This window comes from Lithobates pipiens, unplaced genomic scaffold (assembly GCF_037356315.1).
Source record: "Lithobates pipiens isolate NorthernLeopardFrog02 unplaced genomic scaffold, aLitPip1_a1.2 Scaffold_19, whole genome shotgun sequence".
Taxonomy (NCBI): Eukaryota; Metazoa; Chordata; class Amphibia; order Anura; family Ranidae; genus Lithobates; species Lithobates pipiens.
In genome coordinates this window covers 477,445,781-477,517,869 of record NW_027507764.1, presented here as the reverse complement: position 1 = coordinate 477,517,869, position 72,089 = coordinate 477,445,781, and the positions used below count along the sequence as shown (strand labels likewise).

The 72,089-nt window shown below is 43.3% G+C and overlaps 1 protein-coding gene across 14 annotated transcripts; it reads left to right on the top strand.

Annotated features, from left to right (window-relative positions):
* The first annotated feature begins 19,886 nt into the window (after nt 1–19,886).
* Nucleotides 19,887–51,671, top strand: PEX2 (peroxisomal biogenesis factor 2). 14 transcript variants are annotated; one of them, XM_077492897.1, is made up of 4 exons: nt 19,887–19,997; nt 42,658–42,758; nt 45,548–45,640; nt 47,219–51,671. In XM_077492897.1, exons 3-4 carry the CDS (start codon nt 45,607–45,609, stop codon nt 48,145–48,147), a joined length of 963 nt encoding a protein of 320 aa, XP_077349023.1. In that variant the 5' UTR covers nt 19,887–19,997; nt 42,658–42,758; nt 45,548–45,606; the 3' UTR covers nt 48,148–51,671. The 14 variants fall into 14 exon arrangements, with proteins under 14 accessions (XP_077349023.1, XP_077349032.1, XP_077349028.1 ...); XM_077492899.1 differs by having other exon boundaries at nt 19,901–19,997; nt 42,658–42,707; XM_077492900.1 differs by lacking the exon at nt 19,887–19,997 and adding an exon at nt 42,408–42,531 and having other exon boundaries at nt 42,658–42,707.
* Nucleotides 51,672–72,089: the final 20,418 nt, after the last annotated feature.

The window sequence follows — 72,089 nt, the reverse complement described above, 5'->3', positions numbered from 1 at the left end:
TAAAGTTGATCTCACCTGATACTTATGGTTAATACATAAAAGAGATGTCAGGTCCAAAAAATATTTTAGACCAGCATGGAACCCAGGGAGACCAACATCATGGGGAAATGACACACACTAACGCTGCAGCAGCACAAAAAAAGCAAACACAGAGCTTCAAATCCACATCATCTGAAAAAGCAGAAATGCAACCAATCAATATAAGAAAAAAGGTTACCACCAAAGTGTTAGGTGGGCAAAGAAAGATACATACTGGGCCAGATAAGATTGAGGCATGCAGATGGATCCGTTTGGGGTGGATGCCATGATATAAGGCTGTGACTAATAGCCTCATGTACACATCCCAATCAGGTGTGCGGAAGAACTTCTGCATCAACCGACTCGGCCTAATGGGGATGCATGCGCAACTCCGCCCGGCCACGCATGCCCAAACCGTACAACCGGAAACTAAACGAGATCAAGCTGGGTGAGCATCCCAATAATAACCAAAGGGCAATGAACTCCCCCCAGAGTAACCGCCGGCGATAACAGTGCACCACGCGTGCACTATAAAGGCGTAGATAGTAAAACCTATGCTGCTTAATGATAGCAGCTAGCCAGGGGTAACAACTATAGGGAGGAACCAAGCCTAAGGCCTACAAGCCACAGCGCTGCCACAAAATGTGACGAGACTATGGCTTAGTGGCCGCACAGGTGGCTAACAACGCCACATACCATGCAAGGCTAGCACATTGGTGCAATCTCTCACTTCCACACACAGAGAGACCAATAAACTACATCAATTTTAAAAAGTAAAAATTGAAAATATGATAGAACTTCACATATAAACAAAAAAGAGCAATAATTTGATATAGACAGTGTATGACATAGCATTTGGACATTGAGTGTGCATAGGCAAGAAGTGCCAGAGTCAGATAATTATTAATACATTAATTTAGGCAAAGGACAAGAACAAGTGCCACCACAGCACCAAAAATACATCACAATAATTAAGAATAATAATATATTCAAAAATATATATGAGGCACCAGGGCAGAGAAATATGCAACACATAAGGGGAACCATATCAAGGAATCTATTAGTATATAGTGATAGAAATACCAAGTATCTTCATAAAAATTATTTATATGATAATAATTAGTTAATTCCAGACAAATGTGTAGCATTCAAACGTTCTATCCATTTGGTTTCCTGTTGCAATGTTCTTCTGTCCCAATCACCCCCCCCCCCCGAGTCCTGCTGTATAACTGCTAGGTCTATAAAGGTGATTAAAGATGTATTAAATTTGTGGTAGAGATCTAGATGTCTACTTATAGGGGTCACCATCTTACCATTAATGGATGTATAGCTGTGGACATTTATCCTTTGATGCAGTTGGCGGATCATCTTGCCGACGTAGAACGCCCCGCATTGACAGGTTATACGATAAATGACTCCCTGACTACTACAGTCCACCCAAAATGGGGGTAAAAAAGTTCCCCATTGGGCAGGTTGAATCTGAAGCCCATCAAGATCCAAGGGCAAAAAGTACAATGACCACATTTAAACATCCCCTTGTCTCTAGTAATCTGTCCGCAGATAGGGGTATAGTGGCTTCTAGTGAGTTTGTCACATACAGAGATAGCTCGATTAAAACTGATTTCCAGTGTGTTTGTTAAGAGTTGGATTGTAATGCAAAACATGCCAATGATTGGCCAGAACCTCTCTCAGTTAATGTTGCTGATAAGAATATTGAGTAATAAATCTTACTGTAGAGATGGGGTCCAATTTAGCCTTAGTTTTGTAGAGTAGTGAATTTCTGGATTGCTGAAGTGCTTTGTTGTATGCCTTGTGTAAAAGCAATTTTGAGTAACCCCTCAGTAGAAGTCGCCCCCCTCAGCAGATCCACGTGGTACTTGAAATCGCTATCATGGGTACAGTTCCTTCTAAGTCTGATGTATTGGGCGTAAGGGATATTACGAATGAGCAGAATACATTTTTTACCTAAATTTAATTAGAACGAAATTTAATTTTTGATTTTTTTGATTTTTATCTATTATTGGATATGTTTTACAGCAGAAAGTAAAAAATATAGTTTTTTTTTATAGTTGTTTTTCATTTATATAATAAAAAGTAAAAACCCAGTTGGGTACAGCATTGCATGACCGCACAATTGTCAGATAAAGTAGTACAAAATAGCTTCCCCATACAGACATGATATAAGAGAAAGTACCTTTCAGCATTTCTCATTAGGAATCAGCAAGGGTAGCATGAGAATGCCTAAACACATCAAATAAATATATTTTGCCTCTGGTTTCCAGAGGTAGGGAAGCCTTTTGCACAGGAAGGGATCCAGGGGAGAAACAAGAGACTGATTCGGCAGAGACTTAGCTGCACCAGCAGCACAGGGCAATTCTGAAGACAGCGAACTGTGCACAAACCTTGAAAGATGTTGGGTCTGTGCCCAACTCATAATTACATCATGTTGAATAATAGTTTTACACTGTAAAAGATGTGTTAAAAACATTTTACATTAATAATGGATGTAAATACAGAAGATGTCAGCTGCTTGCTTTTCATTAGTGGCATCTCTTGTAAATCTCACAGTGGACTGTAAGGGGTCCAAAGAACCCCTTTAGAAGTTAATTTTATAGAGAAACCATAAAGATTGTTTAAAATGAAGTAAGCATTACTTTTTTTTATTAACACAGCATGCAGGTTTGAAAAAAGCAGACAACTTTGAAATAGGTTGGCACATCAAAGTGAAAATGCATTTTCTTTTTGATGGGCTTCACTGTAAAATCACTACCATGGTTTAAACTATAATGTATGGTTGAGCTTTTTAAATAAGACCTCACATTTCTAGTCTATATTCTGCCAAATTAAATGTATGTAACAAACCTCTATATATTCAGCATGTACAGTATCTCACAAAAGTGAGTACACCCCTCACATTTTGTCAATATTTTATTAAATATTTCCATGTGACAACACTGAAGAAATGACACTTTGCTACAATGTAAAGTAGTGAGTGTACAGCTTGTATAACAGTGTAAATTTGCTTTCCCCTCAAAAAAAATCAACACACAGCTATTAATGTCTAAACCACTGGCAACAAAAGTGAGTACACCCCTAAGTAAAAATGTCCAAATTGGGCTCAAAGTGTTAATATTTTGTGTGGCCACCATTATTTTCCATCACTACCTTATCCCTCTTGAGAATTGAGTTCACCAGAGATTCACAAGTTGCCACTGGAGTCCTCTTCCACTCCTCCATGATGACATCACAGAGCTGGTGGATGTTTGGAGACCTTGTGCTCCTCCACCTTCCATTTGAGGATGCCCCACAGATAGGGTTTCTTTTTGGAGACATGTTTGGTCAGTCCATCACCTTTACCTTGAGCTTCTTTAGCAAGGCAGTGGTCATCTTGGAGGTGTGTTTGAGGTACTTATCATGTATAACATTAATTCAATTTATTTTCTCTGTAAGACGACCTGTGGGATCCATTCACACCACTTGCTTACTGGACACTTAAACCCCCCTCCTGCCCAGACCAATTTTCAGCTTTCGGCGCTGATGCACTATGAATGACACTTGCGCGGTCATACAACACTGTACCCAAATGAAATTTTTATCATTTTTTTCCCACAAATAGAGCTTTCGTTTGGTGGTATTTAATCACAGCTGGGTTTTTTATTTTTTGCTAAACAAACAAAAAAAGATGGAAAATTAAAAAAAAAAAAATCATGTTTAATAGTTTGTTATCAAATTTTGCAAACAGGTAATTTTTCTCCTTCATTGATATGCGCTGATGAGGCAGCTCTGGTGGGCACTGATAGGCTGCCCTGGTGGGCACTGTCAGGCTGCACTGATGGACACTAATAGATACAGTTAAGGCGGCACCGATAGGCACAGATAAGGTGGCACTGATGGGGACAGATAAGTCGGTACTGATGAGCACAGATAAGGCGGAACTGATAGCCACTGATAAGATGGCACTGATGGGCCCTGATGGGTGGCATGGATGGGTGGCACTGATAGATGGCATGGATGGGCACTGATAGGTACCAGATAGATGGCACTGATGGGCATTGGTGGGTGACACTGATGGGCACTGATAGGTGGCACTAATGTGCAGCAGCACTGTCCAGGCACTGATAGGTGGTACTGTGGGCACTGACAGGAGGCACTGTGGGCACTGACAGGTGGCTCTGGTGGGCACTGACAGGTGGCACTGGTGGGCACTGGTAGGCAGCACTTGTAGGGGGCACAGGTGGGCACTAAGGAGCTGGGGCACATTGCAGTGAGCGGGACTAATGTCCCGCTCACTGCCGCCGGTGATCGGCTGTGTTGACATCACGTGATCAGCTGTCATTGGCTGACAGCTGATCATGTGGTAAGGGGTTGGGATCAATCCCTTACTCCAATCTGTGATCCAGCGAGTCTCATAGACTCGCTGATCACAGAGCTTGATGCGCGAGCCCTTCAGGGGGTGCTCCTGCATGGGACAACGTCAATAGAGGTAGTCCCAGCAATGCAGGTCTGCACTGTAGCCGTCATTCGGCTATAGCATGGATCTCCAGAGGTTAAATGCCTAGTTTAACCTTTACTTTCCAAAATGTCCATGGAACACAGCCATATGGGTAAATTTTCAACAACTTGATGGCTCTGATCTGCATAATGAAATATTGTACTAAGCACATATTTTGAAAAATATATGTTTAGACATCTCTTCTATCTTTGGCCTCAGAAAACCTGTGTGATCTTATATTGGCCATGGGTACAAATTAACTTTTGAAATGTAGGGATCACAAACTCTGACCATTCCAAGGTCTCATGGGAGACCTATCTTTATGTCAAATACAAGACTGAATCATATGTTGCAACAAGATATATTGTGTCAGTGAGATACACCATAGCATAGGAAGCCTTTATACAAAAGAGTGGCATGGAGCCCACTCACATCAAAGTCTTACAGTCATTCACTGTAATAAGGGCAGCCAGAATTTTGCAACATATATTACTCTGTACCTGAGGCAGGGATTGCTGCAAAACTCATACAAAGTTTTTTTTTTTTATGGTTTGCATTGGTGATAATAGTTCAAAGGTAAAATATATAATGGTATACATATGATGTAGTGTATTAGACTTTTACATTTTCATTTGATTGCTGTATTTGATTGTATTTTTCGTATTTGTGTATTTCGTAAAGGGGAAAGGCTTAACTGGTAGTGACCGTGGTAAACCATGCACTATACCAGGACATCCAAGAACAGTCTAAGCAGCTTTGGAAAGCATATGCTGGTGTAGTCGTGGCAAACCATGTGTTGATTTGCATATGATTGAGCTGGGTGCACAATTTACAGGGGCAAAGCCTTTGTGCGGCATAACTCCTATATACAGGACAGCAGAAGTATGGTGAAAATTAGAGTTTCCCCTACAATCTGGTACTGCTGGGAGGTATGATTAGGATTATGAATAAACACAAATGTGTATGTGAGAAACCTAGGTAAACCGCACACTCTGTCCACAAGCATGACAGCCAATACCTCTCTCTATATATATGTAGCACTTTGCCTTAAACAGGGGTGCTCTACACAAAGAGTGCACAGTTCAGGAGTGCTCTACACAGAGAGTGCAGATTTTAGGGTTGTACTGCATACAGAGTGCAGAGTTCAGGGGTACGCTACACACAGAGTGCAGAGTTCAGGGGTACGCTACACACAGAGTGCAGAGTTCAGGGGTACGCTACACACAGAGTGCAGAATTCAGGGGTACGCTACATACAGAGTGCAGAGTTCAGCCTTCTTTCACAGCTGCCTATGTCTGCACCCCCCATCCGCATATCACTTTCACCTTTCTTTAGCTCTGACCTCTGCATGCATTTGTTTCTGTGAATAACAAATATATATTTATAAACAGATTATATATGATATATATATATATATATATATATATATATATATATATATATATATATGTAGGGTCCCTCTAACCCCTGGAATCAGGGAGGGCTGACATTTCACCTCAGGGTGCTGGTTCTTTGGCATGGTTGGTGTGGATAGTTGCAGTAAAGAGAGAGGGTTAGTGCACAGGACACACTGGGACAGTTGGCAGGCAGATCCGCAGACCTAGAAAACCAAACAGCCAGACAGACAACAATACAGAACAAGGGCCTTACGCCTGCACCCAATGTTCTGTATTTACAAGGCAACAGCTGTCTCCTATAGCAACCAAAAACTCACAACACCGTGCAGGGTTTCCTTGGACGAGTCCCTCGCGACACTTTCCTAGCCTCTCCACAGTCCCTGGCGCATAAAGAGTAACATCTGATACTTAATTTCAGACCTCCTCCCTTTTCCTCATGCCTACAGGCAACAAAAGGCTCCCTCTCTCTCTCTGGCAGAGCCTCTCCAATTCCCCATGCAGCAAACAGGCTCTCTCTGGCAGAGCCTCAAGCACATGGCCAGACCTTAGACTTAAAGAGGGATTCCACTGGAAACAAAAATATTAAAAGCCAGCAGCTATAAATACTACAGCTGCTGACTTTTAATAAATAGACACTCACCTGTCCCAGGATCCAGCGATGTCGGCAGCTGAAACCGATCGATCGCTCGGCTCTCGGCTGCTGCCGTCGCCATTCTCGATGAGGGAATCAGGAAGTGAAGCATTGCGGCTTCACTTCCCGGTTCCCTACTGCGCATGCGCGAGTCGCGCAGCGCAATGGGAATGGTCCGCGCAGGAAACAGCATAGACTCCCGTGGGAGTCTATGCCTGAAAGTGGGTGCAAATACCTGTCTTGGACAGGTATCTGCACCCCCCTCTCCCCTGAAAGGTGCCAACTGTGACACCGGAGGGGGGGAGGGTTCCGATGAGCAGAAGTTCCACTTTAGGGTGGAACCCCGCTTTAAGGCCTCACCCAATACAGCTGTTCCTCATACAGCCACTCCAGACCAAGGTCTGGTGGGAGGGCTCCAATCACCTGACCTCCTCCAAATATATATTCTCTCCCAGTAAGCTCAGTGCTATAAAACTCCTACTTGGCTAAAAGAGATATGTGTATTTATAACTCAGTCTAACTGAGGCTCATCATACTAATGCCAATAGCAAGAGTGCGACATATAGAAAGAAGGGAGGAACCACAGTTAAACCAGCCTTAGGAGAAAACCCAAATGACCACAAATACTATAAATCAGCCAGGTTAGTTATCACCTAGGACATCTAAATTTACAAGTAGCCCACATTGCAGGTGATTTATTCTTGCAAAGCAAATACACCTTTGCAGATTGATTAGTATTCCAGCATTTCTCTTCTCCCTTAGCTTCTCTCCCTCACTTAGCTAATGTGACCATGGTGCTGATGGGGAAGAGCAAACAAGGATGCTGTGCAGGTGCCCAACATCCTCTTTATCAACCAATGATGTCATCGGTTGTTAGGATACCAGCAGCTGGTCCACATGGTGCCCAAGGTTGTTTTGCTGCACAATACAAACCAGTAAGAAAAAGATGGGTATAATCCACTCGCTCGCTTTTTGAAATTTTTGGGGTGGTGGTGGTGAGCATACATACAGTATATCTTGATTTTTATTTCAACTGTTTGAATGTAGCTATTAAACATATGCTGACCATATGTTCATGCATAAACTGCAGCACCAGGTGGATGTAACGCATAAACACACATACAAACAGCAGGTCTTTCTCAAAACTTTGACTTGTCATCGGTTTGCAATAGAAACAGACAGAACAAAATTGAAAAGAAATCCGCACCATCGAGGCACTAACTAAACAGGACAGTTTCCTACCTGACAGGTAAAGGGCTTCTCCCAGTCACCTACGAGACAAGCAATTTACAGGGTGATTTCCACATGCAGCTCTCCCAGGTGGCTTTCCTAAATCCCAGGCCAGGCCACCGTCTTCTTTATCCAACCTGCTGCTGGTCAAAAGTGGGAAACGAAAACCCGGCTTGTATTCCACGCTTCCAAGGTGGCCTAGCACACGTGGATCGGTTTCCACCTTAGTTTGCCACATATGAAAGCATGCAAGGTAAAAAATTCTGTCCCTCAACCACCTTGCCTTTAATTTTGTCTATATATATATATATATATATATATATATATATATATATATATATAATCTCATCAATTTTGCCTTATACAGTAGCAGGCTTTACTCCAGCTACATTTTCACAAATTATTCAAATTATTTAATTATTTTGTTTATATTTAGCAAGGCACTATCTTTAAAAACAGCAGTTATTGCAAAAATATATATGATTTTATATATTTAATATCCCCCCCATTTCCTATTTGCAATCTAAGCATTTCTGAAAAGAATGTTCATATTTCAGGATACAAACTTTCAAATGAATGCTTTCAACTGCAAGCTCCCCGGAGAGAACTGGTTTATTTACCTTTTCTATAGGCCTCATTTCTTTATGCCTCTTAAATAACGTGACAAAAGATCCAGTCTACACCATTTCTCTCTGAAGGCCAAGTGCGGTGTATTAAAGCTGCTACCGAAAAAAAAAAAAATGAGAGAGCAGCAAATTAAAACACAACCTAAATAATCAGCAACGTCCGGGTTACATTAAAATGACTGCAGCATTTCACAGTAGTCTTCCACTTGATTATTTTTGTGCTAAATAATTACAAAGTTGAGGGGAAAAATATGGTAATCTAAGGTGGGTTTGTGGGCAGTAAACACCAGAGGCCAGTTAGGCCAGATATGAATGTGTCCGTTCCACATAATGCATACCTCAATACCACAAGTTAAATAGCAAGTTATAAAAATATCTTAGAGAACGTAAATGAAGCAAGTAATGGCAAAAATGCATGACTGCAACGATTAGACTAAATCTTTCATGACTCTCGTACATAGGTTTATCCAATTTAATTGACAATTTAAGAGAAATATGTGACAATATCTGGCTTTTAGCCTTGATCAACGTCCTCGCCGCCGTTCCTCATCCAAGATCTTGTCAAACATCTATCATTTGCTTTATGTAGCTATGAACAGCTATTACTCGTTCTCTGCCTAATGTGGTCAAATTTGGATTTTCTTCTGCTTATTACATTCGAAAGAGAAACAAATCAGTTTATGGGAAGACAGGTAAGGCCCATAATCCATCTAAAATTAAAAATGTTGTCAAATCATTTCTGAGATTAATCAGAAAAGAACATGGAAACTATTTCAAATAAACACAGTTTACTGAAATTTCGTGCTGAACATAAAAATGTGTTAAATGTATGATTTTTGTGTATTAAATAAGTGGAAAATTATCTTTTGTAAGCCCATTAAAGGAAAAATGTATAATTCTATATCAGAAGAGTAGTTTTACTCCCAAAGTTCCCTGCCCCATTATGATGTCATTCCATTTGAAGATCAGGAGCCTTTTAACATGTTATACATGAAAAGGTATAAGTGACCCTTATTTACCATTGCCTCTGTAGAACATTTGTGACAGCACAAATGTTCAGAGGACCCGAGATCCTCCTAAGACCTTGTACACACGGTCGGACATTCCGACAACAAAATCCGTCTGATTTTTTTCCGACGGATTTTGTCCGAAACTGGTGTTGCATACACACGGTTGGACGAAGTTTTCGGAAAATCCGATCGTTCATAACGTGATGACGTAATTTAGTTACGGCGGGACTACGTTCAGGCTAGTAGCTCCTAATTTAATCTGAGCATGCGTGGCACTTTGTCCGATCGGAATTCTCTATAAACGATCAGACAAAGTCCGATCAGATCATGTTGTCGGAAAATTTTATAGCCAAGCTCTCAAACGTTGTCCGTTGGATATTCTGATGGAAACAGTCCGATGGAGCCCACACAGGGTCGGATTATCCGACAACACGGTCCAATCGGACATTTTCCATCGGAATATCCGACCGTGTGTACAAGGGCTTAGAGGTTTGAAGGAGCAGTCATGAAAGATGTCTTCTCTATCCTTGTATCTCTCCATTTCAGATACCACTGCTAAAAAAGGAAGGGCAAAGTGTGCATTGGTTATAGTGGCAAACAACATGGGCTACCGGAAGATAAGCAGGGTACAGAAGATCACAATGGATTATTTGAGGTGCTAAAGTGTATGTCCAGCATTACCAAATTTACCCACAAAACATTGATTCCCCTACAGTAGTGGTACCCAACCTTTTTGGCACCAGGGACCACTTTCACGACAGCCAATTTTTCCAGGGAGGGGGGAAGGGATTGGGGCAGGGGCTTTTCATGGAGCCTGTGCTCAGTCCCCTTTACAGCACAGTTCCCCCTTTATATCAGTGTCCTCAGTTCCCACTCACATCACAGTTCCCCTTTACATTACAGTGCCCCTTTACAATGCAGTCCCCTTTACATCACAGTGACCCTTTACATTAATGTAACGGGGACTGCTCTGTAAAGGAGGCACTGTAATGTAAAGATGTGCTGTGATGTAAAGGGGGCATTGTAATGTAAAAAGGACTGCTATGTAAGAGGGGGGCACTGTGATATAAAGTGGACCGCACTGTAAAGGGGCACTGTAATGATTACATTTTTCCCTTTTATATTACAGTGCCCCTAGCAATCACAGCCACCTCCATCACAGTGCATACAGCACAAGCCGATCGGCAAGAAGGAAGACAGGACAGAGTTCTGTCAATGTAAACAATACAGAGCTCTGTCTTGTCAGTGGGGATGTGCTGATGTTTGTTTCCCTGCAGCAGGTCGGCTTTATTTACACACCCATGGCACCGGAGCCGATGCGCGTGGCCAGCGGCCACGATGTCTGCCGGCCACCCGCGATCACTCCACAGAGAGCCAGAATGGGGATGTAAACAAACAGATCCCTGTTTTTACAGGGGAGTACAATGTGATTGTCTGTTCCTAGTGATCAGGAACAACAATCTCTCTGTACTCCTTGTCAGTTCACTCCCCCCACAGTTGGAAACACCTTCCAGGGAACATATTTAACCCCTTGATCACCCCCTAATGTTAATCCCTTCCCTGCTAGCGACATTTATACAGTAATCAGTGCATATTTTTAGCTCTGATTACTGTAATAATGTCACTGGTCCCAAAAAAGTGTCAAAATCTGTCCACCACAATGTTGCAGTTCCACTAAAAATCGCAGATGACCATCATTACTAATAAAAAAAATAATAATAATAATAAAAATGACATAAATCTATTCCCTATTTGTAGACGATATAACTTTTGCCCAAAACAATCAATATACTGTGATTTTTTTTACCAACAGAATACAGAAGAAGAATACATATTGACCTAAACTGATGAATACATTTTTTCTTTTTTTACTTTTTTTGGGGGATATTTATAATGGCAAAAAGTTAAATATATATATATATATATATATATATATATATATATATATATTTTTTTTTTTTTTTCTTTTCAAAATTGTCTGTCTTTTTTAGTTTATAGTGCAAAAAATAAAAACCGCAGAGGTGATCAAATGTCACCAAAAGAAAGCTCTATTTGTGGGGAAAAAAGATCAATTTTGTTTGGGTACAATGTCGCATGTCCGCGCAATTGTCAGTTAAAATGACGCAGTGTCGTATCGCAAAAAAAGGTCTGGTCATTAACCACTTGAGACCCGCGCTATAGCCGAATGACGGCTACAGCGTGGATCTCCTTTGCCGGGACACTATGTCTATTGACGTCGTCCCGTGCACGAGCGGCCTGCGCGCCCCCTGAGGGGCGCGCGCGGCGCGCTCTGTGATCGGCGAGTCTATGAGACTCGCCTGATCACTGATTCGAGCAAGGGGTCGATCCCGACCCCTTATCACGTGATCAGCTGTCAGCCAATGACAGCTGAATATGTGATACAACGGAGTCGGTAATCGGCTATTATTCCTCCTCGCACTGACAGCGCGAGGAGAAAAAAAAAGAGCCGATCACCGGCGGCCGTGATGGGGACATCAGTCCCGATCACGGCCAGCCCTGCCAGTGCCCACCTGCCCCCTGCCAGTGCCACATCATTAAAAAATAAGTGCCCCCCGTCAGTGCCACCCAGCAGTGCCCATAGTGCCACCCAGCAGTGCCCACAGTGTCACCCAGCAGTGCCACCCAGCAGTGCCCACAGTGCCACGCAGCAGTGCCCACAATCTGCCTCAACAAAGGTGCTGCACCCCAGTGCCACATATCCGTGCCCATCAGTGTCATCTACCAGTGCCCATCAGTGCCCAGCAGTGCCGCCCATCAGTGCCCAGCAGTGCCACCTATCAGAGCCACCTATCAGTGCCACCTATCAGTGCCCATCAGTCCCATCTATCAGTGGTACCTATCAGTGCCCCTTAGTGCCACCCATCTGTGCCACCCATCTGTGCCACCCATCCGTGCCATCTTATCTGTGCCCATCTTTGCCCATCAGTGCCGCCTTATCTGTGCCCATCGGTGCCGCCTTATCTGTGCCTATTAGTGCCGCCTTAACTATGCCTATCAGTGCCCACCAGTGCAGCATATCAGTGCCCACCAATGCAGCCTATCAGTGCCCACCAATGCAGCCTATCAGTGCCCACCAGTGCAGCCTATCAGTGCCGCCTCATCAGCGCACTTCAATGAAGGAGAAAAATTACCTGTTTGCTAAATTTTATAACAAACTATTAAACATGATTTATTTTTATTTTTTTTTTGCATCTTTTTTTGTTTGTTTAGCAAAAAATAAAACTCCCAGCTGTAATTAAATACCACCAAGAGAAAGCTCTATTTGTGGGGAAAAAATGATAAAAATTTCATTTGGGTACAGTGTTGTATGCCCGCGCAATTGTCATTCAAAGTGCATCAGCGCTGAAAGCTGAAAATTGGTCTGGGCAGGAGGGGGGATTAAGTGCCCAGTAAGCAAGTGGTTAAAAGGATAAATCTTTCCGGGGATGCAGTGGTTAAAGAGGTAAAATATGGGCAAATGTACATGCATTTGACAGATGTACTGAATTTCTATTTTTTACATTTTATACACTATGCAGGTATACATAGGATTGTTCAGCTGCATTTATGAAATATCGGGCCCCAGAAGCTGCTAGATCACTTTTACAGGTGGTGGAAGAGGGTCTCACTCCCCTCCTGCTGCCTTTGCCAGGCTCTCCTGTGCGATCAGAGAGCCAGGTAAAAATGCAACCGGTGGCATGCGGTTCCTAGGACACAGTGAGAAAAACGTATCTTTTTCCTCCCATTGTGTGACATCAACAAGGATTTTGTCACTTCCAATTTCTGTCCCACGTAAAAATCTTGGTTTGGTTAGATGCTTTGGAGGGCAGAGGAAAGTTCTGGCATATAATAGACCCCAGATATCTTCAGAAAGAGGACCTGTCATGACCCATGCTATCACAAGGACTGTTGTCCATCCCTTCTAATTACAATAAAAGAGCTAAAAATAAATAAATACATAAAAGTGCACAATTTTAAAGTGTGACAGGTATCTATTTACTTGGCATAGCATCATCTTTTATATTTTACAAAACAATTGGGTATTTTCTTGTTTAAAAAAATAAATAAATACCCTGTGACATAGAAAATTGCAACACCCGGCATTTTATTCTCTAGGGCCTGTGCTTAAAAAATGTATAATGTTTGGGAGTTCCTATACGAATTTTCTAGGAAAAAAATGTAGATTTTTACATATATCGGAAAAGTGTCCAAAATAGCCCGGTGTGGAAGTGTTTAAACACTGCTGTGCGCTACGGTGACATTGCGCTGCAAAAAAAAGTACAGACATGCTGCATTCTTATACAGTGCAGTGCAGCACACCAGTATGATATAAATAGGGCAAACAGAAGACATTTTTTTTTCTATGTGCTCTTGCATTGATGGTATATTTATCAGTAGTAATGAGCTCAGGAGCATTTGGACAGGAGCCCAAACCCACCTGGGCTATCCAGCCAGGAAGCTACCAGCCAATCATAACTGATGTGGGCATTCCCCTCCCCACACAGTGGCTGCATTTGATCGCATAGTGGTGGCAATTGATTGCACAGTGGCTGCATTTGAAGGCACAGTGGCTGTGTTTTATAGCACAGTGGTTGCGTTTTATGGCACAGTGGCAGCAATTGATGGGCACAGTGGCTGCGTTTGATGGTACAGTGGCAGCAATTTATGGCACAGTGGCTGCGTTTGATGGCACAGTGGTGGCAATTGATGGCACAGTGGCTGCATTTGATGGCACAGTGGCGTCAATTGATGGGCACAGTGGCGGCAATTGATGGCACTGTGGCTGTGTTTGATAGGCACAGTGGCTGCATTTTATGGGGCACAGTGGCTGTATTTTATGGTGCACAGTGGCTGCATTTGATGGGCACAGTGGCTGCATTTGATGGGCACAGTGGCTGCATTTGATGGTACAGTGGCAGCAATTGATGGCACAGTGGCTTCGTTTGAGGGCACAGTGGAGGCAATTGATGGCATAATGGCTGCATTCGATGGGCACAGTGGTGGCAATAGATGGGCACAGTGGCGGCAATTGATGGGCACAGTGGCAGCAATTGATGGCACAGTGGCTGCATTTCATAAGCACAGTGGCTGCATTTTATGGGGCACAGTGACTGCATTTTATGGGGCACAGTGGCTGTATTTTATGGGGCACAGTGGCTGCAATTGATGGGAACAGTGGCTGCGTTTGATGGGAACAGTGGCTGCGTTTGATGGGCACAGTGGCTGCGTTTGGTGGTACAGTGGCTGCTATTGATGGCACAGTGGCGGCAATTGATGGGCACAGAGGCGGCAATTGATGGGCACAGTGGCGGCAATTGATGGGCACAGTGGTGGGAATTGATGAGCACAGAGGCAACAATTGATGGCACAGTAGCTGCATTTGATGGCACAGTGGCGGCAATTGATGGCACAGTGGTTGCGTTTGATGGCACAGTGGCGGCAATTGATGGGCACAGTGGTGGCAATTGATGGGCACAGTGGCAGCGTTTGATGGACACAGTGGCAGCAATTGATGGCACAGTGGCAGCAATTGATGGCACAGTGGCTGTGTTTGATGGACATAGTGGCAGCAATTGATGGCACAGTGGCTACGTTTGATGGCACAGTGGCGGCAATTGATGGCACAGTGGCTGCGATTGATGGTACAGTGAGGCTGCGATTGGATGCCCACAGAACTGCCACTTACAGCTTTTTTGGTGTAAGGCAACTGCTGGATGTTCCATTGTAAGAACATGGAGGAGGAGTAATAAGGGGCAACCTTGTCACGTACCATAGTGAATAGAGAACACAGGAGATAGAGAACTGTTAATTCTGATCAGGGCCGAAGGTGATGAATAAAGAGACATTATTCTGAAGACCATGTGCCGGCCCAAGCCTATCTGTTGTAAAGGTAAGCAAAGGAACTGCCAACAAACCCGATCAAACGCTTTCTCTGTGTCGAACGTAAGAAGGCACAATTGAACAGCATGAGTGCTAGCACAATTCGTCAGCAGGGGGGTTTTCAGAGTATTGTCTCTGGCCTCTCGGCCACTCACGAAACTGACCTGATCTAATGGATCAAGTGGGGCAGTAATAGCTGCAATATATATTGGCAAGTACCGTGGTGAAGATCTTCAAATAAAGGCCAATCAAAGATATTGGCCTACAATTTTCGCAACTAGAGGGGTCCTTACCAGGTTTGGGAATGAGAGATATATGAGCCTCAAGTGTTTGTCTAGGGAACCGAAAACCCTCTGTCAAAGAGTTGAATACTTTGGTCAAAAAAGTAGTCAAAAGGGAAGCAAAGTGTTTAAAGAATTTAGGCGTGAAACCGTCAGGCCCTGGGCTCTTCCCATAGGAGTGCTTGCAATAGCCTTGGCAGCCTCATCCTCAGAGATAGGGTCCTCATGGTTCTTGATTGTACCAACATCTAAAGTAGGAAGAGCAGCTTCTTCAAAATAAGACATCATTTCCTTTTCTAATGTAATTTTAGATTGCGTGGAATATCATAGAGGGACTGATAAAAATCACTGAACGCCAAGGGTATCTCCGAGGGCGAGGAGAGAGCATTGCCTTGGAGACCCTGTACTGTATATGTGGTATGAAAGTGGAAGATTGTTTGGGATGAAGGGTATAGCCCCATATACACTATCAGTTTTTCTGCTGAGGTTTTCCTTCATGTTTACCAAAACCATGTAGTGGAAGGGCCTGTCTGATTGCATACACATTGAAACTCCTAAGGTTTGACCTCATATTATATGGTTTTGGTAAATCTGAATGAAAAACTCAACAGAAAAACTGATAATGTGTATGGGGCTTTAGGGCTAGCAACTGACCACATGTGTCCCAGAATTTGTATTGATGCAGCGCTAGCTTATCAGCAAACGTCAGGGCAAACGATTAGAATAATTCTCTAAGTTGAAAGCGGACAAAGTAAATACCGAGAGGGTTTCAACTGTAGTGGAGCATTTGTGTGCTGTCTACAAAGTCTTGAAGTTTTGTACTGCAGAGGCAATAGAAGCTGATCACTCCTTTACAGGCAGAGTTTTTAGAGCAGAAGAGACACGCTATTAAAGTTGATCACCTGCCTGTCCGCACTGTACACAGCTCATTGTGAGAATTTCAGCAATGCTGAAATGACTGCACTCCCGCCCGCCCATGTCTGGGAGTGACGTCACCTCGTCCCAACCAATGTAAATGACCAGGGATCGATACCCAGAAGCCACTGGGCTGAAGATATCAGGGGCCAGTGGGGGAGCTCACAGAGCTGGAGAATAGGAGGGGAGTGTTACGGTTTTCAGATGGTGAGTCTGACTTAGTGGAAGGGGACCTCCCTTACGGCTCTGGTCTCACTGGAATGGGGACAGGGAGAACGGAGCACAGCGGGGTAGGAGAGTCCAGCCAGGTGCAGCAGCAGGTACTGAGTAGAAGAGGATCCTCTGGAGCAGGAACTCACTGTAGCAGGAGAGCAGCTAGAAGGAGACTGCAGACCGTGGAACAGGATGGATGGCTCTTCAGGATGAGAGGTAGCAGATGCAGAAGCAGGCAGGAGCCGGCAGAGGTGTCAGGTACAAGCAGAGGTTCGGCAACAGGTAAACAGTCCAAGAAGGGTCAAACAAGCCGGGGTCGGAGCAGGAGAGGTCAACAAGGTCAGATGGAGCCGGGTCAGGTATCAGACAGGTAGCAGACAGATAAACAGGTTACTTCAGGCACAAGCTGCAGACGAACAGCACGGAACATCTGCAGCTGTTCCTTTAAAAAGGGCCACTGGCGCCAATAGCGCTAACGCGCACACGTGCGTGCGTGTGCCGCGCGCACATCCGAACGACGTGCACCCGCTCGCGTTCGGAGACGCGCGTGCCCACGACGACCCGCGGCACGAATGCGCGTGCGCGAACGGAGACCCGATTGTGCAGAACGGACGGATTCCTGACAGGGAGTATCATTCTACTTTAACGCACCTGGTGTGAATGAGCTTTAAAGCTGAATTCCATCTTTGGATACACTTTACATTGTTTGGCCAGCTTGGCCCAAACAAACTATGTACCTCATTAACAGGCGAGGCCACCTACAGCATACCGCACTGTGTTCCGGGTGTGAGCCGAGACTTCCTGTCTCATACCCAGAACACAGTAGAGTCAATCACAGTGGCACTCAAAGAAAGTGATGTATTCTATCAATGAATACAAAGCTTCCTCTGATTGGCTGAGTCAGAGGTAATCATAGAATACATTGCTTTCTCTGAATGGCTGAGTCCCAATGTGCTAGACTCTACTGTGTTCCGGGTATGAGACTGGAAGCCTCGGCTTGAAAGCCTCAGCTTCAGCTACATACGGTTTATACCACACATTCAACGGCCTCACATGTTGGTGAGGGACATAGTTTGTTTGGGCCAAGCTGGCCTAAATTAACTACACTCACTGGTCACTTTATTAGGTACACCTTGCTAGTATTGGGTTGGACTCCCTTTGCCTTAATTCTTGGTGGCATAGATTCAACAAGGTGTTAGAAACATTCCTCAGAGATTTTGGTCCCTATTGACATGATAGCGTCATGCAGTTGCTGCAGATTTGTCGACTGCACATGCATTATGCAAATCTCCCCTATTGGAGTGAGATCTGGTGACTGTGGAGGCCATTGGAGTGCAGTGACCTCATTGTCATGTTCAAGAAACCAGTGTTGAGATGATTTGAGCTTTGTGACACGGTGCATTATCCTGCTGGAAGTAGCCATCAGAAGATGGGACACTGTAGTCATAACATGATGGACACAGTCAGCAACAATACTCAGGTAGGCGGTGGTGTTTAAACGATGCTCAATTGGTACTAAGGGGCCCAGAAAAGTGTGCCAAGAAAATGTCCCCCACGCTATTACATCACCAGCCTAAATGGTTGATACGAGGCAGGATGGATCCATGCTTTCATGTTGTTTATGACAAATTCTGACTGTACCACCTAAATGTCTTGAAATCGAGACATCAGACCAGGCAACGTTTTTCCAATCTTTTATTGTCCAATTTTGGTGAGCCTGTGCCAATTTTAGCCTCAATTTACTGTTCTAAGCTGACAAGAGTGGAACCCTGTGTGGTCCTCTGCTGCTGTAGCCCATCTGTTTCAACATTCAATCTGTTGTGTGTTCAGAGATGGTATTCTGCATATCTTGGTTGTAACGAGTGGTTATTTGAGTTACTGTTGCCTTTCTATCATCTTGACATTCCCATTGCCCATTCTCCTCTGACCTGACATCAACAAGGCATTTTCCTCCAGACAACTGCTGCTCACTGGATATTTTCTATTTATCGGACCAATCTCTGTAAACCCGTGAGATGGTTGTGCATGAAAATCCCAGTAGATCAGCAGTTTCTGAAATACTCAGACCAACCTGTCTGACACCAACAACCATGCCTGATTCAAAGTCACTTAAATCTCCTTTCTTCTCCATTCTGATGCTCAGTTTGAACATCAGCAAGTCACCTTCACTACGTCAAGATGCCTAAATGTATTGAGTTGCTGCCATGTGATTGGCTGATTAGCAATTTGTGTTACCAAACGATTGAACAGGTGTACCTAATAAAGTGGCCAGTGAGTGTATGTAAAGTGAATCAAAAGATGGAGTTCAGCTTTAAGCTCCTGTTCACATCGGGGTGATTTGACATGTCAAAGTGCATGCCAAATCGCAATCTATTGCCAGCAGCGGCACCGTCCAAATCAATGCAGCACCGATATCCAAGAATAGTTCCTGCACTACTTTTGGCGACTTCCAGGGTGATTTAAATAGACATCCATGCATGAATCCAGATGTCTTTCAAATCGCCCCTAAACTTGCAATGAAATACGGGTTTCCATCCCACCTCCAATGTGAACATACCCTAAAAAACTGTTTCCCTGTCTGTAAGCTGGTTTTGAAGTTGTGCTATTTCAGGGCGACTTCAAAGCCTTGTGTTTTTCATGGGCAGCTTGCTGTTATCTGTTCGACTTCATTTGACAGAAGACAATGCAAGTCGCACTGAAATCGCATAGTGCAGGAAATAGTGCAGGAACCTTATATCAAAGTTGCTGCAACTCAGGTGGCAGCAATTTGAATGGTTCAGTTGCTGCAAATGGAGTGCACTGGTGTGAACCAGGGCTAGACTGTATACTGTAGGTCTTCAAACATATTAAACAAAATAAGAAACGTAACCATAGTGGAAAAACAAAGGATCAGAAAGAAGAAGGTTTATTTCAAGGTGAGTAACAAGGATAAGACGAATGGCCAGAGCCATTAGTTTAGCACAAAAAAAAACACGGCATGATAATAAGATGTCTGATCAGAGTCGGCCGCCTTTCACTGTCCTGCATAGCTGTCATGTCGTGTGTGTCAACACGCTGCTAGGCTCTTAGCAAGCACGACCCGCTTTCATTGGCTAACATTGCGCATGCTCAATGCGTGTTCTTCTACTTTCTGCTGTGGTTGCGTTCCAAGCCTCTCTCTCACTATACAATCTCTGTATTTGGCTGCGTTCCACGCCTCACTCCTACCCCGGCTGGTGATTGGACTTTAATCGCAGCTTGTCTGAGGGGAGGTTTGCTGGACTTCCTTGTTGGCTGAGAGCTGTTCCTGTTTGTGTTTACTGTGGTATGTATAGCTGTGTGTTGTGTCCATTGCGTGCCTTGTATGTGCTGCCTGCACCTTTCCCTGTACACCTGTTGTACTTTATATAAGGCAGAGCTCTGACAATAATCTTCTGTTCCTCTTCTTTCCTCTTTTACTTTGTACATTTGTAGAGCGAAAACAGTTTTCATTTTTATGAATAATGAATACATTTTTGGTTAACCAATTAAGCTTTGGAAGCTTTTACCCCCCCCACCAGGGTTTGCCGGTCTGCTATTTGGCAATACACTAATTTACCCACTTAAGGACCGGAAGGTTTTACCCCCTTTGTGACTAGGCCGTTTTTTGAGAAAAGGCACTGCATTATTTGAACTGACAATTGCGCAGTCGTGCATTGCTGTACCCAAGGAAAATTAACATCCTCCCCCCCACCCACAAATAGAGCTTTCTTTTGGTGGTATTTGATCAACTCTGCGTTTTTTTTTTTTTTTTTTTTTTTTTGCGCTATAAACAAAAAAAGAGCGACAATTTAGAAATAAAAAAAAAATTATATTTACTTTCTGCTATAATACGTATCCAAAAAAAAAATCAATAAAAAGACACACTTCATCAATTTAGGCCAATATATATCATTTGCTACATGTTTTTGGTAAAAGAAAAAAAAAATCGCAATAAGATTGGTTTGCACAAAAGTTATAGCGTCTACAAAATAAGGGAAAGGTTTATGGTGTTTTTTATTATATATTTTTTTAATTAATTTTTTTACTAGTAATGGCGGTGTTCGCATGGACCACGTGCTGAGTCCGCTAGGAAGTCGGCGCAGCGCTGCGCTAATCACAGGCAGCGAGACATTGCCCCGATGCGCGGCTGCAGAAATCAGGCAATGTCTCACTGCCTGTGATTAGTGCAGCGCTGCGCCGACTTCCTGGCGGGCTATGCACTTGGCGTATGCCCGAGCTCATCCCTAGTGGTGATCAGTGATTCTTTTTTTTTTTTTTTTTTTTTTTTTTTAATTAATATATATATTTTTTTTTTCAGCAGGACTGCGACAATGCTGTAGACAGATCAGACACTCTTGACACTTTTTTGGGACGAGAGACACGATTACAGTGATCAGAGCTAAAAATATGCACTCATCACTGTATAAGTGACAGTGAAGGGGTTAACACTAGGGGGCAATCAAGGGGTTAAGGGAGTGCTTTCTATCTGTGGGGGATGGACTGAATGGCAGTACAGGGAGATTGCTGATCACTAGGAACAGACAATCACACTGTACTCCCCTGTCAGAACGGAGATCTATTTGTTTACACTGGCAGATCCTCGTTCTGCCTCTCTGACAAGCGATCGCGTTTGGCCAGCGGACATCGTGGCTGCTGGATGCACTCGTCGGCTCCCCCCGCTGTGCAGCAGGTGTGTGCCCACAGTATCCTGTGCATGAAACGACGTACCCATTTAATTCTTATGTCGTTTCATGCAATAGGGCCACCTTGCCACAGTATATATGCGGTGGGCAGTCCTTAAATTGTAACTTCGCCTTTACAGAAAAGTAAGGTGAACTTGCACCGGGCCCTCCCCAAACCCCCCCCTCCTGCTGACCTGCATGTTCTATTGCCGCCTCAGTCCAGGGCATAGAAATCCCCTTGGGGATTTCTAAGCCCCGGTGAGGCGGCAATAGCAGGTCTCAGAATGGAGGTCGCCACGCTGCAGGTCAGTGGGACAGGGGGGGGGGGGGGTGTTGAGGAGAGGGTCCTGTGAAAGTTCACCTTACAGATTTTTCTATAAAGGTGAAATTACCTGGTAATTGTGCAGTCATGCATTGCTTTATCCAAAGAAATGTATATAGTTTCTTCCCACAAGTAGATTTTTCTTCTGGTGGTATTTGATCAACACTGAGTTTTTTTTAGTTTTTGCCATTATCAAAAAAAAAAAAACGAATTTCTTCATACATTTTGGCCAAAATTATTCTGCTACATGTTTTTGATAAAAAAGAAAATGCCAATAAGTGTATATTGCGCCAATCAATGAATTATTATGGGACTGCGACAAAGCGGTGGTCAATCTGACACTAACTGATGCTGGGTGAGAACTAACTGCCACTGACATTACCAATGACACGTGTACAGTGATCAGTGATAATACTATATGCTGTCACTGTACTAATGATACTGGCTGGGAAGGGGTTAAAGGGAATTGCAACAGTTTCTGTGTTTATTAAAAGTCAGCAGCTACAGAAAGTGTAGCTGCTGACTTTTAATAAACAGACATTCATCTGTCCCACGGTCCAGCGATGTGGCTGCCTGAAGCTTTGGTTATCTCCCCTCTCCTCAGCACTGGCATCACTACTGTGGGCACCCGCCTGTGACAGCTTGCGGCTTCACAGCACGTCCTTAATGGTTGGGCAATCTTCTTGGACCTGTGACTTGTCCCAGAAGATTTCAGGAAGGGAGGGACCACCTAGGAAGCCCAAGCATAAGTGAGAGCTGGGTACCTGTCAAAACTAGGTACCCCCCCCCCCCCAATGGCATGTCGGGGGGGGGGGGAGGGGTCAGGATTCCTTAAAGTGGAACTCTGCTTTAACATCTCGGGCAATCAAGTGGATAAATATATGCTATTGTGCTATTTTTACTAGTTGATCTCCAAGTTTGAAACGTTAGAAATGGGCCCTCTCTGTACAGAGCTCTGTGTTGAATGTCAACACAGAGCTCTGGGCTGTGAATGTACACAGCCGATCAGGAGGTCCCGACCATGAATAAGTGGTCGGAAATTGTCAAGTGTCAACAGGCTTCCACTGTGTACAGTCACAGCGGGAGCCGACCGGGGGGGGGGGCGCATCTTAATCCCAGAAGTAGGCAGCGACATACAGGTACATCGATTTGCCTACAGCGACCACTTGTCTGTAGTACAATGCAGGCAGGCACTAAGTGGTTAAACAAAGCAAAATGCAGCACAAATGCTTATCCAAGATCAATGATTGTATTCCAGTGAGCCTCGTTCACACCACTGCAGTGCTTTCATGCATGTTTAAAAAAAATACAGCATGCTGCATTTTTGTGCACCAGAATGCTTATGAACATGCGCAGTCGCTTGTGAATGCCACTTTGTAAGTAAAATAAATTGAAATCAATACGAAAAAAATTCCAATAAACGCCACAAATGCACTGCAAACATACATGCAGAAATGCACAAGAAACACAGAGATTGTGGTGTAAATGACCCCCTAATGAAGATATAGGTGAGACAACAGTTGTGGGGGAGGGGTTGTTTATGTCGGTATATGAGTCCTGAGTTGGCTGTCACCGCAGGAGGTCAGGCATTGCTTTGGTTTCTGGTCCCACAGCTGTCCATTCAGAGATCCTAAGGAACACGTGTGTGTTCTAGAAAGTGGCCACAATGTATTGTGTTTTGGGGAAGAACTTGTATGTGTTGTGATTTTTGCATATACCTTACATAACTTTCCCTATTCTGCAACAACATCCAGGTTCACATTTAGAAACTATGGCTCACTATACACACTACAGTTTGACCCCTTTCACACTGAGGCGTTTTTTCAGGCGCTTTTGGGTTAAAAAATGGCTCCCCTGCAGTCTCAGTGTGAAAGCCCGAGTGCTTTCACACTGGATCGGTGCGCTGGCAGGACGTTAAAAAAATCCTGCAAGCAGCATCTTTGGAGCGGTGAAGGAGCCATGTATGCAATGCTCCTCCACCGCTCCTGCCCATTGAAATGAAAGGGGAGCGCCAGCAGCGGCGCTTTGTTAGTTTTAACCCTTTTTCAGCTTCTAGCGGGGGTTAAAAGCGCTCTGCTAGCGGCTGAAAATCTCTGCAAAAACAACGGTAAAGCACAGCTAATAATAGCAGTGTATTACCGTCAACGCCTGGCTGCTCCATTGTGAAAACAGCCTTAGCGGTGAGCTCAGGTGTGTTTGGATTCTATTCCTATCCCTCCTAACTTATCCCGCCAGGAAGCTGTCACTGTACTGGGCCAATCATAAGCGGCTGAGGCATTCCCCACCCTGCAGCCTCACATATCCATGACTCTGGTCTATATATACGGCTGAGTGGCAGGGAATGCCCCAGCCACAGATGATTTGCCCAGTACAGTGAGCGCTTAATTGGTGGGTTCAAACTATGTTCCAAACACGCCTGAGTTCATCCCTCGTTACAATCTGACCATACAAGCTCTAAGCAATCAATTATCACCAGTCATCTTTAACCACTTGCCGACCACGCTATAGTAAAATGCCAGCCAGTTCTGGGAGGGCGTCATATGACCTCCCCCTGTGATTGCATCTGATGTTCATCCTGCGATTTATGTGCACACGCTTGTGTGTAAGCATATATGCCCAGAATAAATTTATGTATAAATGAATATTCTGGCCAGTAGATTGGAATCACGCTCAACACCATACACACATATTCATGCAACATTTGAGCCATTTTTTTTCTGTCATGCTCTGGCAAAAAAAAAAACTCCTACACCCGTGTGCATGTGGTCTTATAGTACAGGTTGCGATGATGTAGAAAGTGTATTCCCTTTTATATTCATGCTTTTATTGCTGGGTAGAAATTGGAGACTTTGACACCTGTACGTTACATCTTACTAAACAAAAAAATACAAAACTTGTATTTAACCACTACAATACAGGGCACTTTCGCCCCCTTCCTTCCCAGCCCAATTTTCAGCTTTCATCGCTCTCGCGCTTTCAGTGACAATTGCGCGGTCATGCTACACTGTACCCAAATTAAATTTTTATCATTTTGTTCGCACAAATAGAGCTTTATTTTGGTGTTATTTATTCACGACTCCGTTTTTTATTTTTTGCGATATAAGCGCAAAAAAAAATCATAAATTTGGAAAAAAAACAATATTTTCTTTTTTCTATTTTAAAAGAAATCCAATAAAATCACATTTTGTCATAAATTTAAGCCAAAATGTATTCTGCTACATGTTTTTGGTAAAAAAAAATTCTGTTATAATAATTGGTTTGTGTGATCACGGACATATGTACGCAAATGATCATGTACATATGTGTGCAGGTGATCACGTACATATGTGTGCAGATAATCATTGAGACATGTGATTTTAGTGGGACATATGTGGGGGACATGTTTTTATTATTTGGGGACATGTGTGTTTTGGGGACATATGTGGGGACATTGTGTTTATACTGTGTGGTGTGTTGTGTGTTTACACTAGACTGGTGATCAGTGAGTAAAAAGCTGTAAAAAAACAGCTCATACTCACTGATCATCAGCCGGCTGCAGCGATCTGCTCTCCTCTCCTCAGCGATGACTTCTGTGTGAGGAGAGGAGGAGCCGATTGCCTAGCAACCGACTGTTTGTTTACATCACATGATGGCCGTGATTGGACACGGCCGTCATGTGATCAGGAGGGCCAATCACAGAGCCCTCCTGCCGATCTGAGATGTGCCGTGTCCGGGTGACACGAGCACATCGGGATCGCGCCACTGCGCGGGCAGGCATGCGCGCAGGCGATCCCGCTCCTTCTGAAGGACGTTCCTGAACGTCCTATCAGAAGTAGACGGTTCCCACCCGGCCGTATATATGCATTGGCCGGGTGGGAAGTGGTTAAAAAAAAAAAGGTCATACAAAAAGAACCCAGTAAAAGACACCAAAAAAGAGTTACTTAGGGCTACCCAAATCGATTAGAGTATGAACAATTTGAAAATGTATTGTATAAAACAGATTTGGTATAATCAAAGGCCAATATCAAGAAAAATAGCTTCACAAAATTTTAGCCAACAACAAATCACAATATTGAATATCGCATCAAACATACACAAGACATTACATAGAACAATTAAAAAAATGTCTGGACGCCGTTAAGTAATACACTGGTAAGTTGTCAGATGAAAATTCATAATAATTGTATCTATAAGGAAAAAGCAAAAGTGGCTATATCGATCAATGACAGCTTAACTAGTGTATGGCTCCACGAAAGGATGTATAGAGGAAAGATGGTACAGAAGATGAAAAACTAGCGTGGATAAAAGGGGCTATGATCCATTTCACATTATCAGGGAAATAGCTGCCATAACGTTTCCCTGAATTTAGAAAAGCTGTAGGTATATATTTTTTCCAAAAGGAAGTCCAATAGGGTAGTAAAGTTTTGCATGTGAAAAGTCCAGATAGCTATAGCAGGCTACGGGGATATGGATCCTTATGTAGGTAGATGTATACGCTGGATGTTATATTGACCTTAGTTGGTATAAGGCAGGGGTGTCCAAACTTTTTTCAAAGAGGGCCAGATTTGATGAAGTGAAGGTGCGTGAGGGCCTACCATTTTGCCTGATGTTTTTTGAACCATTACAATTCGGTCTAAGTGTCCATCCGAGCACTAATACACGGCCCAACATGAATTCTCTTGCCTTTGTCGTGCTCGTTCCCAACACACAGACGAATACTCTGCACTTTAGGGGGTACCGTTAATTCTTAATGGTACCCCATACATTGGAAAATGTAGGGTGCTTTTGGTGCAGATGTTGCATTTACGGGCTTAAAACAGGTGGTGAGGAGGCAACATAATGCCTCTTTACCGTCATTCAAATGCCTCTGAAAAGAGATCTGTGCATGGATTGCTTTTCAGAGGAGCAGCAGTCCTGGCTAATATCACACACAAGCCCTACAAAAGCAGTTTTTTTGGTATAAGAATGGGGGGGGGGGGGGGCTCCGTATTAAAAGTAACATACACACAGACACGTGCAGACACACATACAGACAAATGCACGCCGCACATACATACAGACATGCATGCACATACATACATACAGACATGCATGCACATACATACATACATACATACAGACATGCATGCACATACATACATACAGACATGCATGCACATACATACATACAGACATGCATGCACATACATACATACAGACATGCATGCACATACATACATACAGACATGCATGCACATACATACATACAGACATGCATGCACATACATACATACAGACATGCATGCACATACATACATACAGACATGCATGCACATACATACATACATACAGACATGCATGCACATACATACATACAGACATGCATGCACATACATACATACATACATACATACAGACATGCATGCACATACATACATACATACATACAGACATGCATGCACATACATACATACATACATACAGACATGCATGCATGCACATACATACATACAGACATGCATGCACATACATACAGACATATGCAGACACATGCGTACCCATACATACAGACACATGCATACACATGCGTACCCATACATACAGACACATGCATACACATACTTGCAGACATACATACAGACACGTGCACACAGACATACATACAGACACATGTGCACACACACATACATACATACATACATACAGACACATGTGCGCGCGCGCACACACACACATACAGACACATGTGCACACATGCACACACATACGGACGCATCCATACACATGCATACATACGCACACACACACACATGAATAAAGCCCTTTTTAACACTAATTTAGCTTGCAGCATAGTACAGTACCTTTTGCAGCTTCCTCATTCAGCCGGGTACTGCACTGTAGGGGGAAGCAGAGAGCACAGCACACTCCTCTGCACTTTACTTTCACTTTTGAAACTTGCGGAGCTTCTCACAGTGTCAGGGATTGGGCTCATCTGACAGCCCTGCTCCCGCGGCACACTAAATTGAGAAAGACCAGGCGGGCCGTTCAAAACCGGACCACGGGCCGGACTTTGGACATGCCTGGTATAAGCTGTTTGACTCAGGTCCCGTCAGGGAAATGCAGCAAGAGTAGCATCAACAGAGTCACTATTTATCTGGGGATAGAGGACTGGATATGCACCGTTATGCAGTTTGAGATATCCTAGTGTGGGCTGGTTAGAATCACCTTATAGTGAAGGTATTAAAGCATCAGGTGCACACAGCATGCGGGTTACCTTCATCCTCCATAGTCCTTCCTGTGAGTGATTGTTGGTATATCTTTACTTGCTTATCCCAGTGCCTGGCTATCTGTTTATTATCAGGTGCAGTCAGCGGATGCCATGCACAGTTAGGTGTCACCCCGCCACTGGTAGCATCCTCAGATCGTGGTGCTCCGTAGAAGCGGCGTCGCTTATTAGAATGGTTGTGAGGCCAATGCGTTTCTCTATTGAAATAACGTAGCTTCATATGGACGATTTAAAGAAAAGGGCAGATTTGATGGACTACTTGGTCTTTTTTTAATGCCATCACCTTTCTGTTTCTACTTCTAGCAGAGAGACCAATCAATATTAAAGAGGAAGTAAACCCTGATGAGTTTACTTCCTCTTTCATTCCCTGTAAAGGCAAAGCATAATGGACTACTAGGCATTGCATAGTAGTCCATTATGTGTCACTTACCTGACACAGGAGTCAGCGAAGTCGCCGCTGTCCCCTGTAGTTCCAAGCGTCCATCTTCTTGGTGGGTCTCCGTGGGTCTCGCTGCTCCGGTGCTGTGATTCGCCAGAGCAGCGATGACGTCACTCCCGCGCATGCGCACGGGAGCCGAGACTCGCGGCATTGCTGTCATCGACGATGCCCCGCTCAGTGTGCCTGCGTGCTGCTGTCTACGGCGCATGCGCCGTAGATAGCGGTGCCCGTCTTCGGGCAAATATCTCCTAAACCGTATAGGTTTGGGAGATATTTCTTGGACCTACAGATAAGCCTTAATCTAGGCTTACCTGTAGGTCAAAGTGGTTTGTAAGGGTTTACAACCACTTTAAAGAGGAACTTCACTCAACCCCCCCCCCCCCCCCCCCATGCATTTTTTTTCTGTGTCATCTTGCCTTGTCTGTTGGGTTGTCTTTAAAAAAAAACTATACTCACCCTGTCAGTGAATCCAGTGTTGCCTGATACATTTTTCTGCTTTTATTGTGCTAACATGTAATATATATGTGGTAGATCAATAACTAGCTACCAGAGGGTAGTTATTATTATTATTATTATTATTATTATACATGATTTATATAGTGCCAACAGTTTTTACGCAGCACTTTACAACATTAAGGTCAGAGAGTGCAATCAAAATACAATTTATTGCAGTAGAGCTTACAATCTAAGAGGGAGGGAGCTCAAGCAAATTCAGTTTCAAAAAGAAATAGAAGCAGGTAGCTCCTTGCTGTCAAAGTTAGATGTAGTAAGGTTCACTGAGCCAATTAGTAGGGTTTTACAGCAAATGGGTTGTTGTGTGGGCATCAGCACTGGTCCTGTGGGTAGAAATAGGTGAGATTACTACCACAAGTTTGCTGCCATGCTGGTGCCAGGAAAACAGAAAATGATATCATGCTTACCCATAATTGTCCTCTTCTGGCGTCAGTCCTTGGCAGCATACTTGAGCACATGTACACTGCTATGCTGGTGCCAGGAAAGTGCATTAAAGTGATACTAAAGGAAACATATTTTTTCTGGTAAAATAAAAAACTTTTTATACTTACCTGCTCTGCCCTGCAACAATAATGCACAGAAAGGTCCCTTACCTTCTCTGCCTGTGCTCCTCCCTCATTAGCAAGCTCGGTGCATCCATAGACGCACACAGCCAGTAAGCCACTCCCTCGTTCCTTCCTCACAGGACCTCGACTGACAGCAGAAGGAACCTATGGCTCCCATTGCTCTCAGTTCCTTCTGTAAAACTGAACAGTGAGGGGAGCCAGGTGAGTGTTTAGGGATGGGGGACTAGAACAGATGGTGGAGTATTTTTTAATGTTAATGCAGAGAATGCATTCCTACCCACGCTATAGCTAAAAGATGGCTATAGCACAGGCTTACTTTGCTTGAAGGACTTGTGTAAACCTCCTTCGATGATCGCGCTACCTGGGCAGAATGCTCTGTGATCGGGATAAAGGGCCAACCACAGTGGCCCTTTACACGTGATCAGCTGCGTTCAATGACAACTGATCACAGATGTAAACATAAGCCGCTTATCGGCTTTTCTTTCCTCACGCTGACAGTATGAGGAGAGCAGAAGTGAGCCGATAACCGACTTGTGTTAAAGGGACACCGGCACTGATAATAAGGGCACTGAATATCAGTGCAGTTGGGTCAGTGCCCATCATTGTCACATATTGGTGCCAACCAGTACCGCCCCATCGGTGCCACCTATCAGTGCAGGAGAAAAATTACCTGTTTGCAAAATTTTATAACAAACTATAAAAAAATGTTTGTTTTTTCAAAATTTTCGGTCTTTTTTTATTTGTTTGCCAAAAAATAAAAAACCCAGGGGAAATGACACCAAAAGATTTGTGAAAAAAAAAAAAATTATAAAGATTCTATATGGGTACAGTTTTGCATGACTGCGTAATTCAAAGTGGGACAGCGCTGAAAGATAATTGGCCTGGGCAGGAAGGGGGTGAAAGTGCCCAGTAGGCAAGTGGTTAAGGTAAACAAAAAAGTTGTGACTTTAGTTTAGAACTACTGGGGGTCCCAGTAGAAGACAGACTGAGCAATAGCACGCAATGTCAAGCTGCAGCTACCAAAGACAGCAGAATTTAACTTTAGTGATAAAACTATAATCCTGCCAATTTATAAAATTCTGGTTAGGCCAGGGCTTGACAAATTTGCTTGGAATCTAGGAGCCAGCTTAAAAAGTTAGGAGCCAGGTCGGTAACGGCGATCCGGACCTGTCCCTGGCCTGACATGGAGACGAGTGAGGGGAAGATAGCGCCGCAACCCCCCCCCCCCCTTTTTTTTTTTCCTTTAATTAAAATAATTATTTTTTTTTTAACTTTTTACTGGTGGTGTCAGCGGGGAGTATTGGTATTTTTAAAAGACTCTAAGGCTGCTTTCACACTGGGGCTGTGCGGGCATCGGCGGTAAAGCGCCGCTATTTTTAGCGGCGCTTTACCGTCGTTTTAGCGGCGGTCTGCGAGCGCTAGCGCGGTGGTTTTAACCCCCGCTAGCGGCCGAAAAAGGGTTCAAAGCGCCCGCAAAGCGCCGCTGCAGCGGCGCTTTGCCGGCGGTATTGCCGCGCTGTCCCATTGATAATTAAATTAATAAATAAATTAATATATATATAATATAATGAGAAGCCATTTACCAGCCACCACACTCACTGTTGGGCAAAAGGCGCCAGATGACGCCCGCAATCACTTCCTTCTCTTCACTTTGGGAAGGAAATGGGCGGGCAGTGAAAAACAGGCAGGGGAGCTTAACTCCATTAGGAATTAGCATTAATGGAATAGGGTGTAATTTCTACATCCACCACAAGATGGCGCCAGACTACCGAAATATTTTAGAAGGCCGCAAAGCCGCGGCCTCAATTACTGGCCGGCGCGGCCCGATGCAATTGCGCGGCGGAGTTCGGGGTCCAAATGGAGACGGTATACCCCAGCAGCGTTGCCCCAGTCGCCAGGACACGAATTCTAGGCGCAAATGCGACCAGGCGCCCGGGGTTTGTCGAGCCCTGGGTTAGGCCACATCTGGAATATTTCATCGAGTTCTGGTCACCAGTGCTCAGAAAGGATGTGCTGGAGCTGAAGAGAGTCCAAAGCAGGGAAACAAAATTAATATGGGAGAGGGGACATGATAGCAATTTACAAATACCTCAATGGTGATCCCAGAATAGGGGGAAAAAAATTAATATTCAGTCTCGGGAAGGGTAAGAGGACACGGGGCCACACAATGAGATTGGAGGAGAAGCGGTTTAACCTTAAACTGTGCTGGGGTTTTTTCACTGTCAGGGCAACAAGGATGTGGAACTCTCTTCCACAAGTGGTGGTGTCAGCGGGGAGTATTGGTATTTTTAAAAGACTCTAAGGCTGCTTTCACACTGGGGCTGTGCAGGCATCGGCGGTAAAGCGCCGCTATTTTTAGCGGCGCTTTACCGTCGTTTTAGCGGCGGTCTGCGGGCGCTAGCGGGGTGGTTTTAACCCCCGCTAGCGGCCGAAAAAGGGTTCAAAGCGCCCGCAAAGCGCCGCTGCAGCGGCGCTTTGCCGGCGGTATTGCCGCGCTGTCCCATTGATTTCAATGGGTAGGAGCGGTGAATACACCGCTCCTTCACCGCTCCAAAGATGCGGCTATCAGGACTTTTTTCACTGTCCTGCCAGCGCACCGCTCCAGTGTGAAAGCCCTCCGGCTTTCACACTGGAGTGAAAGGGGCCGGTTTTTTTCAGGCGCTACACAGGCGCTACACAGGCGCCTGAATACCGCCCCAGTGTGAAAGCAGCCTAAGATGTGCATCTTAAAGCGGTGGGCCAGCTGAAGAATTTTTTTTTTAAAAAGACGTTTAATAAGCACACTTACCTGTCCAGGGTGCCCGTGATGTTGGCCTGCTGAGGCTGACCCGTCCCTCGGCTCTCTGGTCCCGGTGCTGCCATTTGAACTAAGGGAAATAGGCAGTGGAGCCTTGCGGCTTCACACTTCACTGCCCGTTTCCTACTGCGCATGCACTAATTGTGCAGCGCTTTGTGAATGACTGGCTGTGTTCTGGGATACACACAGTTCCCAGAATACACGGTGCCACCTTCCCCAGAAGACAACGCGAGGAGGAGAAGACTAAAGATCACCGCGGTGTAGGAAGTGGCAGATTAGGATGATCTGCCTAGCAACAGCCTTTTCTGGTAAGTGAAAAAAATGTTTCTATTTTCTTTTCTTTAGGGTGGCCCTCCGCTTTATAGAAAACAACATACAGGGATATGGGAAATGATATTGTCACTGACACATGTACACCTACACAGGTTGAACTAGACAGACTATAGTCTTTATTCAACCTTACCAACTATGTAACATCATATCAATGCAGTATTTTCTTGCCAGAAGGGCCCTCACCATGATCTTAAACAGCAGAAGACTGAAGCTAAAGTTGGTGTGAAGTCTGCAATCTGTGAAATGTATTAGCTGGTATTACATTTTTCTTTGCACAGTGAGCATTGCATGCTGATCTAGCTGGGGGCAGGGACGTGGCATGACTCTATTGCTTAATGTCGTTCTAAAGGTTTTTTTTTTTTTTTTTTAACCCTAATGCATTTTCTGTATTAAGATAAAAAACATCTTGTAAAAGTTCCCCCTAGGCCTCCCTAAATTGGTGCTCCTGTCAATGAAATCCTGTGAGGAGGGAGTGGTGGGTGGTGCCTAGTCATACTGTGTGTGTTAATGGACACCAATAGCCTTGTTCAGGAAAGAGCCCACACAAGTGCCCTATAGCTGGGGGCTTGCTATGGGGGCACACCCCAGTGCAAGCAGTTTGTCAAACTATGTGAGAGGCTGACAGCTGATATGACTGGATGGGGCTTGACGATTCATCAGGTGGTACTAATGTATGCGCAATGAGAGAAATGCCCAAAACACAGGTAATCAATCAGCACCTTGTGCATTTGTCCTTGGACGCATAATGCCCTAAGTGTAAGTACTGCTAGGTGCACTGAACAGCCGCAGCAGCTATCAACATCTCATAGAATTTGACAGGGTACCTTCTGCAAAATGGTAGAGCTGCATGAACTGATGCTAAACACCCACTGTGCATGGGACTTATAATATACATTTGCAGCTCTGTTGATCATATGTGTGTGTTTGGCATACAGTTTGACCACCTCTTTCATTAGATATAAAAAAGCAAGAAATAATTTGATATATGATACTACGTTTTTAGAGAGCACTCGCACTGCCTACACACTAAACTGCGCTTTCGTGTGTGGGCAGCTGTCCATTCTGACTGAGGTGAGCCAGCAGTGGGGGGGGGTGATGTGATGTGCATTTTTTTTATGTGTCCCCTTTATTTGAAGTGCACAGCAGTGTGGTGCATTGCGCTGCGCTGCTGTGCAGTGATATGCAATACTTTCCTGTATGCTGCGATAAAATACAGACTTTCTGTATTAAATCACTGCACTGCACTTTCAGACTGCACTGCTCTGTTTACTGTGTGTTCTAGCAGTGGTGGCCTGTGTTCATCCAGTGTGGTTAAATGTAGGTCCCCGCAGTATGTGTGAACACTGCCATAATGTGCTGCATACCTGCACTGGGTGTACATGGCATAACATTTATTTTCAGCTACATTTTACCATAATGTGGCATTGTGTGGGAAACGCTGGAGACAGCAGGAACTGTGTTGACACAGGAATCACACTGTCTCCTCTTACTGTGCGGCACTAATTAAAGAGTTTAATGTGTGACATCAATTTGATTGCCCTTGTAGCAAGGCCCTAATTATATCAATCACATGATATGCAAATCTGAAGAAAATTTTGGTTGTGTTTCTATAGATGAAGACTAATGCTAGTCAAACATGAGAAAATCATTTGTGGATGTTGACAAAAAAGTAATTTCCCTAAAATAATAAATAAAATACCAGCAAGATGGTATGGAACGTATTGCTGATCTTAGATTTATAAGAGACGGGGATCACTGTGTAATACCATCATGTAGAGACCCTATACAGGCTTTTCTAAATTAGTGCCCCTAGTAACCGTATACAGAATGACGAAAGATGTAAACACTGCACCAGACCTGTAGACACAAGGTCCCTTTCACATGATCGGACCGATCGGGTCCGCCTGTTTGTTTTTCGAGTGGACCCGATCGGGTGACATATTGTCCCTATGGGGAGGCGGATGTCCACTGACATCCGATCTGACAAAATCCGCTGAAAACAGACGGATGGAGATACATTTGCCATCTGTCCAGCGGGTCGGATCGGATTAAAACGGATAGGCTGTCCGCTTTCTTCTGATCTCTCCATAGAGAAGAGCGGGACTCTTAACAGGTCCATCTCTGCACAGTGAGCAGAGACGGACCTGTCATTTGCCTTCTTAGCTGGGATCAACGGAGCAATCTCTACTGGACAAGTGGAGTCCATCAAAATGGATTTGCCCTGTGTGAAAGGGGCCTAACGGTGATATCTCCAATTTTACAATATTAATGAGGTAACCCTGAGTAAGCAGCCTTGTATAAGGCAAATTGACTTGGGTCCTTTAGGTGTTCAGTTGACACCACTGTAAAAATTAGGACATGCACTACTTATTTCTCACTGCAGTGTACTGTGACGCATTACACCCACGTCCCAATACTCTGATGTGAATAAAATTTATGAAATGTCACTTTGTACCATTTCAATGAAGTTGTAAAAAAAAGAAAAAAAAAAATGCATGAGTTGTACATTACCACAGTTTACTTCATAGCACAGAGTAGCAGGTGTGAAAGGACGCAGCTGCTGGTGTGAATGAGCCCTTAGGAAGTTCGCAGACCGGAAAATGAAAAGTAATAAAAACCTAAACTAACCCCACCCTCCGCTAATTAACTACTGGTATGAAAAAATATATATATCCATGCCCATGTTACTTACCTGAAGCCACGGTTCTATTAAATTCTGCTAAAACTAGCTACATGATGTGGATACCTACTGATAAAGACAACACTTTCAGTGACCAGTTCCTCGCTCATAGGCTTCAGAGGCAGGAGAACTCATGGGGGCAGTGAGGGGACAAGTGATCAAGGAGATAATGAGCAGGGATAAGTACCTGATCCCCAGGGTGGGAAATGAACATTGGTAACAGAGGAAACGCTGACTTTCATTTATCGTTGGAGGTATTTGGAATACATTATTTAATTTTTGTTTTTGCTTGGAGTTGGGATTGAAGCTGAAGTTTAGGTATCATTTCTATAGCACAGTTATATTGGTCCAGATTGGACCAATGTAAGTATGTACAAACCCAATTCCAAAAAAAGTTGGAATCCTAATAGCATTAGGCTATCCATATGTGACGGGAGTGCCCGTGGAACCCAGAATCCCTTGGAAAGGTTGGTAAACCCTTGTTTCAGCTCCCCATGCACTTATGTCTAAGTCACCCTGTGCCAGGATGAGAAAATATATCTTGAATTACTTAAAATGGGGCAGTAATATTTATCCACTATATCTCCCAGGATATATGTAAAGACTATTCTTGGTTTGTTTGATTCTGAACTCAACATGTTAGTTGAGAGAGCTGATCACATTGGCCTCTGTACAATGTAGGAGACAGGCCGACTCCTGCTGGAGCTCCTGCTATGGTGTGAAGGTGTCCTGTGTTTACACTTATGATAATGTGTAATATACTGTGTGAAGCTCGGTGACAATAAGTCTGACCTGTAGTGAAATCCTGATTAATCATAACAATGCCCAGGAGGGCACGGAGTCACATCTGCTTCTTTAAGGGATTAGTTAATTAGCTCATGTTAATTTATGTTTCTGGTTACAGTTGTATTGTTAGAGTAACATGAGCAGGAGGTAGGAACCTCCTCCTCAACTGTATATAAGACTTGTATTTTGGTTCTAATAAACAGTCCATGTTGAGCAACTAAACAAGTATCGTCTTGTTTTGCGCTTGTGAGCGGTTGGAATATCTGATATCTATATTCAGACTTGGAGGAAGTGGTATATGACGAAAGCACCCAAGCGGAGTGTGGGATGTTTCGTTACACCATACATGCTTAGATTTCTCTCATTCAGCCCTGTGTACTGAATGAGAGAAATCAATTGACTCTCCCATTCACTCTAAAGATTGTGCATTGGGGGGAACCAAAACTACTAGGATGTAGGATGCACTCTTCTGTCAACAATTTTTTGCCTGGCTCCTTCAATTTTTGAAATCAGGGTTTGACTGACAAGGCCACTCACAGCTTGAATTGTGGCCAAATTGTTAGCAATCGGATGATTTTTGAACCATGAAAGCTCCACTTTCCTGTTGCTGCAGTATCACTGCATGTCTAAATGTGGCTGTGCAGTACAGTAGCCTCCAAAGCTTGCCTTGTATACGTGGTAATAGACCTGGGCAGATGCACTTCTTGTTTCTTTAATCGTATATCACAGGACGCAGAACCATAGTAAATACTATGTGGGTTATAGTCCACCTTCAGGTGCTAGACACTGGCACACCCTAAACAGGAAGTTGCCTCCCTATATAACCCCTCCCACTACTGGGAGTATCTGTTTTTTCGCCAGTGTCTAAAGTGATGGTCACGGTTGAAGATGTGCTTTGTTGAGCTTCTCTTGAGTAATCCTTGCTGGGGCTAGCTATGCAGCCAGATCCATTCAAAGTGTCTTTTAGGCCAAATTGGATGGTACCCAGGCCTCGTATCAGAAGAAACTAGGTTTTGCCTGTAACTCTTCTCTTTTTAGAGAGCTGGACCCCGGGATCCAGTACTTTTGGTATTAAGACCATAAGGTTTTACTGGCGGGGTGATTTTTAGTCCAGGATTGTGGGTTCCCTGAGGGTCCCTGGTTCCTGAAGGTCAAGCAGGAAGGGAAGTCGTTGGTTCTTGTGACCCCCAGCGGGGCCCAGGAAATCTTGGTATGCAGAGATTGTAAAGATGGCAGTAGGGGACCCATGGACCCTACCATCACGGCCAGACCTTCTCTCGCAAGGTCCGGTTTTCCATCCTGCTTTACAAATGCTAAATTTAATGGTCTGGCTATTGAGACCCACACTCTGAAGAAGCGTGGGCTGTCAGGTTCAGTAGTTTCTACCTTGGTTAATGCAAGGGAGCTGGCCTCCATAATTCTATATTATGGAGTCTGGGAAACATGTCTCCTGGTGTGAAACCAGGAGTTGCACCCCAGGAAATAGGTCAAAGGTAGAATCCTTGACTTTCTGCAGATGGGGTGAGAAATAAGGCTGGCCTTGAGTGCTTTCTAAGGACAGGTCTCGGCCTTATCGGTATTATTTCAATGACCACTTGCTTTGCTTTCTTTGGTTTGTAACTTTATTCAGGGGTAACACGGCTTAATCTCCAGTTAGGTAACCCCTGAACCCTTGGGACTTTAAGTTTTGTCGGCATTAGAAAACGGTCTTTTTTTTTTTTTTTTTGGCCCGATGCGACATATTCCCCTGGTCCTTTTTTGACAAGGAAACTATTTTTTCTGGTAACCATATCTGCTGCACGAAGGGTATCAGAATTGGCTGCTTTTTCTTGTAAAGAGGCATATTTGTATTGTTCACAAGGATAAGGTGGTATTGCGTCCTCATCCTAACTTTTTACCGAAGGTAATATCGGGTTTTTATCTAAACCAGAATATTGTTCTACCTTCATTTTTCCGGAACCTTGTTCTGTGGAAGAAAAATCACTACATTCTCTTAATGTGGCGAGAGCAGTCGAAGCCTATTTAAAGGTGACTGCTCAGATTTGGAAAATTTATGTTTTTGTTCGTGTTGCCTGAAGGTCCTAAAAGAGGACAAGCAGCATTGAAATCTACTATTTCTAAATGGATTCGACAAGTAATCATTCAAGCTTGTGCTTTAAAGAGGTAGTTCTACCCTCTCAAATCAAAGCGCACTCCTCTAGGGCTGTTAGTGCTTTGTGGGCAGTGAATCACCAAGCCTCCATGGCTCAATTCTGCAAGGCCACAACTTGGTCTTCAATCCATACATTTATCAGATTCTATCTGGTGGGTGTAAAAAGACATGAGGAGGTCGCCTTTGGGCGCAGTGTACTTCAGGCAGAAGTATAAATCCTCTGATTTCATGGTGCCCTACTTTGGTTGTGTCTCCCTCCCCTCAGTTGGCATTGCTCTGGGAGATCCCACATAGTAATTAATATGGCTCTGTGTCCCGTGATGTACAATTAAAGAAAATATAATTTTTATAATCACTTATCTGTAAAATCCTTTTCTTTTGAAGTACATCACGGGACCCAGAGGTGCTGTCCCTCTTTCTAGTATACACATGTATTGCTTTTCTACAAAACTGAGATACTCCCAGTAGTGGGATGGGTTATATAGGGAGGCAAATTCTGTTTAGGGTGTGCCAGTGTCCAGCACCTGAAGGTGGGCTATAACCCACATAGTAATTACTATGGCTCTGTGTCCCGGGATGTACTTCAAAAGAGAAGGATTTTACAGGTAAGCTGTTATAAAAATCCTATTTTTTTTTCAGCAATACATATCTGTCTGAAGACAGATGTGTTGAGAGGTGCGGCTGTTACTAATCAATGCCAGCATAGAGTACTGCAGTGGAAGGGCATACATTTCCAGTAAAAGAAACACCTCTCCCAGCCTATAGTGGATTGATGGCCAAGCGGGGGTTTTACCATTCTGACTGGACCTCAAATGGTGTCCTTCAGAATGGGCTGCTCCTGTGCACTTCTGGGGGGGGGGGGGGCGCGCAACGATCAGTGATGTGGGGTGTGTCCCTCAAACACACCACAGCACCAATCATGGTAAAGAGCTTATGATGTAGGCCAGTGATGGTGAACCTTGGCACCCCAGATGTTTTGGAACTACATTTCCCATGATGCTCCACTACACTGCAGAGTGCATGAGCAACATGGGAAACGTAGTTCCAAAACATCTGGGGTGCCAAGGTTCGCCATCACTGATGTAGGCTCTTCACCATGGGATCCACTGTGTCCAATCACTGCTGATAACAGTGTAAATAGGAAGTGTTGGTTATTTGCATTCCTCTCCTCACGCTGACCGTAACAGGAGAGCTGATAAGTGGCTTTTCTCAGTGGGGACATCTGCACTGATAATCAGTGCCCTGATTATCAGTGCAATCCTGTCATTGATGCCTGTTGGTGCCCATCGGTTCTGCCTGTTAGTGCCCATCATTGCTGCCTATCAGTGCAGCATATCAGTGCCTCCTTATCCATGCCACCTCGTCAGTGCTGCCTCATTAGTGCACATCAGCGAAGGAGAAAAATTACTTATTTACAAAATTCATAAAAGAAACAAATTTTTTTTTTTTTTTTTTTTTTTTTTTTTTCAGCAAAAAAATAAACAACCTAGTGGTGATTAAATACCACCAAAAGAAAGAAATTTGTAAATAAGCATGTTTTCTCCTTCACTGATGTGCACTGATGAGGCTGTACTGATGGGTACTGACAGGCGTCGCTGATGGGGCTTCACTGATAATCCGGCACCGATGATCATCCCCATTCACATCTAGCATTGTGAGAGTGCACTTTTTTTGGCAAATTTTTGCTGTGACACACATAGGCATCTATTTAACCTCCTCCCGCCCGCCCTATAGCCGAATGACGGCCTTAGAGCGGGCGGCTTCCTTCGCCTGGCCGTCCCTGGACGGCCTGGTGTTTACTTCCGCAATGCGCGCTGCCGGGGGCGCGTATCGCGGAAGTATTGATTGTATTTGCCGTGTCTCCCGGAGACAGGCAAATACAGATCGCCGTGAACGGCCAATCAAAGCGGCCGTTCACAGCGCGATCGCAGCTGCCAATGGGAGATGATCTCATATGTAAACATATGAGATCATCTCCCATTGCCGTGTCTCTCCCTCCTCACACAGAGACAGCGTGTGAAGAGGGAGAGCGATCTATGTGTCAGCCCCAGTGCCATCTGTCAGCCCCAGTGCCATCTGCCAGTAGTGCCAGTGCCACCTGCCAGCGCCTGCCGTCAGCCCCAGTGCCGTCAGCCCCAGTGCCGCCAGTGCCACCTGCCAGTGCCGTCCGTCAGCTCCAGTGCCGTCCGTCAGCTCCAGTGCCATCCGTCAGCCCCAGTGCCACCTGCCAGTGCCACCTGCCAGTGCCATCCGTCAGCCCCAGTGCCACCTGCCAGTGCCATCCGTCAGCCCCAGTGCCGCCAGTGCCACTTGCCAGTGCCAATGCGCCAGTGCCACCTGCCAGCCCCAGTGCCATCCGTCAGCCCCAGTGCCGCCAGCCCCAGTGCCACCTGCCAGTGCCACCTGCCAGCGCCAGTGCCATCCGTCAGCCCCAGTGCCGCCACCTGCCAGTGCCACCTGCCAGCGCCATCTGCCAGCCGCAGTGCCATCTGCCAGCCCCATTTGCCAGAGCAATTAGTCAGAGCAAATAGCCAGCCCCATCTGCCAGCCCCAGAAATAAGATGTGTAATTTATGCTCCTAGAACGCCTGATGGTGCTATTTCAATATTGGGCCTCTGTATGTGGTCAGGCTGTGTAAAAGTCTCACACATTTGGTATCGTTATACTCAGGAGGAGTAGTAGAACGTATTTTGGGGTATCATTTTTGCTATGTACATGCTATGTGTTGGAAATATCTTATAAATGGACAACTTTGCGTAAAAAAAAAATGCGTTTTCATTTTTTTTCCACATTTTCCCAAAACTTCTGGAAAAAAAATGAACCATTCAAACGACTCATTATGCCTCATAGATTATACGTTGGGGTGTTAGCTTTCCAAAATGGGGTCGCTTTGTGGGCATTTCCATTGTCCTGGTGCTCCAGGGCCTTCAAAACTGTAATAGGTGGTTGAGAAATTAAATGTGTAATTTATGCTCCTAGAACGCCTGATGGTGCTATTTCAATATTGGGCCTCTGTATGTGGCCAGGCTGTGTAAAAGTCTCACACATTTGGGATCGTAATACTCAGAAGGAGTAGCAGAACGTATTTTGGGGTGTCATTTGTGGTATACACATGCCATGTGAGAGAAATAACCTATTACATTGAAAATTTTGTGAGGAAAAAAAATCTTAATTTTGCAAATAATTGTGGGAAAAAGATGACAACATCAAAAAAGCTCACCATGCATCTTAGTAAATACCTTGGAATGTCTACTTTCAAAAAAGGGGTCATTTGGGGGGTATTTGTACTTTCCTGACTTGTTCGGGTCGCAAGAAATGAGATAGGCCACCAGTACATCAGTTGAGATCAATTTTGTGCGATTCGCACCACAGATTGTAGACTCTCTAACTTTCATAAAGACCAAATAATATCCACTAATTTGGGTTATTTTTACCAAAGATATGTAGCAGTATAAATTGTGGCCAAAATTTATGAAAAAAAAATTATAATTTGCAAAATTTTATCACAGAAACAAAGAAATATGCGTTTTTTTTTCAAAATTTTCGGTCTTTTTTCATTTATAGCGCAAAAAATAAAAACCCCAGAGGTGATCAAATACCACCAAAAGAAAGCTCTATTTGTGGGAAAAAAAGGACACAAAATTCATTTGGGTACAGTGTTGCATGACTGAGTAATTGTCATTCAAAGTGTGAGAGCACCGAAAGCTGAAAATTGGTCTGGTCAGGAAGGGTGTTTAAGTGCCCAGTAAGCAAGTGGTTAAATGGGCCACCCTACACGTGGCAACGTAGCTCATGGTACATTTTGGCGTGTTGTGGGCTGCATGTTTTGCTGTGTTTATCACTTGGTTTTTCATGTAACAAAATGTGTGTTTGCATCTGCATTTGGTGTGCCTTTAGCAATTAATGGCACAAAAGTGTGAGTAGTTCATTTTTAGGTGTTTAAAGGTGACTATACACTACGCAATCTGATTGTACAATCTCTGTATGATCTCCTTTTTAAGTACAAAACTATATAATATGAGGACGCACCATCTATCCAATCACTCTGTATCCAATCAGGCAGGCCCTTGCACTGCATAGTTGATAGTAGATCTAAAGAACATTGTACAATTAGATTGTATCTTGTATGGTGAGCTTTACAGACTTTCAGGAACATGTTTTTTCCTGTTTTTAATACAGCTCTATCCACATAGGCTGTTATGTGATCACTCAGCTCCAGCACACTCTGCCAAATGAACAATCAATGCAAGAGGAAGGTCAAGTTCAAAACTATAGATGGCTGTGTATTTAGTGAGAACAGTTCAGACTGATAATGATTACCTAGGTAAAGCATGTAACTACAGAGGAGGGTGGCATCAGTCCCCAGGAGAGGGAGGGCAGGTGCAGACTGTGTCAGCTGGTGAAGTATTTCCTTTTTAACATTTTTTTTCCTTTCTAAATACTTTTTTAGGACAGGTAATGGAGGATTTTTCTACAGGAGACTGAAGGCTACTCTAGAAGGTGAGGCCTGCCCTAAAAGACAGAGAAGGCTTTCCTTTTTCTGCAGCAGAGGTACATTAATGGTACACTATATTGCAAAAATTATTGGGACACCTGCCTTTACATGAACTTTAATGGCATCTCAGTCTTAGTCCTTAGGGTTCAATATTGAGTTGACCCACCCTCTGAAGCTTTAACGGCTTCAACTCTTCTGAGAAGTCTGTGCACAGGGTTTAGGAGTGTGTGTATGGGAATGTTTGACTATTCTTCCAGAAGTGCATTTGTGAGGTCAGGCACTAATGCTGCACGTGAAGGCTGTCTCGCAGTCTCCACTCTAATTCATCCCAAAGGTGTTCTCTCTGGTTGAGTTCAGGACTCTGTGCAGGTCAGTCAAGTTCCTCCACTCTAAACGTGCTCATCCTCACTATGTTGCCAAAAGTATAGGGCCTCCAAAATCATTTGGTGGAGGGTGGGATTATGGTGTGGGGTTGTTTTTCAGGGGTTGGGCTTGGCCTCATCGTTCCAGTGAAGGGAACTCGTAAGGCGTCACCTTACCAAGACATTTTGGACAATTGCATGCTCCCAACTTTGTGGGAACAGTTTGGGCATGGCCCCTTCCTGTTTCAACATGACTGTGTACCAGTGCACAAAGCAAGGTCCATAAAGACATCGATGAGCGAGTTTGGGGTGGAGGAACTGGCCTGCCTGCGTCCTGACCTCAACCCAATAGAACACTTTTGGGCTTAATTAGAGTGGAAACTACGAGCCAAGCCTTTTCATCCAACATCAGTGCCTGAACTCACAAATGCGCTTCTGGAAGAATGATCAAACATTCCCATAGACACACTCCTAAACCTTGTGGACAACCTTCCCAGAAGAATTGAAGCCTATATAATATTGAACCCTACGAACTGAGACTGGGGCACCATTAAAGTTTGTGGGTGTGTAAAGCTTGGCATCCCAATACTTTTGGAAATTTTGTGTTTATTGGTACATAGGAAGCTGGAATTTAGAGAAACAAACAAAAAAGGCAAATTTGACCCTTTTTAAAAGTGTTTTTTTTTTTTTTTTGGTGTCAAATCAGTTTGTGTCATTTCTAGATTTGTTCTTCGAGCTGTTCTTTCTACAAAACAGTTTAATTGATTGATTTAATCTTTACATTGGCGCACTTTTTCTGACATGCCAGTAAACCCGCAACCAAAATAAAGTCACAGTAATAGTTAATTTTCTCTTCTCTTCTTTTCTTTTATATACATCTCTGAACAAAGGTTTTACGACATAAAGGAGAATGTAATCCAGCAAACATTCTGTTGCGTAGCATTTTATTGCAGGGTGCTCACTTAAATTGGTCTAGGGGGAATACAATTCGGCATTTGGCTGTATTGGGATCGCCTCTCCATTTTCTGCATGTGTACAATTTGGCTTCAGTAGTTTGACTCTTCTTTTTGTTCGTGCAGTGACCTCAGGAGAGGGAACCTTGCTTTGTTCTCAGGTTTTGTCTGTGGATCCGGGGTCATTCTTTGTTACAACATGATATTCATGTGACGTCGAGTGAATGTCAATAGGTAGCAGAGAGTGGAGGATTGTATAAATAGCCCTTGAGTTACCCCACCAAACATTTTTTTTTTCTTTTATCAGATAATCACAGTACAATAGCTAAGCCCACCTGCAGAAGATGGTCTTTTGTTATTTGTTTTTGCTGGGCCCTGCAAGCATTGGGTCTGCTAGCTGTGGCTGTTCCGAGCAGGGGATGTTAAAATCATGTCAAAATTTGGAAGTCAGGCAAATATGAGTAGGACATTTAAAAACTGTGCACCTGCTGAGCTTTTTAGAAATGATCCCAACTTTTTCGGGTATTGGGACATTTTTCTGGTTTTATTGCTAGCTAGCAGGGTGTGTTCTGACACGCAGCTTTTTAAAATCTGTACAAATATTGTGCCATCTTTAGAAAGTATTTGAGAAGGTTTTATATTTTATTACTGTTAAAGTAGGGTTTCTTATTTAAAATGCAAATATCTCAAATTATTTTGATTGTTCCATGTATTAAATTGAACCTGTCACAACAACAAAGTTTTGAATAGCTGTCATTTTATTCATGGTACCTGCAAATAGCTCTATCTCAGGCACCCCAAAATTTGTCCGCGTGCTATATTTACAAACCCTGAGATTTCTGCTTGGATTGGCATGCATCCTCTCCTCTGGGGTTTGCCATAATTCCTAGTGGAAATTGGTCACATTGTCAGGCAGAGAAATTTGTTTTTGCAATGCTGCCTAGCAGTTTGTCTGATTTTAGTGAAAATGGGGAATCCTGACTGATCAGTATGCACAGCTTTTTGAAGGAAAAAATGCCACCCAGGAAAGTTTGAACAGGCTGAAGGGAATTGGAAGACCCTTGGAAAATGGGTGATCTAAGCTTTTTTGGCTATACTTCTCCTGTGGGTTACAGGAGTTCAGATAGTCTAGGCTCTGAGAAGATCCCACCATATGATCAGGATCCATCCAGAAGTCCAGGCCGACAGCTGGCTCAGCCTCTCAGTGAGTGGCTAAAAACCTGAGCCAGCCAGCTCCTGCCCCCACCACAGCCCAGCGCTCCAGTGAGTGCTGGTGGGGAGAGCAGAGAGCCACTGACTGACAGTCACCAGCTCTCTGCAGCCTGCGGACTGAGACCTGAGCAATCAGTGATGTTTGCACAGTTCTTGGTCTTCGAGGCAATGGGCGACAGCTGCAGCTAGGATCTGTCCCGTAGCCATCTTAGTATGATTTTTTTTTTATTATTATGGCGATTTCTATACTTCTCTTTAAAAAAAAAAATCAAAAAAAAAAATCTGTGTACATGCCTTTTTTTTCACCATTGTCTTTAGTTCATAGACACGCAAGTCCTCTTCACTTTCTTCTTCCCATGGCTGTAAATGGATCCTAAATGCGGAAGGCCCTCATTTCAGCTCTGGCTCACAGTAAGTGGGTTAACTACTGCTGGCTATAATTCCAACCGAAAAGGGGTCCGCATTGGATCGATGAGTGAGTCTGCGAGAAACCGGGCCAGGAAAGACCATGCAAGATATAGTCGTAGGTAAAGGGTTAGCTGACAGCAGGGGTATCATAATTATAAAGCAGTGATTGTGACATTTACCAAATATGTACTGGTAGTGAATCAATTGCTGTCATTTAAAACACTTGCACTAGTAAGATTCATCTGCAGTGAATGTTTGCTGCGTGTCAAATTTTCTGCTTAATAAATGGCCACTTATCCACTTAAGGACCGCCTCCTGCACATATAGGTTGGCAGAATGGCACGGCTGGGCACAAGCACGCACCTGTACGTTGCTTTTTAGGTGCCCAGCCATGGGTCAGGAGCGTGTCACCGGTGGCACACTCCCGGCCCGGTCCTGAGCTCCGTGGACGCGGGACCAGCGGACCCGATCGCTGCTGGTGTCCCACGCTGAAGAACGAGGAGAGGTCTGTGTAAACAAACCTCTCCCCGTGCTTCCTACTATGGCTGTCACCGATCGTCTCTTCCCTTTTTATAGGGAAAGACGATCAGTGACGTCACGTGCCAGACCACGCCCCCCACAATAAAAAAAAAAAAAACATAACATCATACATAACACTACACTGCCCCCTAGTGGTTAACTCCTTCACTGCCAGTGTCATTTTACACAGGAATCAGTGCATTTAAATAGCACTGATTAAAATGACAATGGTCCCAAAAATGTCTGATGTGTCCACCATGATGTCGCAGGCACAATAAAAATTGCTGCCATTACTAGTAAAAAAAAAAAAATTTTTTATAAAAATGCTATAAAACTATCCCCTATTTTGTAAACGCTATAACTTTTGCGCAAACCAATCAATAATCGCTAATTGTGTTTTTTTTTTTTTATATATTTTTTGGGGATATTTATTATATATTATAGCAAAAAGTAAAAAATATTGCATTTTTTTCAAAATTGTCGCTCTATTTTTGTTTATAGCGCAAAAAATAAAAAACGTAGGGGTGATCAAATACCACCAAAAGAAAGCTCTATTCGTGGGAAAAAAAAGACGCCAATTTTGTTTGGGAGCCACGTCACACAACCGCACAATTGTCAGTTAAAGCGGCGCAGTGCCGAATCGCAAAAAGGGGCTTGGTCCTTTGGCTACAAATTGGTCTGGGGCTTAAGTGGTTAAATTTAGATTTAGGCCTTGGACTTACCAACACATGTAAATCCTACATGCACTTCACTAGCAAGTACATATGGAACCAGTGTGTTTTTAACAGGGCTTATAGTCAAAGGGTACATTTTGTAAATATATTTGTGAATAGCTTTTCAGTGAAAGGGTTTACAGTAACCTTTAGGTTCAGTGTATATGAAGACTACCTTTCATGTTCATTGTGTAATGCAGACTTAAACTGGTTATTTTTTAATAAGAGATATTCCTGATGAGAATAGATAGATGTTAGTTATTACAAGTCTTTAGTGCTTTGAATTAGAAGCTCTCATTATTGGTTAGATAAATATTCTGCATGTTAAATAACCAGATTTATTTTCCAGCAGGAGAAATGGCTGTGGCGGAAAACAATATGGAAGACATAAATCCTGTGTTAAGAATAAGTCAACTGGATGCTATTGAATTAAACAAGGCACTGGAGCAATTAATCTGGTCTCAATTTAACAGTTGTTTTCAAGGCTTCAAACCAGGACTTTTGAGTCGCTTTGAACCAGAGATTAAAGCATTTTTATGGCTGTTCTTATGGAGATATACAGTGTACTCCAAAAACACTACTGTTGGTCAGTCGATTTTGAACATTCAGTACAAAAATGACTTGTCTCAAACCAAAACATATAGGCCACTTAATAAACAGCAGAAATTATGGTTTGCACTTTTTACAGTTGGAGGAAAATGGCTGGAAGAAAGGTCCTATGATTTATTTAGTAATCACTCTTTTGGGTCATCTTTTCAGAGAACAAAGTACTTTATTAATGTTGTATCTGGCCTTGTGAAGATTTGTGGACTGCTTAATTTTTTGGTTTTCTTGCAGCAAGGAAAGTTTGCCACACTGGCTGAACGCCTATTAGGAATCCGGTCAGTATTCAGCAAGCCTCAAACTATACGGCAGGTTGGGTTTGAGCACATGAATAGAGAAATTTTGTGGCATGGATTTGCTGAATTTCTGATCTTTCTTTTGCCTCTGATCAACACACAAAAACTGAAATCAAAGATGTTTTCCTGGTTTAAGCCAGTCAAAGGGCTCTCTTTTACTGATCCATCTCTAGTGGTCCTTTGTAAGGAATGCTGCTTGTGTGGGGAATGGCCAACTATGCCACATACCATTGGCTGCAACCATGTCTTCTGCTACTACTGTATTAAAAGTAATTACATGGCTGATATGTATTTCACGTGCCCAAAATGTAGCACTCAAGTACACAGTCTGCAGCCCCTCGAGTTCAAAGTTGAAATTTCTGAAGTTCACACTTTGTAAACTTTGCAAAACATACTCATCCTGAACAGTGATGTCTCCCAGTTTTCATATGTTCTCTGGATTACAATGGTGAAAACGTTAGGGTTGAGTTCTTATGCCATCTTCAAAAATAAATATGAAGACTAACAGACCCAAGGAAACTAGTTCCAAGAAATAGATGAAGCCTATTGTTGATTCAGCCAACCAGTCTGAAATGGCATTTTTATGGAATCCCTTAATTGTGACTTTTGTTGTTAAATTCCTTGAAATCTTAACAGCGTTTTTACCTGAGTTGTCTTTTTTTATTTTTGAACATTTAACTGATCAGATTTTCTTCTCAGTGTAGAAGAAAGACCATATTTTTCCACTTGCCCTCAAAAATAGCCTAATTGGTCGCTTTGAGCACTAAACCTAACCCTAGCCTAACTGGTCATTTTGAGCCCTAAGAAGAAGCCAGATTAGTCTAAGCTCTTTTTTGAAGTTGGATATGATTTAATAGACTGTTATTATCATGAACTAGGTGACACTTTACAAACTGGAATGGTGTTAAAATAGAAGCCGCCACAAAGTGTCAGTACTTACCACTACCTTGTCAAAAAACCCTCCAAGTGCGCAAAATTATTTCTAATATTCAGAGCATGCAAAGTATGTCATTCACAGCTCTGCCCCACACTCACAGTTTAAAGGATAACTAACGACATTTTTTTACATTTATTTTAAGTTTTGGATAGGGTGAAGCAGGATTAGAACACCTGTCAGGTTTTTTTTGTCTTGCTTACCATTATCACTAAGAGTGACAATAAAAGAAAATTCCAGATCACCAGAACAGGAATAGAGGGCACATCTTCCACTGGGAATACTAGTTCTGGTGACAACCAAGGATTCCTTCACTTTGCCTCACCTTTCCATACAGTATGTCTTTAAGTTGCCCCGTTGCATTGTGGGTAGAGGTGGGATTCCTGACTGTTTCAGAAATTGCATACTGTGTGCGGTCTGAATTCCTGGGCTCCTGGATGACACTGGGCAGATTTTGGATAAGGCAGTGGTGTGATGCCAACTGTTACATGGTTGACCTGTGTGACCTTCACTCCTAGATGCATAGCCATACAAATTTTTGTATTTTGTTTTACCACTATGAATCTTTTTTTTCTCATGGAACTTTATAGGAATACATTAACCCCTGTCAGGGACAAAAAAAAAGTATGGACAATTTTGGTAGAAGCGGTTTAAATTATCAGAATCTTTTTTTCATAGAAGGAAACATTTTTAGAACATAAACACTACTTGCCACTATGTTAAATATGCCTTTTCTGCTGCCCTGATGGGCACATCCCTCGAAAGGAGATTGATAAAGACTCCGCAAGAGATCATACCCTTACTCCCTCAACTTAATCTAATAAAATTAGACATGGTAGAGTGGTCAGCTGTTGGACATATACAGTAACATAAATAAGCTTGTCTTTACAAACATCTTCCACACTTGAAGGATCCAATGTGCTTTCTTCTCAATGTGGTTCAGGCTCATTTGTGATGAAGAGTTTGGTATGGGTGAGGGCTTGGGAGAGTCCTAGAGACAGACAGACAGACCTGACCTTCATTGTTGGACTAATGACATTACTTGGCTATACTGCGCTGCATAAGATTGTGCAAAAAGGACAGATGTGCTGAAATTCTTAGCAGACATTCAAGTATCTGTACAGAAGTCTAGTGAATCCTTAATTTTTGATGTCAGTATCGCCATGCAGCTTTGTTTTGGTGACGATCCTGGTTTAAGAAGGGATTGATTTCGAGAAGAAAGGATAAGCACAGATTAGAAGGAGTTAGGGCTAGAAATTTAAGTTTAAGAGTTGAAATTTAGGGGGCTAATTATCTACTTATGTTTTATGGTTAATCCCAAGTCCAGCTAAATAAAGTGGTAAAGGGTTATAAACCCTGTCTGTAGTTTTTTTTTTTAGGAGTTTGTTTCTCACTTTTCTAGCCTATAATAACCGTACACAGATGAGGTTGATAAGTTCTAACCTTATCTAGCTGCATTAAAAACATATGTTTCTGCTATTTATGCCCCCTTTGGCGAGATATACTATCACTTCTTGCCCCTGTGGCTCCACGTTACTAGGACAAGGGACAAGATATGAAATAGAATTCCCCCCCCCTCCAGCTGGCAAACAAACAGCAATAAAAAACTGAAAAGAAATTCCTACTGTTCTACACTATATCTAAAAAAATTAAATAAAAGTTGTAAGTGTTAAGGGTTTAAGTGGAAGTTTAGGCAAAAACTAACTCTAATCCTACTCTATGCCACATTCTAAGACTAATCTATCTAGTCCTGTAAACCAAAAATCGCTGTACTTACCTGTTCTGCATGCCTTCTGGTCTGGTCCAACGCTGTGCTGTCAGTGGTAGCTCCAGTGTGTAGGCGTGGGCATGTACAGCCGACAATACTAACTCTATGGGTTATGTCACTTCCCTGGCACTTCACAGCCATTGTGGGTTCCCAGATCCTGCACACAGTAAGCACTGCTGGAGACTGGACCGGATCCGCTGCAGAAAAGGTAAGTACGGTGATTTTTGCTTTACAGGGCTAGATAGATTAGTCCTAGAATGCGGCAGAGAGCAGGATTATAGTTTGTTTTTGCCTAAACTTCCACTTTAAGTGTATGTGTGAGGGTAAGATTAGGGTAAAGTTAACGGTCATATCAAGGGTTCCATTTCAGGGTTAATTTAAAGGAGCTCTAAAGCCAAAATTAAATGTTGTTTTGTTAACCTTGGATAGAGTGGGGATCTGTAGCAACCCTGGCTAGGTTTTTTATTATCTGAAAGAGGTTCTGAATCCAAAAGTTGGCTTGATTTTGCTGTAAGGAATAGAGATATATCAAGTAGAGTGCAGTGGCTCTGGTTATGGTTAGGCAGCTCTAATACACAAAAGGGGGGTCTATAGAAGGTGTTTTGGATGTAATACAGGGAGTATAGGGGCAAAGACAGGTTAAGGCAGAATGGAGCCCTAAGCAAAGTAGTAGCTTTGGTCCTAATCTCTTCAACTGATATTAATAAAGATTGCAATAGGCTCTGAAACAGACAATCTACAAGTGCATCCTCCTTGTGAATCAATAACTGGTCAAAGTTGTGAACCTGTTGTGCTATCCCTCTAGTTTATTGCAGGAGTAGGAATATTATAGCAAGTCCCCCTGGGAAGGTCGCCAAACCCAAGGATCCTGCCTAGGTTGCCTTGTGGATGATTCATCTCTTCATAGGAGGAAAGCAGCACCACACCAGATATGGTTATTCCGTTCAGACAAACCCAAAAGACAACCCAGTGTATTTCAAGATGTGTTAAGGACCCTTTTAATTTAAGGTTAAAAGAATAATACTAAATGCAGATTTTGGTGTGCTTAAAAACTCACTTTAACCAACTTATATTTTTCCTTATGTATTATAATAAAATGACCTGATTTTGTTTCAGTGGATATTTCTGATGATTATTAATGTTGTTTTCGGCCAATACTTGCACTAAACACATAATTAAAGTTTCTTTTTTTGCAATATTACTAATGATATCAAATTATTTTTTAGGATAATTTTTAAGAATTTCTGGATCTTACAGAATCTCTGTTTGCATTTTATGTATTTGTAAATCCTGTTGTTTTGTCTAACTCAGTAAAGGTATTTTTTAATTTTGTTGCAGGAAAACAGATAACGTTCCTGGCATTGTGCCTTTATGCAGGTGAATGCGTTATTTTTCAATAATTCCGATGGAGTATTCAGAATTCTATTACCTTTATATCTTTAGAAGCTTTAAGTGTGCAGTAAGGTTTTTCATACTGTACCTCATAAAAATTCATTACGGAAGGGCATAAACAAGTACTTTTTCCTTCCAGTCATTGGCAGTAAGTGATTCATCTGTTTTCCACAGAAAACCAATTTCATTGCAGATGTCCTGTAATTTCCAATCTCCCCGAATTGTGGAAGCGTATCACACCATCCTCATGTAAGGAATGTGAGGATATTTTTGTGAGGGAGTAAAAGAGGGTGAGGGGAAAAGCTGTGCTTAGTCTTGTTAATGGGATTGAATAGCATTTGCTGTCTCATCAGTTTTGCAAAAGAACCGTAAAGTAATCAGGCTGCCTTCCTTTCTGCCTTACACCGGCTATCAATTTAAGCATGGGGGCTGGTTTTGTTACATATATGTGTGGGCACAAAAGTGGAATTGGGAAGTCCTTTCAGATAAGTCTTTCACTATCAAAGGAACATTGATTTACTTCTGCCTTTTGGCTGTAAAATTGTGGACGGTAGAGGTTAAAAATTAATGTTTCCTGAAATGTGCCAAAGCAGTGAAGTGCATATTCAGTACAAGCACAGTGATGTAAAGTAGTTTTAAAAGACATTGGTTATTTTCTTTTCTACTTTCCCACTCAAAGTATAGTTCCTTTTGCCTATCTGCATGGGCATAACTGTAGCCATAGCAGGTATTGCAGCATATTCCTAGCAGGACAGGGGGAGAGTCTGATCATGTTATGATCTATATAAGTTACATCTGACAGAAAAATCAAATGAAATAAATGTTTGCATATACTTAAATACTAATGTACCTTTTATGCAAAAAAATAAATAAGTATGCCGCGCCCCCCCCCCCCCAGCCTAGTATATTAAAAATCTGATCTTGGATGCCGAGTTGGGCTTTTACATTCATCACTTTTGAACTTGTAGTCACATTGCCCAGCGCAGTGGAAACTCAGATCGTTTAAAGGGGGACTGTGCTGCATCTGAGATAAGATTTATGGAATACTAGCTAAGAGGGTGGTGGGGGGACCCTTAAAACCCAACTCTAGGTAACTAAAAAAATCATCCCTTCACTGTGCCTTCACTGCAAGGGTTAATTGCTTGTTTAGGTCTAGGCCAAATTAGGGTCCATAGTCCTGCAGTAGGCGTGATGACACCAAGGAACATTCCAACTCCAGAACATAGGGGAGCACCATCTGCTGGGGGAACAGATTTCTCTGAGTTGAACGCTTTATTATTTTTTTTTTTTTATGAAAAGAATGCCGTAAAGCCGTACCCCCTCCCCCCCCCCCCTTCCCTGTCAACGCTTTACTTACCTATAGGGGTGCTAAGCTGTCAGTACCTATGCAGCTGGTCCAGTAGTCCGGGAGTTCTGAAATCCTCTAAAGGTACTTTCCATTCAAAGTTGGAAGTTAAATTAGGTCTCAAGTCAAAAAAATGTTTTTTCATTTTAGATAAAGTAAGGCTGGTCATACATGGTTACAATCTCAGCCGGTTCAGCAGAAACTGGCCTAGATTCGAACCGTTAATGGGCAGGCTGAATGTGTAGTTGAACGATCCATCAACTTGGATACAACCTGCTTGCCGGAATCGTTTGTGATCATTGCAAATGGCTGCTAACGTGCTAAAGCCATCTCCTCTCAGCGGGGATGGCTTCTCCCGCCCCCTACTTTTGGCAGAAAATGGTTCGGCAGGAGGGATTCCCCTGTCGGCACTGCCTGTGTTGATGGGGGAATCATGCAAATTTCTTTCCTGCAACCCATGGTTGGCCTGCCTTAGTGAGGGTTATTTTTTTTTTTTTTTTTTTTGTGTCATCTGTGTACCACGGTGGATATTTCACTACTGGAATACCTTTTTAAAGTGAGGAAATTCCTGCTTGTCTCATGTGGTACACCGATTAGTCCTGCCAATTTAAAGGGATTGTAAAGTTACAAAGTTTTTCACCTTAATGCTTTAAGGTGAAAAACCTTCTTTGCTGCAGCGCCGCCCCCCCGCCCCCCCTTTTTCTTACCAGAGCCCATTTGTTCCAGGGCCGTGCACGAGCCCAGCGGTTGCTGGCTCTCATCTCATTGGGCAGATTGATAGCAGAAGGAGCCATTGGCCCCCACTGCTGTCAATCAAATCCAGTGATGCGGGGGTGGGGCCGATTCCAGTCCCACTGTCTGTGTCAATGGACTTGCGAGAGCGGGGGCACCGGTAAAAGGGGAGGAGCCAGGGGCGCCTGTGAGGTACCCCAGAAGAGGAGGATCGTGGCTGCTCTATGCAAAACCCTTGCACAGAGCAAGTGAGTATAACATGTTTATTTTTATTTTAAGAAATCTGATCCTTTACAACCACTTTAAGAAGTTGCTTCTAGAACAACTCGTTATATGTATAAAAGACACCTGTCTACAGAATCCACCTCCTCAAGAAGGCACGTTTACAGGCCAGTCTGAAGTTTGCCAATGAACAGCTAAATGATTCAGAGAAAGTGCTGTGGTTAGATGAGATCAAAATGGAGCTCATTGGCGTTAACTGGACTCGCCATGTTTGGAGGAAATAAAATGCAGATTATAACCATAAGAACACCATACCTACAGTCAAGCACAGAGGTGGAAACAGTATGCTTTGGGGCTGTTTCTCTGCTAAAGGTACAGGCCGACTTTGCCGCATTGAGGGGCCAATAGATGTAATAATGTAGTGTAAAATCTTCCCTCAGCCAGAATGCTGAAGATCGTGGAAGGGTCTTCCAGCATGACGATGACCAAAAACATAACTCCAAGGCAACAAAGGAGTGGCTCAAGAAGAAACACATTAAGGTCATGGAGTGGCCTAGCCAGTCTTCAAACCTTAATCTTATAGAAGCTTTATGGAGGGAGTTGAAACTTCAAGTTGCCAAGCAACAGCCAAGAAACCTTACAGATTTAGAGAAGATCTGTAAAGAAGAGAGGACCAAAATCCCTCCTGAGATGTGTGCTAACCTGGTTACCAACTACAAAAAAATCTTACCTTTGTGCTCGCCAACAAGGGTTTCTCTAGTAAGAACTAAGTCATGTTTTTGTTTGGGGATCAAATGCTTATTTTACTCACTGATCTGATCTGCAACTCTGTCTATAACATTTGTATCGTGTTTTTTTTCTGGATTTTTGATTGATATTCTGTCTCTATCATTTAAAATACACCTATGATAAACTTTATAGACACTTAATTTTTATGTAAGTGGTCAAACGTACAAAATCTGCAAGGGATCAAATCATTTTCTCAACTGTATCCAGATAAATTCCTGGTTAATCCTACAGTTTTGAATATCCTCCCTCTTATTAATGTCAATGCAATAGCAGCCGATTCTGTGGCTGCTGCGTTGTCACTCCACAATGTCTTTTCAGTGCCACTTTCCTCTGTTATAGCTGTCTCACCCGACATTTTATGTCCACTGGGGGGTGGCTCCAAAGTTAGTACTGTGGGACAGCGGTAGTAGTAGTAGTCATGATTGATAGGGGATTTCTCTCCCTGGTTTACCGGTCTCATCGTTTACACATGCACAAAGCCTATGCTGTGTGTGAAACATGAGACCAGTAAACCAGGGAGAGAAATCCTCTGCAAAAATGGTGCATCGCTGTGTCACCTGACTGCTGTTGTATTAACGTGTACTGCAGTGACATTGCAGTTTGCTTCTGAGGTCTCTAGGTAGCTCCGCCCACTAATTGCACATTATGGTTTGGAGCTAGTGAAACAAAGTGGCATGACTGCACACTGCAGCGTACAAGGTATTACAAAGCTATTTAGAATGAATTTTTTTTGTTGTTTAACTGTGAGCCAGACAACCAGGTACAATACTATACTATACCTGGTATTAAGCAAAAATTGTGGAAGTGGGTTTAATATCACTTTAACCACTTCCATACCGGGCCTATTCTCGCACTCCTACATGTAAAAATCATAATTTATTTTCTTGCATCAGGGGACACAGAGCCATAGTACTTACTACGTGGGTTATATCGACTTATCAGGTGCTGGACGCTGGCACGCCCCTTAAGCATGAACTTCCCCCATATAACCCCTCCCACTACTCTGAGTGCTCAGTTTTTTTTCGCCAGTGTCTAAGGTGTTGGGCACGTGTAAGGATGTGTGCACTGAGCTCCACGGGCAATAATCCTTTGATGCGAGCCAGCCATCCTGACCGGATCTGTTCTGATGTTTCCGTAATGGACTAAATTAATGGTACCCAGGCCTCATCATCCAAAGACAGGAGGTTTTGCTTGTGAATGCTTTAAAGCTGGGCCCTGGGATCCAGTACTTTTTGGTAGTGAGGCCAATAAAAGTTTTACTGGCAGGGTCTTCTCGCAGGTCCAGGATTGCGGGATTACCTGAGTGTACCCCTGTTCCTGAAGGTTTCCTTTCAAGGTCTCTGAGCCTACCGTGAAGGGCAAAGATTGTTTTTTTTTTTTTTGTTTGTTTTTTATCTCTGATAAAGCCCTGCGGTGAGGAAAGGTAGGGGAGATTTTCTGCAAGGAATCTCTCCTTCCATGTATTTGTTGTCATGTTATGTCTATGTGTCATTCTGATGCTGAAAACAGCAGAAGCTTTCTCTCTCCCCTCCGTTCAAGCCAGCTCAGCCCCTCAGGTATGAAGGGGGGTCTGATCACTTCCTGGGCCCCCAAAGTGGCGGTTTTTGTTCCTTTGAATGCCAGACCACTGCCTTTTTTTTCTTAAAGGGGGAAAAAAAAAGAAAATTTTTGTTTTTGGGGCAAATTGCGACCGTTTTACCCCCCTGCCACCAGCCTCCATGTTGCCGACGCTCATACTCTTCCCTAGTTGAAAGGGGAAGGGGGGGCCATTTTCATGCGGGGAGCTTGGCTAAATGGCGTCAGACACCGGCCACACGTGGAGAAAGTTTTTTAAGCTACACAGGCAGAGCTGCAGTCTGGCAGTGGAGGGACAGAGCAGAGTGGTTGCTGATCAGGTTTGGTCACACAGGCATCTCCCTCTTGTTGACGACAACATTGTACTGTATAGCTAAGACTAATAGTGGTTATTACTGTACTATAGAGTAGCAAGTGTTGCATTCTTTTGCTGGTAGTGCCTCTGCTTTGTACTGTTAGCTATGAGTGGCAAGGGGGCCAGGAACTCCTCTAAGGGTTATAGGGGGTCACAACAAACGAAGACCCTGTCCAAAAGAATGTCTTCCTCTTCTGAGAGTGTTGCGGCCAGTCAGATTGAGCCGTCAGGGGAAGCTGTTATTGCAGTTGCTCAAGACGCTTCAGCCCCTGAGTATGTCACACGTGAAGTGTTGTCCTCTACCATTGCTGGCTTAGAGAAAAAGCTTGATGCAATTTTATCCCTTCAGCGCGGTGGTTAAACGCAGTAGATCCCCCTTCAAGTGCTCAAGATCCTCCTCTGGAGGTTCAGGATGCCGGGGATCGGGCAGATCTTCCTAAAGATATGGAAGACACTGGCTTATCCTCTTCTGAGGATCCTAACACGGAAGGAGTATCACCGCAAGAGAGCTTGCTTGTGCACGCTCTCACTGGGTTGGTTCGGTCAACCTTTTTGCTACCTGCAGCGCAGGCTTCTGATGATCCCATCTCTAAGTTAGGATCATTAAAACCTCCTCCGGCTGGAGATGCCTTTCCTATCCATGTGTGGCTAAGAAAGCTTATGTACGCATAGTGGGAGCATCCGGATAAGCAGTTTTATCCTCCTAAGAGGTTTGCCAAACTGTATCCTATGGAAGAGGATTTCTATAAGAAATGGGGGATTCCAGCGGTTGATGCTGTGATTACCTCCGTAAATAAGAATCTCCCATGTCCGGTTGATAATGCACTCCTGTTGAAGGACTCAGCAGATAAGAAGCTGGAGCATCTTTCTAAGAACCAGATGGCTTTAGCAGGTTCAGCAGTGCATCCGCTTCTGGCCGCAATGGGTGTATCCCAGGCCATTAAGGAGCAATTTGAGGAGATGCTTAAATTTTTACCTGTTGAACAGGTTCAGCAGTACGCTGATTTAGCAGGCACACTTTTTCACAGTAGATGCTATGAGAGATGCGTCCATTCAGATTTCACGCCTGATGTTGGAACTAGTGCATTCTCGCAGAGTTCTTTGGCTTAAGTGTTGGTCAGCTGAAGCACTGGGTAAGAAGCTCCTAGCCAGTTTCCCTTTTCATGGTGAACGGCTATTCGGAGCCGTCAGGTTCAAGGGGGAAACCCCAGGGACAGCACCAAGGTCAGAAAAGATCTTGGGGAAAGAAGCCCACCAAGCAGAGTACTAAAGCCTTCTTATGAAGGGGCGCCCCCGCTTTCTCGGGTGGGGGAAAGGCTCCTGCAATTTTCAAAGATCTGGCAGGAGCAATCTCAGGACAAATGGGTGGCTTCTGCGGTGTCTCTAGGTTACAAACTGGAGTTCAGAGTTTTGCCGTCTCCCTGGTTTCTAAGGTCAGGGGTTCCCAAGGACCCAGAAACGAAGACTCTCCTTCTAGCACTGGACAATCTGCTAGCCAAGGCAGTCAGATCAGAGGTTCCCTTAGAGGAGCAGGGCACAGGTTTTTATTCAAACCTCTTCACGGTCCCGAAACCAAACGGGGAAGTAAGACCTATTTTAGATCTCAGAGATCTAAATCAGCACTTGCTTCCGCATGGAATCAATTCGGTCTGTAATAGCCATCCTCCCAAGGAGGAGGATTTTTGGCTTCAATCGATATCGAGGATTCTACGCTTTAAAGTAGAAAACCGTCACTTTCAGTTCGTGGCCCTGCCATTTGGTCTAGCCACAGCTCCTCGAGTATTCTCAAAGATTCTAGCTCCTGCTTTAGCCAGGTTAAGGGCTCAGGGCCTAATGGTCCTAGCCTATTTGGACGACCTACTCTTAATAGATCATTCAGTTTCCGGGTTAGACTACAGTCTGGTGACAACGGTAAGCTGCCTGGAATCTCTAGGCTGGGTTCTCAACCTAGAAAAGTCGTCTTTGAGGCCATCAAGGAGAGTACAGTACCTGGGACTAATCATAGATACCAGGCAGGGAAAGGTATTTCTACCTCCAAAGAGAATCAGTTCCATTGTAGAACTAATTCACCTCATCAAGGCAAAGAGAAAAAGCCTTCAATTCGGTTGTGCATGAGATTTATTGGGGAAGATGGTGGCCTCCTTCGAGGCCATCACTTACACACAGTTTAATTCAAGATTGCTACAAAGCGCAATCCTGTCAGCCTGGAACAAAAAGGTTCAGGCCTTAGATTTTCCGATTCAGCTTGCTCCCGCAGTACGTCAGAGCCTGAATCGGTGGCCAATATCCAGTAACCTTCAAAAGGTAAGGACAGTTCTGCCTTCCACCTGGAAGGTAGTAACCACAGATGCCAGTCTTTCAAGCTGGGGTGTGGTCCTGGAAGAGGATTCTGTCCAGGGAAGGTGGTCCAGGTTGGAAAGGACCTTGCCTATCAATATTTTGGAAATTCGGGCAAATCCATCTGGCTTTAAGAGCCTGGACGGCCAGACTGAAGGGCTGTCCTGTCAGGATTCAGTCCGACAATGCCACGGCTGTGGCTTGCATCAATCACCAGGGGGGCACGGGGAGTAGTGCAGCCCAGAGAGGTGAATCACGTTTTGTCTTGGGCAGAACACAACGTTCCTTGCTTATCGGCAGTGTTCATTCCCAGGATAGAGAATAGGCAGGCGGACTACTTGAGCCGCCAACAACTGTTTCCAGGAGAGTGGTCTCTTCATCCCTACATCTTTCTTGCAATATGTCAGAGATGGGGTACTCCGGACGTGGACCTGGTTGCATCCAGATTCAACAACAAAGTCGACAACTTTATGTCAAGGACAAGGGATCCTCTAGCTTGCGGAACAGACGCATTCGTCTTCCCATGGGATCAGTTTTCTCTGATCTATGCATTTCCTCCAGTTCTGCTATTTCTGCATCTTCTTCGCAGGATCAGGCAGAAACAAAGGGAGGTGATTCTCGTGGCCCAGAAGGCCTTGGTTCGTCGAGATCATAAGGATGGCAGTAGGAGTTCCCTGGACTCTGCCATCACGGTCTGACCTTCTTTCACAGGGTCCAGTATTCCATCCTACCTTACAGATGCTAAATTTGACGGTCTGGCTATTGAGACCCACATCTTAAGTGGTTGTGGGTCATCTCCTTCAGTCATATCTACTTTGATTAATGCCAGGAAGCCAGCTTCCAAGGATCATCTACTATAGAGTCTGAAAGGCATATGTTGCCTGATGTGGATCCAGGGGTTGGCACCCCAGGAAATATGCTTTATAGGTAGAATTCCTACAGATGGGATTAGAGATGAATCTGGCCTTGAATACCATCAAGGGCCAGATCTCGGCCTTGTCAATGTTCTGTCAGTGGCCTTTAGCTTCTCACTCTTTAGTGCGTAGCTTTGTGTAGGGGGTAACACGGATCAGTCCTCCGATCAAGACACCCCTAAATCCTTGGGATTTGAACTTGGTCCTGTCAGCTTTACAAAAGCAGCCTTTTGAACCTTTACGGGAGATTCCCTTGGTTCTGTTGACCAGAAAGATAGTATTTCTGGTTACCATTTCTTCTGCCAGAAGAGTTTCTGAACTAGCGGCTCTATCTTGTAAGGAGCCATATCTGATTTATACGTAAGGAGCCATATCTGATTATGCATAAGGATAAGGTGGTTTTACGCCCTCATCCTGAATTCCTGCCAAAAGTAGTGACAGGGTTTCACTTAAACCAAGATTCTTCTTTCATTCTTCCCAGAGCCTCAATCTAGGGAAGAGAGGTTGCTACATTCCCTTGATGTAGTAAGGGCGGTCAGAGTGTATGTAAAGGTGACCGCTCAGGTTCATAAGACAGATATTTTGTTTATTCTGCCAGATGGTCCAAAAAGAGGACAGGCAGCATCTAGATCCACTATTGCCAAGTGGATTTGTCAAGTCATTGTGCAGGCTTATGGTTCCTCCTTTTTCATATTAAGTCACACTCTACCAGGGTGATTAGTACCTCCTGGGTGGTGCCGTGACATGGTCTTCAGTTCATACATTTACCAGATTTTATCAAATCGATGTTAAGGGTCAGGAGGATTCTGCCTTTAGGTGCATCGTACTGCAGGCTGCAGTATAAGTCCCCTGACTTCCTTTTTTGTTGTGTCTTCCCCCCCTTAAGTTGCCATTGCTATGGGACATCCCAAGTAGTAAGTACTACGGCTCTGTGTCCCCTGATGTAAGAAAAGAAAATAGTATTTTTAAAACGGCTTACCTGTAAAATCCTTTTCTTTGATGTACATCAGGGGACACAGGGTTCCTTCCCTTCTTATACACTTTGATTGCTTGGCTACAAAACTGAGGACTCCCAGTAGTCGGAGGAGTTATATGGGGGAAGTTCACGACTTAAGGGGCGTGCCAGTGTCCAGCATCTGATAAGCCGATATAACCCACGTAGTAAGTACTACCGCTCCGTGTCCCCTGATGTACATCAAAGAAAATCATTTTACAGGTAAGCGGTTTTAAAAATACAATTTTTTTTTTTTGCTAGAAAATTACTCAGAAACCCTAAACATTATATATATATATATATATATATATATATATATATATATATATATATATATATATATATATATATATATATATATATATATATATATATATATATATATATTTTTTTTTTTTTATTTTAGCAAACACCCTAGGGAATAAAATGGCGGTCGTTGCAACTTTTTATCTCGCATGGTATTTGCGCAACAATTTTTCCAACGCATTTTTTTGGGAAAAAAACTGTTTCATGATTTAACTAATAACATAACAAAACGGAAACGTTAGCCCAATGTTTTTGTATAATGTGAAAGATGATGTTACGCTGAGTAAATACCCAACATGTCACGCTTTCAAATTGGGCACACTCGTGGAATGACGCCAAACTTCGGTACTTAAAAATCTCCATAGACTACGCTTTAAAATATTTTACAAGTTACATGTTTAGAGTTACAGAGGAGGTCTAGTGCTAGAATTGCTCTAACACACGCGCGATACCTCACATGTGTGGTTTGCACAGCGTTTACATATGTGGGCGGGACTTGCGTGTGTGTTTGCTTCTGAGCGCGTGCTACTGGGGACGGACGTTTTAAATTATTATTTTTTATTTTACTTTTCTTTTTTTACACTTTTTCTTTTACATTTTTTTTTTTTTATCACTTTTATTCCTATTACAAGAAGTGTAAACATCCCTTGTAACAGGAATCGTTCGTGACAGGATGTTAGAAGATTTTGAGGTAATTAATATTTTAAAGTGATAAGGGTTTCTGAAAATATATGTAAGTTATATGTTCGGTTGTAAGTGAGGAGGGGGATTTGCTGAGTAGGTATTTATATTTTGAGTTACTAGTCAGGACAATGGGTGGAGTTATGCTACTTATCTATAGACTGAACCATATTGGGTATATATGCAAATGTGGGTGTTATTAGAATATGCTGACATAACATCTTGAACAGTATAAGAATGGAGTAGGGTTATAGGAAAAGGAGGGATCGGTGGGAAGAGAAAGGATTCTACACTTTGGAGAATGTAGATCAGATGACCCATTCCTCCTTCTGAGGCCATCACCATGCCATATGTTACCAGATGTCAATCTTGTCTTTGCTTGTCTTTCTGAATAATAAACGAACTATTGGACGAACGAAGGATTCTTCAATTTCTACTCCTGAAAGTACGTTTGAAATGCCTTGAAGGAAGACAGACTTTACTGATTCACATATTATACAAAGACTTTGCTATTCATTAAGAAACGCCCCTGTGAGTGAGTATGTAGAGCTTCTTGTACATTTACACTACATTTGCATTTTACATTACTCTATACTCACTTTTAACACAGGACCTCTTTATGGAGAGATGCAGGGTCAGTAAGACCCAGCATCTCTCCTCCAGGCTGGAAAGCATGAGATCTGGAACAAAAATCCCAAATCTCATGCTTACCAGTCGCAATCGTGGCTTTGTTTAAATCCGTGGCCCAAACGTGATGTCATAACGTCACGCCAAGGCCTCTGATGGTCATAGAGATGACTGTGACCATCTGGTTACCGGAAATCTCTGGTGGTCATCCGGCGGTGGCCGATTCTTTCTCCGGGTCCCCGATGGCACAGGAGAGCCCCAGAGAAGCACCGAATGGCGGTGGGACTGTAAGAACGATCAAGCGGTGGAACTGCGGCTATGATCATTCTTATGGTGCACAGAATCACCAGCTAAAAACAAGGTGTGTATATGGGTGTGTGTGTGTGTATGTGTATATATATATATATATATATATATATATATATATATATATATATATATATATATATATATATATAAATATTTTGATAAACTGATTTCTTGAGGCCCAAAAAATGGCAGGACAGTACAGATATTCCTTAAATGACCCCTTTTTGGAATGTAAACAGTCCAAGGTATTTAGTAAGAGGCATGGCAAACTTTTTTTTTTTGTATTTTTAAATACATATTAATATATTTAAATAGTATTTTATTTTTTTTGTCATTGTTTGGAAAATTAGGAAATTATTTTTTTCTTTTTACATACTGTCACGAGTGCAGTACAGCATCATCAAATATGGGTGTGGCTGGATCAGGGACACTGACTGGTTACAGTACGACAAAAAAAAAAAAACTTTATTTTTTTTGGTTTGTTTTTATAATGTGGCACATACAATTAAATCAATGTGAAACTAACAACCTACAAACATTGACATCAAAAATATTTCAGTGAAAAATATCCCTTCTCCCCCAAAATAAAATAAACAAAATTAAAAAATACTTGCTCTAAAACACATCTGTTTTGAAAAGACTTAAACAAAATACATGTTACAAACTCTATAAGGGCACCCAAATGTACTCTCTTGACATATACATACACACACACACACACACACACACACCTAGAGCAAAATAAGGCAAAAATAAGCACATCATCCAGAATGCTACAAAATCACAGCTGGGACAAACACCCCCCGGTCTGGGGGGGGGGGGGGGGGCAAACAATGAGCCTAACATGGGCAAAAGTTATACAACAAATACCATCCTGTGGGAACTGACTTGTTAATTTTGCTAGTCCCCACTTGGCTGGCTTATATTCTATTTTTTTGCCTTTAAAATGGTAATGGGGGCCCAGGTCCCATGCTGCGGGACATATATCAATGACACCAATTTGGACAACCCTAAAATTGAAACAAGGAGAAGTGCCTTTAAAAATGCACAATTGCTTAAAAGCTAGTAACTTGGGGGAGCTTACGCTGCCTGTAAAGTGGTGCATCTGTAGCATGTATCCAAAATGTTGCTTCAAAGTTGTACCGCTATAGAGAAAACGTACAAATCTACATTGCGGTTACAAGATTTTAACCCAAAACAAAAAATTGCATACAAGGCCATTTGGGTCTGTTGAGGCTTAAAATGAGAACCGCCACGTGAAAATATTTGGCCCTTCCCACACACTAACAAACCCCTATCCAAACACAGCAAGCCAGTGGGTGGATGCTTAGGGGCAGGAGGGGCACCCCAAAAGACAACCACCTTGTTCCCATATTCAGGGGGACAAGGGCCTCTTCCACACAACCCTAGGCTGTGGTTGTGGGGGGCTGCAGGCAGGGAGACTTACAGAATGTGGAAAGCCCCTTTAAACTAGTGGGTACAGGGTGTTTTGTGGTTGGTATTGGGCTGAGCCCAACATGCCCCAAAGGCAGCAAGCTATGTTGAGTGCATGTGGCCTTGTATGATTCAGAAGGGGGTTGGGCGACCACTCTTCTTGCCCCTTTCCTAGCTGGCCCTGTTGTATGCTCTGAAAAATTATGTGGTTTGTATTGGTGAAGGCAGCTCACAGCCTTTTGAGAATGGAGTGGAGTTGCCCTTTAAAAGCAAAAGTTAGCCCATGGAAATCCAAGCGATTAGAGGGGGGGGGGGGGGGGGGCAGGAGCATTGGAGAATGGAGTGTAGCATTCCCCTTTAAAAGTAAAAAGGTTAAATGCCCTTTTAGGAGGAGCGAGAGTCTTTTTACATCAACAAGGTGCATGTCACATGTTGGCAGAGTAACATGCTAACATGACTTGTGTTCAAATCTTCTTTAAAAAAATACATAAGGGTTAACCAGCGTAAGTAAAAAAAATTGTCAAGTTTAGAGGTGCGCCTGTTTAACCCGTACAATTGCATGTACGTTACTTAACATTTACTAAGATTTTGGCAGCACTGTGAACACACTCATGTGAACGAGTGCAAGAGCCGCTTGCACATGCGCAATGCTTACATTGATCACACGCAGTTCTAAATGTACTTGCAGGCACAGCAGGCTTTCTCTGAAAAAGTTACTTTCTCATTTTATTTTTAGAATATTTGTTACTTGGGCAGTTGTTACTAAACTTCCTCACCTCACCCTATATTAGCACCTCCATCTTTTGTCAATATTGAATTGGGCATGCCGTGCGTCATGTCCATAGTGGTGCACAGATTGCATTCTCCCCTGCACTGAGATCACTAGAAAATGGGGGACCCAAGCTCTGTTACCGGTGCACCGTTTCGTAAATATGGGTTGCGCCTCGCCGTGCACCTCTACTGATGGCGCCGGCTTTCATAAATCTCCCCCATTATGTTTGCTTATAGCAATGAATTTCAGTGCTACGTGCAAGAATTTTACTGAATGAAATCAATTAATTCAGTTTGTTTTGTTGTGATTAGCTGTGCTTGGCCACAGCTGATCACATGGCACAGATGGGCCGTGATTGACCCAGTCTGTACCATGTAATCACTGTGAGCAATCACAGGTAGCAACACAACTGTACATAATGGATGGCTTGAAAGGAAGCCATCCATTGTTTACAACTGTTATGTGGCCTGCTGTGATTGGTTACAGCGGTCACATGGTACAGGCAGCGGTACAGTAATTAGTCATCGGCTGTATCACAGCCTGTGACAGATTGTGCAGCTGCGTGGCCTGATCGGGAAGGACGTCCACCCAGATCGACGAGAGGCCAGCCCCGGTGTCATTCCCCCATAGGCTAGGCGGGAACTGGTTAAGCAGTGGAGAAAAGGCAGAGTGGCGTCCCCAGGTCTTGGAAGAGCCAATGTGGTCCTGCTGATTCTCCTAGGGTGGTGTACTTGAGTTCACAGGGTAGTGCAAAAATGAATGTATTGAGTATAGGGGGAGATTTGTTTGAATGCTAGCCAAATTTCATAATTCATTGTATCTTGTCAGTTCTGCTATTAAACAGATATGATCAATTTTCTTTAACCAGTCAGCAATTAGAGTTTATTTAGCTATTTTGCAGTAAATAGGGATGAGGCCTTTTGCAGTATTAAATCAATTTTGCCATTAGCCCTTGTCAGGGCTAATGGCAAAAGCATGTTACAGATCAGGTAAATACGATCTACGATCTATGATCCCTGACCAGTATGACTATTTTGAGTTGAGGGACAATGCCACCAAATACAGTGCCTTGCAAAAGTATTCACATCCCCCCCCCTGGAATTTTTTGTTTTGTTGTCTCACAACGTGGAATTAACATGGATTGAGGATTTGCATCATTTAATTTAGACAATGTTGAAGATTTTTTTTTATTGTGAAGCAAACAACAAATAGGACAAAATAACAGAAAAAGTCAATGTGCATAACTATTCACCCCAGCTCAAGTCAATACTTTGTAGAGCCACCTTTTGCAGTTTTTATAGCTCCAAGTCGCATTGGATAAGTCTCTATAAGCTTGCCACATCTTACCACTGAGATTTTTGCCCATTCCTCCTTGCAAAACTGCTCCAGCTCCTTCAAGTTGAATGGTTTGCGCTTGTGAACAACAATCTTTAAGTCTGACCACAGATTTTCTATTGGATTGAGGTCCGGGCTTTGACTAGACCATCTCAACACATTTACATGTTTCCCCTTAAACCACTCAAGTGTTGCTTTAGCAGTTCTTTACTTCTTTACTTCACCAACTTAGACTATTGTGTTCTGATCCCTGATCCATCACATATAATTCAGATAAAAAAAAATGAACTAAAGGCTGTAATGTAACAAAATAGGTAAAAAGCCGCGCGGGGGGGGGGGGTGAATACTTTTTCAAGGCACTGTATGGGCAAATGAGCCAAATATTGATCAACCTCTCCAACAGTTTACTTTAATAGGATTAAAGTGATGTGATCTGTGCAATATGTTGTACTTTCAATTTAGAGTTAATTTCTTCTGGAGAGGATGTGTGAAATAAAGGTAAGATCTTTGCTTTGAGCTCAGAGGACAAAGTAGTTTGAAGTTTTTGTTCCTTTTCAGAAAGGTAAGGTGGCAATCTTTGACCTTTATGAAGGCCATCACCTCCCATGACAATAAATATAACAAGGAATGGTAGTACTTGTAATACAATGCTTAAAGCGGAGTTCCCCCCCCGAAAAATGGAACTTCCATTTTAAGGAATCCTGACCCCCTGACATGCCTCATTTGGCATGTCATTTTTTTGGGGGGTAGCGGGTACCTAGTTTTGACAGGTACCCAGCTCCCACTTCCGCTCAGGCCGCCTAGGCGGCCCTTCCCTGCAATCTTCTGGGACACGTCACAGGTCCCAGAAGATTGCCCGGCCATTTAGGACGTGCAGCATGATAAACTGATAAAAGCTCCCGCGCATGGGTCAGGACACACCCTGGACCTCATTTTCAAACAACATTGACGTCAACATACTCGACCACATAACACTGCCATGGACGGATCACCACGCCATCAAATTCAAAATCGCTACCACCATCACCAACGAAAAACAGAATCCTGTAACAACAACGCACTGGACCAGATCGCATAAAAAAAACTGTACTCCGAATCCTTCAAATCCACTCTGTCCAACAAGATAACTACAATAACCTTAACCCACTCTACGGAGGAAACACTCAACTCCATGAACAAGGCATTGCTGCAATCAGCAGACTCGGTAGCACCAAAACGCAGGGCTCTCATCAGGAAGAAAAACTTGGGATGGTTTAATAGCTCCCTCGCCGTACTAAAACAAGAACGCAGTAGAGCAGAAAGAACATGGAGAAGAAATCCCACTGAGGAAAACCACTTTAACTACAAAGGTCTCACAGAGATTTATCGGAAAGCAATCTTTAAATCCAAAAAGGACCACTTCTCATATACAATCTCAATGGCCGCAAACCAACCACGGGAACTGTTTAAACTGGTCAATCAATCAATGAATCCGGTGTGCCTAGAACCCCCAGAAAGTGAATCCCAGGATTACTGTGACAATCTGGTGGATTTTTTCATCGATAAAGTCAAAACCATCAGGGAAACAACTTGTCAGAAGAAAACATCCGACCTCAGCCAGCAAATACATAAAGAGGATGTCTGCACCAACATACCGCAACCACCGAAATTTTCACTATCCCCAATTACCGTAGACACCACAATAAACATCATTAATAAACTGTGTGACCGCACCTATCCTATTAACATCATCCCCACAAAACTACTGAAAGAATGCTCCAACATCATGGCTCCAACCATAACCCACCTCATAAACCGATCATTCCACAAAGGGATTGTTCCCAGCATCCTCAAACAAGGCATTGTCAAACCTCTACTCAAGAAACCAAACCTGGACCCTCAGGATCCAAACAACCGTAGGCCAATTACAAGCCCCAACACCATTTCTAAGATCATGGAAAAAGCTGTAGTACATCAGCTACAACTCCACCTGGATATTCACAAACTCCTGGACCCGCTGCAATCAGGCTCCTGCCCCGGGTCATGTAACAGAAACAGCTCTCCTCAAGATTTGGGATGACGCCCTCGAAGCAGCAGATGACTGAGAGCCGTGTCTCCTCCTACTGCTAGACCTAAGTGCAGCGTTTGATACAGTAGATCACAATACTCTACTCGTCCGCCTCACAGAAGTAGCCGGAGTCCAAGACATAGATCTCCAATGGTTCGCGTCCTTCCTAGGAAATCGGTCACAGACAGTGAAACTAGGAAAATTCCTCTCCGAAACTCGGGCAGTCACCTGCGGAGTCCCTCAAGGCTCTCCTTTGTCACCCGTTCTCTTTAACATTTACATTTGCCCACTCCTTCAAATCATCAGAAGCTCAGATCTCTGCTTCCACTCTTACGCTGACGACACGCAACTTTATTTCCGGATCAATGGAAAAAAAGATCACCAACAACAACTTGAAAACTGCTTCAAATCAATAGAGGACTGGATGACCACTAACTCCCTCCAGCTGAACGAATCAAAGACAGAGCTTCTTATCTTACACCCAAATCATAAGCCCGCAACCAAAACCTCCTGGTCTCCACCAACCGTCTTTGGGCAGACTATGTCCCCAAAGACCAAAGCCAAGGGTCTCGAGGTTATTTTAGACGCACAAATGTCAATGGATGCGCAAATAGGAGCAGTAGTCAGTGGATCTCACCATCTGCTGCGCATGCTTCGCAGACTCATCCCTTTTATCCCAAAGAATAACAAAGCATTGGTAGTTGGAACAATCATTAATTCACAACTGGACTACGCAAACTCGCTTTACATAGGATTACCACAATATCAACTTGCACGATTACAACTGATCCAAAACACGGCGGCTAGGCTGATAACAGGGGAAAAAACCTGGGAATCCATCTCTCCTTCGCTGAGGAGCTTACATTGGCTAACCATAAAATATCGGATCACGTTCAAGACCCTTTGCCTCACCCATAAATGCGTGCATAGAGAAGCTCCGCAATACCTAATGGAGAAAATAAATCATTACACACCAAACCGCAGTCTTCGATCAGCCAATAAAAATCTACTCCTCGTGCCCAAAGCCCGATATAAATCCAAGGGGGATCGGAGATTCGCTGTCCAAGGCTATGGAATGCTCTACCAATCAACATCCGCCTGGAGGAAAATCACCTGGCTTTTAGGAAAAAACTCAAGACCTTCCTCTTTCAGCAGATGATCAAAGCTCGCCACAGCGCCTAGAGGCGATTCAGTTCGCATTGTGCGCTATACAAGTATTTCATTCATTCATGACTCGCGCCACAAGCTGTCACAACCAGGTGCCCACAGTAGTGATACCAGGAGAGAGAAGAGGGAGAGGATCGAGGCTTCGGGCGGCCGCATCGCTGGACCATGGGACAGGTAAGTGTGTGTTTATTAAAAGTTAACAGCTACGCTTTTTGTAGCTGCTGACTTTAAATAAACACAAACGGCTGGAAATCCGCTTTATTATGCTCCAAAGACATGCACATAGTCTTTTCCGTGTACAAGAAACTATAGGAGAGAGGACCCATGCCAAACAATCTAGTGGTATAAGAGATAGAAACGAAAGGTAAGTGAAATAAAAGACCCGTATATGAAATGTCAGGTGAGAGCAGTGATGGGTCAGTGACTCTTTAACAATTGACAGCGCAATCCCCTCTCTCAACAGGGTTGATTTAACAAAGGCAAATTCACTGTTGCCTTTACAATTGCACTTTGCAAGGAAATTTTTCCAAGAATTGTGTGGTTGAGGCTCTGCTGACCTCTGCCAATCAGTCACATGCAAACAAAAATGCAGCTTTTTATTTGGTTATTTGTCTTGAATGTGATTTGGTATTCTTTGCAAAGTGGAATTCACCACATCCACATCCACAAAGCTCTAGGGAAAACTCCTTTGTAAAGTGCAACTTTCCTTGCAAAGTGAACAGCCTCTTGTCTTTAAGTAAATCAACCCAAGTGCATCAAAGATAAATTGTTAAAAGTGCAAGAAGCTACGGTAGTCCTTGCCAAGCAGGGGGTATTCTCCAAAGTAGCAGCACACAAGAAATCCTTCAGAATGTAAAAAAAAAATATTAATTTAGTCTATTAAAACCACAATGCAACAATAGGGTTAAATATGTTTTAGAATAAGCCTTCCTCCTTGGGAATTTCACTGCTTTATTAAAAGTAGGGTTTGACGAATCCTAGCACCATCCTTTTTGGTATAGACACTTTTATTTGCCAAGCCACTTTTTGATACAGGAATGTATACAAAGAGAGAACACATAATGCAAATGTGGGGCTGAGACATTCATCTTTGGACAAGAGCAAATCATCGCTTTGCTCAGGGAACATGTGCTCATGAAAGAGCCAACAGTACCAGAGACATCATTACAGGAAGGCCCTGTAGAGATCGCAAACCTTGAATTAACCACCTGCACGACATCAAGGAGAAAAATTGTGACAGATGCCAGTGGTTTCATTGAAAAAAATCATATTTTACCATTTGTTGAGGTCAAACATTTTCTGTTCACAGCTACCTAGTAGGGACTGGACGAATTTTGATCCATCTATTGGCAGGCTATTCGTACTGGAGTCAATTGATTTGATTTCAGTTCAACCTACCTGTCGGGTTTTTTTATACAAATTCTGCCGCTGGCTATAGTTGGCAGCAGCAATCGTATTCTGATGATGGGGAACCTCCAGCTATCAGAATACAATAGTGCAGTATGAGGGATTCCCCCATGAACATGGGTTGGTTGAAGGAAATTGCTTATTGTATAACCAGCCATAGATCCATTGGTGGTTATTATTATTATTATTGTATTATTATTTGCTAGTGACATCAGCCATGCTTTTTTTGCTGTTTTTTGCATGGCAGCATCATTGTCAGGAGGTCTGAAAGTAAAGTTAATTATTATTATTTTTTTTACATGTATAGTAAAATGTTTTTAATATGCAGCATTAGTGGTCCATTAGGCTCTCTACCAAGTTTATTATGTGATATGTAGAACATGACAGTTTCACTTTAATAATGTCCTTATCCTCCATTAACTTGAGCTTGCAGAAGCTGTTTTATTCAGCTGTCAGCAGTTGGAGATTCATTTGAGTTCTATTCGGCTCCAGCCGTCTGACTTTGTGGAAAGTTTCTGTGTTTTATTTTCAGTAATCATACTAATTACACTAATTTATTGTGGATACACTTAGGGATAAATGTATGAGAACAGCAATCTGAAAGTTGGGTGTTTGGAGCCAAAACAAACCTGACCAAACCTCCAAAGCAGCAGCCAGGGCGGTAAAGAGGCACATTTCATACTTTAAACTGAACAAAAAAAACCTAACTATATAATGGGATATGTTTTTACATCAGCTTTGCTCTTCAAGCTTTTGTGAATTTTTTTTCCCACATTTTTGTAATTTCGTAGAAATTACTGATAAAATGGTGGCAATTGCATGTTTCAAAGTATAGTTTAAATATTTTCTATATTTTGTAGTGAAAATCTTGTTGAGATC

What these genes read in the sequence shown, in the direction of transcription:
- PEX2 (XM_077492897.1), top strand. Translation starts at nt 45,607, where the DNA reads ATGCGGAAGGCCCTCATTTCAGCTCTGGCTCACA. An exon ending in CATTTCAGCTCTGGCTCACA is followed by an intron (nt 45,641 to 47,218) that starts GTAAGTGGGTTA and finishes TTTATTTTCCAG; the next exon opens with CAGGAGAAATGGCTGTGGCG.